At 42.7% G+C, this 72,089-nt stretch overlaps 2 protein-coding genes and 1 pseudogene across 2 annotated transcripts; all 3 read right to left on the bottom strand.

Moving 5' to 3' along the window:
- Positions 1-2,562: 2,562 nt before the first annotated feature.
- On the bottom strand, positions 2,563-3,513 carry LOC147374828 (olfactory receptor 9S13-like). The gene has a single exon (XM_086394024.1). It carries the CDS (start codon positions 3,511-3,513, stop codon positions 2,563-2,565), a length of 951 nt encoding a protein of 316 aa, XP_086250150.1.
- A 22,104-nt stretch (positions 3,514-25,617) lies between these two features.
- On the bottom strand, positions 25,618-26,756 carry LOC147374827 (olfactory receptor 9S13-like). The gene has a single exon (XM_086394023.1). The coding sequence runs from the start codon at positions 26,754-26,756 to the stop codon at positions 25,806-25,808; it is 951 nt and encodes a 316-aa protein (XP_086250149.1). The 3' UTR covers positions 25,618-25,805.
- A 24,707-nt stretch (positions 26,757-51,463) lies between these two features.
- LOC147374826 (olfactory receptor 9S13-like) lies at positions 51,464-54,984 on the bottom strand (annotated as a pseudogene).
- Between the last annotated feature and the right edge of the window lie 17,105 nt (positions 54,985-72,089).

Here is a 72,089-nt window from a genome sequence, read left to right as displayed (position 1 = left end):
CTAAATAGATAGTAAAAAAAAAGAAAAGAAAGAAAAGAGGTAGTCTGTCTAAGAGATATTTGCATGCCCATTTACATAGCAACACTCTTCCGCATGGTCTAAAAGTGGAGGCAACCCCAGCGTTCCTTGGTGGATGAAGACGGAAACAAAATATACACATGTGATGGGATACTCTTCAGCCTTAAAAAGGATGGAAATACAGTCAGATGCTTCAAAATGGCTAAATCTTGAGGACATTATGCTAAGTGAAATAAGCAACCCCCCAAAAGACGAATGCTGTAGGTTGTACTTTTCTGGAGTATCTGAAGAAGTCACATTCGTTAGGACAGAAAGTAGAATGGTGGCTGCCAGTGGTGGATAATGGGGAAACAGGGAGTTATTGTTTAGGGGCATGGAGTTTCAGGATTGCAAGATCGGAGATCTGATACACAACAAGTTCAGAGATCTGATTTACAACAGGTGAATATGCTAAACACTACTGAACTGCACGCTCAAAACTAGTTACAACAAAAATTGCTATTTTTTTGGATTATAAAAATGTAGAAACTTATAAAAGTTAGTATAGAATCAATGTCAAAACTACAGTATGGTCTTGAAGTGTAATGTGTTTATTTTCCACTTAAGGACAATAAAAAAACTAGAGCTGCATCATGCATATTTTGGGGTTCAATGACTAATTAACACTGAACTCAAATTGGAATCAGGCGGTAGGTTAGGTGTGAACTAAGAACCTACTGTGTACCAGCAGCTTGCAAAGCATTAACAGGATAAAAAGCCAAATAACCACTTCTGACACCTTACAGTGATCTTCAGTGTAAAGATCAACCAGGGTAAAGCCAACCTGTAGGGTTTTAAAAATAATTCTCTTTAACAGTGTTTGAGAATTCCTACTCAATCTAAAATCAGACAAGCTTTCCTGGTTTAGTCAAATTTATAATTAAGGATCTTCTAAGGTCCACAGATTCCTCTCTGTTTGTACCATTAAATGGACATAATGATGAGAAATCTAGAGTCGCATACAATATATTGTGCTTTTTCTTTCATTTGCAAATTGAAATGAAGTATTCCATGGAGTGACAAAAATAAAATAGATGAGAGAGAAAGAAGGAAGGAAGGAAGATGAGGAAAAGAGGAGGAGAGTGAGGAGAATAAAAGAGATGAAGAAAGAGAGAGTAGGAGATAGAATTATATAATAGCATGGGATGATAAGAAGCATGTCATTTGGGAATGGAAAATTGTAGGCACTCCTCAGAGTGAAGGCATTATGTGAGAGGAATACAGTAATCTATGGAAGACTCAGAATTAATTTTGGAGCCCAAAGATGAGACAATGGGATGAAGAATCCAGAAGAGACCTTGGATTATCTACCCCTTCAGTAATGGTGATCAACAGTCTGATGACTTGGGTGTTCTAGCCCCTCACCCACAGTTCTCCTGAGCAGGAGAGCAGGGAGATGGAGAGCTGTGATCAGAGGCAGGACACATCCCCACTGACCATATAGGGTGCAGACCATACCATGTCCAGGGGACCACCTTCTGGTAGTGATCATGGGAGTGGATGACTCTAGAGAGATATGACAAGGAGGCCATTGGGCTCTGAGTCCAGGCTGTGTGTTGAGCCCAGGAAGCAATGAAGATGGAGCTCTGAACAGGCAAGTCAGGATTGAGGGTCCAGGCTACCCTGGGGAGAGTGGGACAGAGAGCAGGGAGCTGTGCTCTCTGCCAAGAAAGTGCACCTTCCCTCTCTAACTCCTACCTCTGCAATAGATACCAGGACCTTCCTCCTTATTCAGAGATACCTGTGCTAACAAAGCACCATTTTCTGTGGTCTTAACTAGCCAGGACACTGTCACCTGTCAGGCTGGGTTGTGAAGGATCAGTAGAACTATGGATTTAGGGCATCTCTGGGACTCCTAAGGGGAGAAACCCAAGACAGGGAGCACTAGGAGCATCTAAAGCAGGAGCAGAGGTGTTCCCTGCTGTCTTGTTGGGTGGTAGCATCAGTGAACAGAAGGGGGAGGGGAGGAACAGCCCGCTGCAGGATTGAGGGTAAGCATGGTCTTCCTAACTCCCCGTAATTGACCCCCATGTTATCACTACGGAAGGGGCAAAGCTGAGCCTACCAATGCCCTCCTTCTAGGTGGCTGAGGGGAGAATGCAGAGCACATATTTACATGGATTCAGTGAAGTGAAGTGAAGGAGGAGGCATCAGAGTTTGTGTCGTTTCATGTCTTCAGTGAAGGATGTTGAATTCGGACACATATGCTGTTTCAGAGACTCTGCTCACCACTCTGCCTACTCTGTTACCCAGACTTTGAGATTGGAGTCTTACCCTTTAAGGATATTAATTTTCTGTTGGCAAGTAAATGCCTTATTCATTTTGAGTCTCACACTTGCAGTATTTTTTTGTCCAGGATATGCTTCCAAGAAGGATTAAATAAAATATAGGATGAAAGAATAAATTAAATGAATGAGGAATTAATTCCTCAAACTAAACCCAGGGCCTCCTCCAAAGCCCTATTATACTGCTCTCAGGAAAACCAGTCTCTCCAGTCACCCTCCTTCACGTTGCTGTGTGTTTCTGGCTCAGTCTCCACAGGGCATCCTTCACGTCCTTGTTTCTCAGACTGTAGATGAGGGGGTTGAGCATCGGGATGACCAGGGTGTAGAAGACAGAGACCACCTTGCCCTGCTCCATGGACTGTAGAGCTCCTGGCTGGGCATACATGATAAATGCAGTCCCATAAAGAAGGGACACAGCTGTCATGTGGGAGCCACAGGTGGAGAAGAGCTTGTGTCTCCCTCCTCCTGAGCGCATCCTCAGGATGGTCACTGTGATGTAGCCATAGGAGACGAGAACCACAAGTATGGTGCCCACAATTACGAGGCCACAGAGACCAAACATGACCAGCTCATTGATGGTAGTGTCAGCACAAGCAAGCTTGAGCAGAGGCGGCACATCACAGTGGAAGTGGTCGATGTGGTTGGAGCTGCAGAACGGGAGGCTGAATGTGAAGCTGGCCTGCAGGATGGAGTTGAAGGAGCCCCCACAGTAGCAGCCCAGCATTAGGAGGGCACAGACCAAGGGGCGCATGGAGATGGGGTAAAGCAGGGGGTTGCAGATGGCCATGAAGCGGTCATAGGCCATCACGGCCAAGAGGAATCCCTCAGTGGTGATCATGGTGGAGAAGAAGAAGAACTGGGTGACACATCCTGCAAAGGTGATGACCTTGGTCGACGACATTAAGTCAAACAGGGCCTTGGGGTAGATGACAGATGAGTAGCACAAGTCCAGGAAGGAGAGGTTCTTGAGGAAGAAGTACATTGGGGAGTGCAGACGGGCATCCAGCGTGATGACCACGATCATGGTGAGGTTCCCCAGGACGTCCACCAAGTACAGAACAAGGAACAGAGTAAACAGCAGGGCCTGGGTCTGCGGGCCACCCCCAAACCCATCCAGCACAAACTCCTGCAGAGGCATCACTGAGAGGTTTCCATTCCCATAGGGTGACATGGCTCTCAGCTAGGCAACAAGCAGCATACAGCAGAAAGCAGATGGGAGGCAATGAGAAGGAGCAGGTCAAGGTCACAAGGTTGTATTATTTTGGAGAACAGGATCCCCTCAGTGACCCACTGCCCCATGACCAAGGGACAACTAGATACCCACCCTTCTTTTAGATGAGCTCCAGCTGACCTGAAACATAAACATATCCTCTAATTCCTAAGTATGCTTGGACCATAAAAAAGGACAGGCACCAAAGAATTGACACTTTTGAATTGTGGTGCTGGAGAAGATGCTTGAGAGTCTCTTGGGCTGCAAGGAGATCAAACCAGTCAATCCTAAAGGAAATCAACCCTCAATATTCATTGGAAGGACTGAGAGTCTCCAGCATAAGGATGGCTTCCATCTCCTTGTCGTTGTTTGGCAGGACATGCTGTCCCTTCTCACGGGGATGGCCCTGAGCTGTGCCATTCCCGCACTGGCTCAGATATCTAATCCTGCACCTTCCACCCCTATTTTACTCATTCTTCATTTTAGAAATCATTAGGCACCTGATGCTATCAGGAACTGACCCAGTGATGGTTCTAACTCCAGGCCAGTCCGGGAGCAGATCAGGGACCAGCCCTCACCAGGCTAAAGTGGAGCTGCGTCTGCCTCTCCTGCAGACCCTGAGAGACAGACCCTATGTCTCTGAGCATTTTTGTCTCTGAGATAAGACTGTGGTGGCAAACATCAACAGAGCTCTCCACATTCTTGGGAGCCTAAGGGTTCTTTCTTAAAATGCCCAGAAGTTGGACAATTCGTGGAGAGGGGACAGCCCAGCTCCATGGTCTGAGAACAGCAGGACAGAGGCTGGGACACATTCAGGACGTGAGCAAATCCTCCCTGTCCTTACTCCCATGCCCCTGGCACCTCAGCACATCCCCTGAAGTAATTGCTTGGAGCCATGGTAGCCACCAATACGGTCACATCTGCCTCAATGTTTGAGTCCTCCTGCTGAGTGCTGTTTCCTGTTCCTGTCACAGCCCAGACCTCCCTTGTCTGAACTGGACAGGGCTGACCACCACACTCACATGGAACATGGGGACAAGCTGTATGATGGCCAGAGAAAGTGCTAGAGGAAATCTATCCTAAATAGAAAGGAGTGTGGAAGGCAGGGGACACAGAGCTATGGGGCCCCTAAAAAGTTGAGGGGATTAGTGAGAGGGTGAGGTCAATCAGCTTTAGAGCAGTTTCATATTTTCTAGAGGTGAGATCTTTGCCATCCTGGAACTGGCTGATTTTGGCAGGAGTGAGCTCCCTGGGAGTCAGGGTGTGCAGTTGGAGCCTGGTTGGTTAGGGGCTCCTTGAAGGAGCGATGACCCTCCCAGCCTGAAGTTCTCCTAGAAGGAGGCCTGAGAGAGTTCATTCTTTCCAACAGTAGAAGTGTGCATGACCATGTAGGTTGTCCAGCCTTCCTCTTCTGGCAGACTTGACTCCAAGCCTCACATGAGAACAGAGGGGACAGTCTGGCCTGGGGCAGGCAGGGTTCACTGTGATATGTGTTTGAAGCTGCTGCTAAGAGGGGAGTTGGTGGTCTGCCCTATGCTCCATGGCCAACCACCCTGGCCTCCCACCCATGGCCTGTGGAAGCAGTCACATTCATCATGACCAAGCTTTTCTGTCCGTCTCTGCTTACCCCCTGGTCATACGCACAATAGATTCACTGTGACCAGAGTGACTATCTTTTCCCCACACCCCAGGCTGGCTGTCTGCTCCTCTGCTCCTGGGGTTCCCAGCTTCCTGTTTCTGGTCTTTGGTTCCCAGGGCTATTTGTCCACCTCAGGAGCCTGGGTCATCAAAACAGTGACCATTAGGGTGCCTGGGGGAGCACATGAGGAACAATTTGCATTTTCATCTGGGAAGCCAGTCTCTCAGTTTGCTTTATAAAAACATACTCACACATTCCTTTGGCTGTTGAGATGACCCAGAGTGGCTGCAGTGCTGGCTTCACTGAATCTGTGAGTTGAGCCTGAGAAATGCCTTAAGGGGGTGAATCGGAATAATCCAGTGTTGTCAGAAGCCTCTATTTGTAATGACTGGGTCCTGAGTCCTTTCCTAATATATCTAGTTATCATGTGTGTCTGAGGCCCTACAGCAGCAGCAGCATCTAAGACCTGGTCAGAAATGCAAGGTCTCAGACACTGAATTTAAGGTCATATTTATTCAAGACCCCCTGCTTATTTCTATTCTCATTAGAGATAAACCCACATTTACATAACACCCCCTGATTATTTCCACTCTCATTAAAGTTCAGACCTGTGGCCCTGACTGATCTTGCCCAGTGCAGTGAGAGGTAGGGGATCGTGTTGTTCAGAGTCCAGGCTCCCAGGACTAATCTGTCAGTGATGCTGACCACACCCTGGTGAGTGATGACTGCAGTGCTCCTGTGATGTTAGGAGGGTCATGGCTCACCCAGGACATGTGCTCCTGGGGAGGACTTCTGACCCAAGTTTGTGCTGACAATAATGACGTGGTGTTGAGGATCCTGCTCCCTCCTTCACCTCTGGCTTCCTGTGCAGGGATGTGAGAGTGAGGAGGGGGCAGCAGAGAGCACCTAGGGTACCAGTCAGAGGCAGGCCATGTGCTCCAAGTGCCTGCTGCAGGAAAGTCTTGGGTCTTGGTGTAAGCAGGAGATGCTGCTGCTACTGCTGCTAAGTTGCTTCAGTCGTGTCCGACTCTGTGCGACCCTATAGACGACAGGCCACCAGGCTCCCCCGTCCCTGGGATTCTCCAGGCAAGAACACTGGAGTGGGTTGCCATTTCCTTCTCCAATGCGTGAAAGTTAAAAGTGAAAGTGAAGTCGCTCAGTCGTGTCTGACTCTTAGCGACCCCATGGACTGCAGCAGGAGATGCGACTGGCTCAATTCTACGTGTTACCCTCAGCTGGGTAGTATTCATGGCACCTGCATCTTTGGATGACTCTATTGAAGATACTCTCCACCTGGCACAGCTGGGATTCGAGGTCTCAAGTGGCCAATTAGCATTTACTTGAGCTCTGAGTACGCTGGGACTCCCAACTCCTTGAGTCCCTGAATGATGCAATCCTGTGGCTAACCTTCCTTTGATACATCTCAGCCCAAAACAGGAGGAGCAGGAAGCCTGAAATTCCTCTGGGAGCACTGGGGTCCACCGGGTGAGAAGCAACTCAGAGGGACCCAGTGGCCCTTCTTGGAAAGGTCTCCTCAGGCTGCAGGTGTGACCTCCTGGCCCACATCACACCATTCTCCTTTGCTTCATCCTGGCGTGTTGGTGTGACAAAGAGTTATGTGCAGAGCTCTGTGTCTGCAGAAGAAGCACAACCCTCTCTAAGTCATAATATGGCCCTTCCCTCATTGCAGGTCAAGTAAATGTATCTGTTAAGATATTTTAATCCTGCACTGAAAAATCAAAGCCAATTTATAAATGTGATATATGATTATTAGAAAATTATAGGAAGTATGAGAGTAAAATCCTGGAGAAAGTTGTGTTATGAATATGCTAAGGAAAATGAGGCTCTTAAGGCTCAAAAATTATTAGACAAAATAAATTTCAGGGGAAAAGTTTCCTTATAAAGGAATATTTCAAAATAAAAATGGTCAATCCACGTGGATTATCAGAAAATTTAAATTTGTATATCACTAAAGAGACTTCCCTGGTGGCTCAGATGGTAAAAGCATCTGCCTACAATGCAGAGACCTGGGTTCGATTCCTGGATTGGGAAGATCCCCTGGAGAAGGAAATGGAAACCCACTCCAGTATTATTGCCTGGAAAATTCCATGGACAGAGGAGCCTGGTAGGCTGCAGTCCACGGGGTTGCAAAGAGTTGACATGATTGAGCAACGCAACTTCGCTTCACTTCACCACTAATGAAGATTTCAAATATATGAATCAAAAACTGACAGAATTAGAAATGTAAACATCAAAATCATGATTGAAATTTATCATACTTCTCTCAGTAATTGATGAAACAAATAAAAATATTGTTGTCATGTATTAGACTGATTCAAAATATGAAACATGATATCACAACAAACTGCGGAAAATTCTTAGACAGATGGGAATTCTTAAAGAGATGCCTCCAAAGAAACCTGTATCCAGGTGAAGAAGCAACAGTTAGAACAGGACATGGAACAACAGACTGGTTCCAAATTGGGAAAAGAGTACGTCAAAGCTGTGTATTGTCACCCTGCTTATTTAACTTCTATGCAGAATATATCACGGGAAATGCCAGACTTGATGAATCACAAGCTGGAATCAAGATTGCTGGGAAAACCAGGATAACCTCAGATATGCAGCTGACACCACCACTATGGCAGAAGTTGTAGAGGAATTAAAGAGCCTCTTGATGAAGGTAAAAAGGAGAGTGAAAAAGCTGGCTTAAAGGTCAACAGTCAAAATACAAAGACTATGGCATCTGGTCCCATCACTTCATAGCAAATAGAAGGGGAAACAATGAAAACAGTGACAGATTTTATATTCTTGGGCTCCAAAATCACTGCAGGTGGTGACTGCAGCATTGAAATTGAAAGATGTTTGCTCCTTGGAAGAAAAGCTATGACAAACCTAGACAGCATATTAAAAAGCAGGGACATCACTTTGCTGACAAAGGACCATATAGTCAAAGCTAAGGCTTTTCCGGTAGTCATGTACAGATGTGAGAGTTGGACCATAAAGATAGCTAAGCACCGAAGAATTGATGCTTTTGAACAGTGATGTGGAAAAGACCCTTGAGAGTCCCTTGGACTGCTGAAATAGCTGAAAGAAATTAAAGGCAACCTTAAAAAGGAAAGATATCCCATGTGCTTGAGTTGGAAGAGAACAAAATTATCCAATGTGATCTAAGCTTCAATGTCTCACTTTCAAAATCACAGTTACGTTTTGCAGAAAATGAAAAGTACATTTTAAAATTCGTATGGAGTCTCAAGAAAGACAAATAGTCAGAACAATTTTGAAAGCAAAGTTGAAAGTCCCAGACTTTTTAAAGAAATTTGTGTATTTTTAATTGAAGGATAATTGCTTTACAATATTGTGTTGGTTTCTGCCATACATTAACATGAATGCCATAAGTATACACATGTCACCTCCCTCCTGAACCTCCCTCTCACCTCCCACCCCACCCCACCCCTCTAGCTTGTCACAGAGCCCAGTTTGAGTTCCGAGTCATATAGCCAATTCCCACTGGCTAACTGTTTTTTATGTGGTGATGTATGCGTTTCCATGACACTCTCTCTATTCGTCCCACCCCCTCTCCTCCTCCTGTGCATGTCCGTAAGTCTGTCCTCTATGTCTGCACCTCCACTGCACCTTGCCCTGCAACTAGGTTCATCAGAACCATTTTTTAGGTTCCACATATATGCATTCATATACAACACTTGTTTTTCTCTTTCTGACTTACTTCACTCTGTATCATACACTCGAGGTTCATCCACCTCATTAGAACGGACTCCAATGTGTTCCTTTTCATGGCTGAGTAATATTCCATCGTGTATATGTACTGCAGCTTCTTTATCCATTCATCTGTCCATGGACACCCAGGTTGTTTCCATGGCCTAGCTATTGTAAATAGTGGTTCAATGAACATTGAAAAAAGTGCATCTTTTTCAATTTTGGTTTCCTCAGGGTATATGCCTAGTAGTTGGATTACTGGACATACGGCAGTTTTGTTCCTAGTTCTTTTTAATTTTCTTTTTTAAAAATACACTTATTTTTAATTGATTGATGATTGATTTACAATATTGGCTTGATTTCACCCATACATTAACATGAATTAGCCATAAGTGGGAAGTTGAAGAGGGAGGGGACATGTGTACACGTATTCCTAGATTTTAAGCAATCTCCATACTGACTTCCTTAGTCACTATATCTATTTACATTCCCACCAACAGTGCAATAGTCTTCTGATTTCTCCACAGCCTTTCCAGCATTTATTGCTTGTGGATTCTTTAGATAATGGCCATTCTGACTGGTGTGAGGTGATAGCTCATTAGAAAGAAAGATTTTTAAAGATCCTGTCTTTTACATCCAACCCCAACAGTCTCACTCTAGAGAAGATAAAGCTAATGACTTTCCTTACAAGAACTCATGACTAATGTCACTTTGCTATGAAAATCTGTTATTTCTGATTCATTATGAGCACTGAGACAAGATTCAAATATTCGCAGAGAAAGAAGCATAATGCATGTTGTGATAGTGAGCACGGCATCCCAAACTATCTCATCCCAGGAATTAAATGAGGTCAGCCACGTTCATCAGTATTTACTCCACTATAGTATTGTAGGGGACTGGAATGCAAAAGTAGGAAGTCAAGAAACACCTGGAGTAACAGGCAAATTTGGCCTTGGAATATGGAATGAAGCAGGGCAAAGACTAATAGAGTTTTGCCAAGAAAATGCACTGGTCATAGCAAACACACTTTTCCAACAATACAAGAGAAGACTCTATACATGGACATCACCAGATGGTCAACACTGAAATCAGATTGATTGTATTCTTTGCAACCAAAGATGGAGAAGCTCTATACAGTCAGCAAAAACAAGACCAGGAGCTGACTGTGGCTCAGATCATGAACTCCTTATTGCCAAATTGAGACTTAAATTGAAGAAAGTAGGGAAAACCACTAGACCATTGAGGTATGACCTAAATCAAATCCCTTAGATCTGATGGATAGAGTGCCTGATGAACTATGGAATGAGGCTCGTGACATTGTACAGGAGACAGGGATCAAGACCATCCCCATGGAAAAGAAATGCAAAAAAGCAAAATGGCTGTCTGAGGAGGCCTCACAAATAGCTGTGAAAACAAGAGAAGCAAAAAGCAAAGGAGAAAAGGAAAGATATAAACATCTGAATGCAGAGTTCCAAAGAATAGCAAGAAGAGATAAGCCTTCTTCAGGGATCAATGCAAAGAAATAGAGGAAACCAAAAGAATGGGAAAGACTAGAGATCTCTTCAAGAAAATCAGAGATACCAAACGAACATTTCATGCAAAGATGGGCTCGATAAAGGACAGAAATGGTATGGACCTAACAGAAACAGAAGATATTAAGAACAGACGGCAAGAATACACAGAAGAACTGTACAAAAAAGATCTTCTGACCCAGATATTCACGATGGTGTGATCACTGACCTAGAGCCAGACATCCTGGAATGTGAAGTCAAGTGGGCCTTAGAAAGCATCACTACGAACAAAGCTAGTGGAAGTGATAGAATTCCAGTTGAGCTATTCCAAATCATGAAAGATGATGCTGTGAAAGTGCTGCACTCAATATGCCGCAAATTTGGAAAACTCAGCAGTGGCCACAGGACTGGAAAAGGTCAGTTTTCATTCCAGTCCCAAAGAAAGGCAATGCCAAAGAATGCTCAAACTACCACACAATTGCACTCATCTCACATGCTAGTAAAGTAATGCTCAAAATTCTCCAAGCCAGGCTTCAGCAATATGTGAACCGTGAACTTCCTGATGTTCAAGCTAGTTTTAGAAAAGGCAGAGGAACCAGAGATCAAATTGCCAACATCCGCTGGATCATCAAAAACCAAGAGAGCTCCAGAAAAACATCTATTTCTGCTTTATTGACTATGCCAAAGCCTTTGACTGTGTGGATCACAATAAACTGTGGAAAATTCTGAAAGAGATGGGAATACCAGACCACCTGACCTGCCTCCTGAGAAATCTGTATGCAGGTCAGGAAGCAACAGTTAGAACTGGACATGGAACAACAGACTGGTTCCAAATAGGAAAAGGAGTACGTCAAGGCTGTGTATTGTCACCCTGTTTATTTAACTTCTATGCAGAGTACATCATGAGAAACGCTGGACTGGAAGAAACACAAGCTGGAATCAAGGTTGCCAGGAGAAATATCAATAACCTCAGATATGCAGATGACACCACCCTTATGGCAGAAAGTGAGGAGGAACTCAAAAGCGTCTTGATGAAAGTGAAAGTGGAGAGTGAAAAAGTTGGCTTAAAGCTCAACATTCAGAAAACGAAGATCATGGCATCTGGTCCCATCACTTCATGGGAAATAGATGGGGAAACAGTGGAAACAGTGTCAGACTTTATTTTTCTGGGCTCCAAAATCACTGCAGATGGTGAGTGGAGCCATGAAATTAAAAGAAGGAAATTAAATAAGTTTCCTTGAAAGGAAAGTTATGACCAACCTAGATAGCATATTCAAAAGCAGAGACATTACTTTGCCAACAAAGACCCGCCTAGTCAAGGCTATGGTTTTTCCTGTGGTCATGTATGGATGTGAGAGTTGGACTGTGAAGAAAGCTGAGCACCAAAGAATTGATGCTTTTGAACAGTGGTGTTGGAGAAGACTCTTAAGAGTCCCTTGGGCTGCAAGGAGATCCAACCAGTCCATTAAAAGAGATCAGCCCTGGGTGTTCTTGGGAAGGACAGATGCTAAAGCTGAAACTCCAGTACTTTGGCCACCTCATGCGAAGAGTTAACTCATTGGAAAAGACCCTGATGCTGGGAAATATTGAAGGCAGGAGGAGAAGGGGACGACAGAGGATGAGATGGCTGGATGACATCACTGACTCGATGGACGTGAGTCTGAGTGAACCCCGGGAGTTGGTGATGGACAGGGAGGCCTGACGTGCTGCGATTCATGGGGTCACAAAGAGTCAGACACTACTGAGCAACTGAACTGAACTGAATACTCCACTGTGTATATGTACCACAGCTTTCTTATCCATTTGTCTGCTGATGGACATCTAGGTTGCTTCCATGTCCTGGCTATTATAAACAGTGCTGCGATGAACATTGGGCTACACTTGTCTCTTTCAATTCTGGTGTCCTCGGTGTGTATCCCCACAATGGGATTGCTGGGTCGTATGGCAGTTCTATTTCCAGTTTTTTAAGGAATCTCCACACTGTTCTCCATAGTGGCTGTACTAGTTTGCATTCCCACCAACAGTGTAAGAGGGTTCCCGTTTCTCCACACCCTCTCCAGCATTTATTGCTTGTAGACTTTTGGATGGCAGCCATTCTGACTGGCGTGAAATGGTACCTCATTGTGGTTTTGATTTGCATTTCTCTGAAAATGAGTGATGTTGAGCATCTTTTCATGTGTTTGTTAGCCATCTGTATGTCTTCTTTGGAGAAATGTCTATTTAGTCCTTTGGCCCATTTTTTGATTGGGTCGTTTATTTTTCTGGAATTGAGCTGCAGGAGTTCCCTGTATATTTTTGAGATTAGTTGTTTGTCATTTGCTTCATTTGCTATTATTTTCTCCCATTCTGAAGGCTGTCTTTTCACCTTGCTTATAGTTTCTTTTGTTGTGCAGAAGCTTTGAATTTTAATTAGATCCCATTTGTTTATTTTTGCTTTTATTTCCAATATTCTGGGAGGTGGGTCATAGAGGATCCTGCTGTGATGTATGTCATAGAGTGTTTTGCCTATGTTCTCCTCTAAGAGTTTATGTTTAGATCTTTAATCCATTTTGAGTTTATTTTTGTGTATGGTGTTAGAAAGTGTTCTAGTTTCATTCTTTTACAAGTGCTGACCAGTTTTCCCAGCACCGCCTGTTAAAGAGATTGTCTTTTCTCCACTGTATATTCTTGCCTCCTTTGTCAAAGATACGGTGTCCATATGTGCGTGGATTTATCTCTGGGCTTTCTATTTTGTTCCATTGATCTATATTTCTGTCTTTGTGCCAGTACCATACTGTCTTGATGACTGTGGCTTTGTAGTAGAGCCTGAAGTCAGGCAGGTTGATTCCTCCAGTTACATTCTTCTTTCTCAAGATTGCTTTGGCTAGTCGAGGTTTTTTGTATTTCCATACAAATTGTGAAGTTATTTGTTCCAGCTCTGTGAAAAATACCGTTGGTAGCTTGATAAGGATTGCATTGAATTTATAGATTACTTTGGGTACTATACTCATTTTCACTATATTGATTCTTCTGATCCATGAACATGGTATATTTCTCCATCTATTACTGTCTTCTTTGATTTCTTTCATCAGTGTTTTATAGTCTTCTGTATATAGGTCTTTAGTTTCTTTAGGTAGATATATTCCTAAGTATTTTATTCTTTTCGTTGCAATGGTGAATGGAATTGTTTCCTTAATTTCTCTTTCTATTTTCTCATTATTAGTGTATAGAAATGCAAGGGATTTCTGTGTGCTGATTTTATATCCTGTAACTTTACTATATTCATTGATTAGCTCTAGTAATTTTCTGGTGGAGTCTTTAGGGTTTTCTATGTAGAGGATCACGTTATCTGCAAACAGTGAGAGTTTTACTCTGTCTTTTCCAATTTGGATTCCTTTTATTTCTTTTTCTGCTCTGATTGCTGTGGCCAAAACTTCCAAAACTATGTTGAATAGTAGTGGTGAGAGTGGAGAGAGAACCCTTGTCTTATTCCTGACTTTAGGGGGCATGCTTTCAATTTTTCACCATTGAGGATAATGTTTGCTGTGGGTTTGTCATATATAGCTTTTATTATGTTGAGGTATGTTCCTCCTATTCCTGCTTTCTGGAGATTTTTATCATCAGTGGATGTTGAATTTTATCAAAGACTTTCTCTGCATCTATTGAGATAATCATATGGCTTTTATTTTTCAATGTGTTAGTGTGGTGTATTACATTTATTGATTTGTGGATATTGAAGAATCCTTGCATCCCTGGGATAAAGCCCACTTGGTCATGGTGTATGATCTTTTTTTTTTTTTTTTTCAAATTTGATCTTTTTAATGTGTTGTTGAATTCTGATTGCTAGAATTTTATTAAGATTTTTGCATCTATGTTCATCAGTGATATCGGCCTGTAGTTTTCTTGTTTTGTGGCATCTTTATCACGTTTTGGTATTAGGGTGATGGTGGCTTCATAGAATGAGTTTGGAAGCTTACCTTCCTCTGCAATTTTCTGGAACAGTTTGAGTAGGATAGGTGTCAGCTCTTCTCTAAACTTTTGGTAGAATTCAGCTGTGAAGCCGTCTGGACCTGGGTTTATATTTGCTGGAAGATTTCTGATTACAGTTTCAATTCCCGTGCTTGTGATGGATCTGTTAAGATTTTCTATTTCTTCCTGGTTCAGTTTTGGAAAGTTGTATTTTTCTAAGAATTTGTCCATTTCTTCCACGTTGTCCATTTTATTGGCATATAATTGTTGATAGTAGTCTCTTATGATCCTTTGTATTTCTGAGTTGTCTGTTGTGATCCCTCCATTTTCATTTCTAATTTTATTGATCTGATTTTTCTCCCTTTGTTTCTTGATGAGTCTGGCTAATGGTTTGTCCATTTTATTTATCCTTTCAAAGAACCAGCTTTTGGCTTTGTTGATTTTTGCTATGTTCTCCTTTGTTTCTTTGCATTTATTTCTGCCCTAATTTTTAGATTTCTTTCCTTCTACTAACCCTGGGGTTCTTCATTTCTTCCTTTTCTAGTTGCTTTAGGTGTGCTGCTGCTGCTAAGTTGCTTCCGTGTCTGACGCCATGTGACCCAATAGATGGCAGCCCATGAGGCTTCCCTGTCCCTGGGATTCTCCAGGCAAGAACACTGGAGCGGGTTGCCATTTCCTTCTCCGATGCATGAAAGTGAAAAGTGAAAGTGAAGTCGCTCAGTCATCTCCGACTCTAGCGACCCCATGGACTGCAGCCCTCCAGGCTCCTCTGTCCATGGGATTCTCCAGGCAAAAGTACTGGAGTGGTGTATCCTTTAGGTATAGAGTTAGGTTATTTATTTTACTTTTTTCTTGTTTCTTGAGGTATGCCTATATTGCTATGAACTTTACCCTTAGCACTGCTTTTACAGTGTTTCACAGGTTTTGGGTTGTTGTGTTTTCATTTTCATTTTCATTCATTTCTATGCATATTTTGATTTCTTTTTTGATTTCTTCTGTGATTAGTTGGTTATTCAGCAGCCTGTTGTTCAGCCTACATATGTTGCAATTTTTAATATTATTTCTCCTGTAATTGAGATCTAATCTTACTACATTTTGGTCAGAAAAGATGCTTGGAATGATTTCAATTTTTTGAATTTACCAAGGCTAGATTTATGGCCCAGGATGTCCTCTATCCTGGAGAATGTTCCATGTGCACTTGAGAAAAAGGTGAAATTCATTGTTTTGGGGTGAAATGTCCTATAGATATCAATTAGATCTAATTGGTCTATTGTATCATTTAAAGTTTGTGTTTCTTTGTTAATTTTCTGTTTAGTTGATCTATCCATAGGTGTGAGTGGGGTATTGAAGTCTCCCACTATTATTGTGTTATTGTTAATTTCCCCTTTCATACTTGTTAGCATTTGTCTTACATATTGCAGTGCTCCTATGTTGGGTGCATATATATTTATAATTGTTACATCTTCTTCTTGGATTGATCCTTTGATCATTATGTAGTGTCCTTTTCTGTCTCTTTTACAGCCTTTGTTTTAAAGTCTATTTTATCTGATATGAGTATTGCTACTCCTGCTTTCTTTTGATCTCTATTTGCATGGAAAATCTTTTTCCAGCCCTTCACTTTCAGTCTGTATGTGTCCCCTGTTTTGAGGTGGGTCTCTTGTAGACAACATATGTAGGCGTCTTGTTTTTGTGTCCATTCAGTCAGTCTTTGTCTTTTGGTTGGGGCATTCAACCCATTTACGTTTAAGGTAATTATTGATAAGTATGATCCCATTGCCATTTATTTTATTGTCTTGGGTTTGAGTTTATACACCGTTTTTTTGTCTCTTGTCTAGAGAATACCCTTTAGCATTTGTTGGAGAGCTGGTTTGGTGGTGCTGAATTCTCTCAGCTTTTGCTTGTCTGTAAAGCTTTTGATTTCTCCTTCATATTTGAATGAGATCCTTGCTTCGTACAGTAACCTGGGCTGTAGGTTATTTTCTTTCATCACTTTAAGTATGTCTTGCCATTCCCTCCTGGCATGAAGAGTTTCTATTGAAAGATCAGCTGTTATCCTTATGGGAATCCCCTTGTGTGTTGTTTGTTGTTTTTCCCTTGCTGCTTTTAATATTTGTTCTTTGTATTTGATCTTTGTTGATTTGATTAATATGTGTCTTGGGGTATTTCGCCTTGGGTTTATCCTGTTTGGGACTCTCTGGGTTTCTTGGACTTGGGTGATTATTTCCTTCCCCATTTTAGGGAATTTTTCAACTATTATCTCCTCTAGTATTTTCTCATGGTCTTTCTTTTTGTCTTCTTCTTCTGGGACTCCTATGATTTGAATGTTGTGGTGTTTAACACTGTCCTGGAGGTGTCTGAGATTGCCCTCATTTCTTTTAATTCGTTTTTCTTTTTTCCTCTCTGATTCATTTATTTCTACCATTCTATCTTTTATTTCACTAATCCTATCTTCTGCCTCTGTTATTCTACTACTTGTTGCCTCCAGAGTGTTTTTGATCTCATTTATTGTATTATTCATTATATATTGACTCTTTTTTATTTCTTCTAGGTCCTTGTTAAACCTTTCTTGCATTTTCTCAATCCTTGCCTCCAGGCTATTTATCTGTGATTCCATTTTGATTTTAAGATTTTGGATCATTTTCACTATCATTATTCAGAATTCTTTATCAGGTAGATTCCCTATCTCTTCCTCTTTTGTTTGGTTTGGTGGGCATTTATCCTGTTCCTTTACCTGATGGGTATTCCTCTGTCTCTTCATCTTGTTTATATTGCTGAGTTTGGGGTGGCCTTTCTGTATTCTGGCAGTTCGTGGAGTTCTCTTTATTATGGAGTTTCCTCACTGTGGGTGGGGTTTTATCGGTGGCTTGTCAAGGTTTCTTGGTTAGGGAAGCTTGTGTTGGTGTTCTGGTGGGTGGAGCTGGACTTCTCTCCGGAGTGCAATGAAGTGTCTAGTAACGAGTTATGAGATGTCAATGGATTTGCAGTAACTTTGGGCAGCCTGTATATTGAAGCTCAGGGCTGTGTTCCTGTGTTGCTGGAGATTTTGTGTGGTATGTCTTGCTCTGGAACTTGTTGGCCCTTGGGTGGTGCTTGGTTTCAGTGTAGGTATGGAGGTGTTTGATGAGCTCCTATCGCTTAATGTTCCCTGGAGTCAGGTGTTCTATGATGTTCTCAGGATTTGGACTTAAACCTCCTGCTTCTGGTTTTCAGTCTTATTTTTACAGTAGTCTCAAGACTTCTCCTTCTATACAGCACCGTTGATAAAACATCTAGGTTAAAGATTAAAAGTTTCTCCACAGTGGGGGACACCCAGAGAAGTTCACAGAGTTACATGGAGAAGAGAAGAGGGAGGAGGGAGTTAGAGGTGACCCGAATGAGATGAGGTGGAATCAAAAGAGGAGAGAGCAAGCTAGCCAGTAATCACTTCCTTATGTGCGCTCCACAGTCTGAACTGCTCAGAGATGTTCATGGATTTATACAGAGAAGAGAAGAGGGAGGAAGGAGACAGAAGTGGCCAGGAGGATAAAAGGGGGGAATGAAAAGGAGAGCGACAGATCCAGCCAGTAATCAGTTCCCAAAGTGTCCTCCACCATCTGGAATACACAGAGATTCAGAGAGTTGGGTAGAGAAGTGAAGGGGGAGGGAGGAGACAGAGGTGACCTAGTGGAGAGAAAGGAGAGTCCTAAGGGGGAGAGAGCAGTCAAGCCAGTAATCTCGCTCCCAAGTAAAAATAGGTACTGAAGATTGGGTTCTTAAAGGTACAAAATTGATAACAAAAAAAAAAAAAAACAAAGATTAAAATTCTAGAGTAGAGGTTAGATTCTCAAAAATACACTATTAAAGAAAAGAAGAAGAAGAAGAAGAAAAAGTCACAAAAGTTATTAAAAATATATATATATGAAGTTTGCTTTAAAAAATAGTCTTTTTTTTGAAAAGTAATAGTAGGTTATAAAAATGAAAACTAAAGGAGTAATAGAGGACTTAAAACTTAAAAAAAGTTTTAAAAAAAGACACACAAAAAAAAGAACAGGAAAGAAAAAAGAATGATCATAAAAAAGTAAAAATATATCTAGGAATTTCTGTGGTGTTGTTGTGGGCAGTGTGGGGTCAGTTCATTTTCGGATAGTTTCTTGGTCCGGCTTATATTTCTCAAGATCTATAGGCCCCTTCCTATGTAGTCGGTACTAACTACAGGGTTTTAATCTATTGCACCTGTCACTTCCAAGGCGGTTCCCTGGGTTTTAGCTTCTGTTTGCTGGTCTCTTCAAGGTCTGGTTTCCGCCCTGACACAAGGGGGCGGTAGTGGACACTTTTTTAGGCTCACCTGTTCAGTCGCACTGTGGGGAGGGAGGAACGCTGCAGACAAATAACACTGACGTGTGCTTGCAGTGTCTCTGCCACACTGGGCCTGCCCCCTCATGGCGCGTGCACCCTCCCTGCCCACACAGCTCAGTCTCTAGATTACTCCACCTGGACCATCCAAGGCTGGCCCTGGGCTGCATGTACCTCCCAGGTCTAAGCCGCTCAGGTTCAGGCACTCGGGTAGTCCTCAGAGGTGCAGACTCCATTGGGCCTGCGTTTTGTGCCCTTCCCAGCTCCGAGCAGCTCGGGTGATGAGATGTTTGGCAAGCGCGGTCACTGCGAATTATCACCTCTCCCATGCGTGTCACTCGGCTTTCTGGGTATACAACCAGCGCACCTTCTCAGGCGGATGACTGTCCAGAATCCCAAGAAGTCTTAGTAAGCAAAGAAGCCTGCTTGCAGTTTGGTAGACAGTCTCTCTGGGGTTGAGATTGCCCCCTTCCGGCTCTGGCTGCCTGTCACTGGAGGGGGAAGGTCTGCAGCCAGCTAGTTTTGTTCCGCCCTTTGTTCTGTGCACCGGCCTGGCAGTGTCTTAGGGCTTTTCGCGTGGTAGCTATCCCATAGTCTGGTTTGCTAACCCAAATTAGTTCTCTCTGATTATCCTTGGGGGCATTCAGGCCTGATCCTTAGTCTAAGCAATGCAGCCTGCGCCTCCCTGCCCAGCCCCCGCTTGCTAGTGGTGCGCAGGCGTCTGCGTTGCTTCTCCGCTGGGGGAGTTACCGTTGGGCTCGTAATCTGTGGGTTTTAATTATTTACTTATTTTTCCTCCCTATTATGTTGCCCTCTGTGCTTCCAAGGCTCGGCATAGATTTGGCAGTGAGAGTGTTTCCTGGTGTTTGGAAACTTCTCTCTTTTTAAGACTCCCTTCCCAGGATGGAGCTCCATCCCTCCCTCTTTTGTCTCTTTTTTTGTCTTTTATATTTTCCTACCTCCTTTCAAAGACAATAGGCTGCTTATCTGGGTGCCTGATGTTTTCTGCAGGCATTCAGAAGTTGTTTTGTGGATTTTACTCAGCGTTTAAATGTTCATTTGATGAATTTGTGGGTGAGAAAATGATCTCCCTATCCTATTCCTCTGCCATCTTAGGACCGCCTCCAGTAACCAGTCTTTGGATAAAGGTCAGATGCTCCATGATGTACAACGAGGAGATTAATACCTGGGTATAATCATTTAACTAAGTCAGATGACCTGGGGTATACTGACCTTTATCTAATGAAAGCTCTTGACTTAAATTCTTGCTTGTGACCTTACTAATACCTGCTAGCTGTATTATTTTCTATGTCACTTGTTTCAGAAGATTGTTTCTGACATTACTAGATGTGTGACTGAGCCTGTGATAAAATGCTGATATGAAGTTCCTTATGAGATCAATGATTTTAATAACGTAACTCTAGATACGGGAAGGAGCAACAAGAGGGAATATTTTCCTGGACCAAGAGGCTAGTAAGAAAGGTATGGCCCAGAAACGTTTGCTACTTGCAAGGCCTGGTCCAATAACAGCACAGTGTGGCCCGTCAGTGGAATCTTCCCTAGACCTGGGAATGAGCCTTCCCAGCACCCTGGGACACAAGGGCCATGAAATGCCCCCAAAGCATGGTCGAATATGTGGCTCTGAAGGGACCCTGCTGACTGGAAGCTGTCACTTGCCAGCTGCTTCTACAAAGATTTCATCATGACCACTGCAAGCTGCTGACCTTCAACACCCCTGAAAGGAGTTCAGGGTGGAGATCAGAAATAAGGCACTCTGTGCTATAGGAAAAACCCAGAAGAACTGGCCTTCAGAAACTCAGATGTTTTCAGGTAAAGATTTTATAAGCACAAATTCTTGCCTATTCTCGTACCTAGAGAAACAGTAATGTCATGAACCAATATCTCTTCCTGGTTCTCCTGGCTAGCCCCTGAGCAGCTTTTCTACTTCTATTAATCTTTGGACCATGTACCTTTAACTTTCTTGTTAAGTTTATTTCTTCTAGAATATAGCAAATCTCCATGTTGTAGTATGACAAGAATATTCCCTCACCAACACCCAGACAACACTGAAACAAGTCACCTTATCACTCTATGAACTCTCAGATCCCTCCACAAATGCACCCTGACAAAGAGCAAACAAAGGGAACCCAGAGCCCCAGTACGTTCCTGTTCAGCCTGAAGAAGTCAAAGCAGTCATTGCCCCTTTTCCTTTGAGACTGGGTTCCCAAAGGCCTGAGAAGTGAAATAGGTAGATAGGTAGGTATGAGCAGGGTATCAACAGGGGCCAAAGAATTGGCCCTAAAAATAAAGAGAGGGAGGAACGTGGTGACCCAGGGACTAAAGAGCAAATAAGACCAAGGAGGGTCTTGGAATAAGGAATGGAAAACCAGACCCTTATCATCCTTACTTCCCTCATGTTGTAACTATTAATGGATTTCAGGTCCTCCTGAACAGTGTAACCTGTCTCCCCTTCTACCCGACACAGGGAGAAGGTGTTTGCCTTACTCTTCCCCCAGCCCTGTATACATGCCTCATCCAATCAGCAAATGACCCTCAAACCCCCTATCCTACTTCTTGTATCCTGAATATAAAAGTGGACTAAGGACCCCTGTTCAATGTTGGATCTCCCTTGAGATGGCCTGCTGTTCTAACAACATCTCCCACTCTAATAAACTTTATTTCCCTCTCATTCTGTCTCATGTCTGGAAATTCTTTTCCAACCCATGCCTGGACCACACCATTTTTTTACTTTTCTGTGTTGTCATGACAGCACCTGGTTCTGACTGAACTGAACTTTATCTCAAACCTTGAGCTAACCAGTGCTCACGGAGATGTCTTTCTTAAGTTATGTTAGTGAACTATGCATTTGCTTGGGAATCTGCCTTTCTTCAAGATTCATGTCAGTTGTGTTGTGGCCCAGGATGACTCAGCTTCTGCCAATGCTGTCTCAAAATGCATGTTGTGAGTGAGGCGTCTGGTGCAACTCTAAGTTTTGACACATTTCCTTTCTCTTGCCCCACTCCAGTACTCTTGCCTGGAGAATCCCATGGACAAAGAAGCCTGGTAGGCTGCAGTCCATGGGGTCCTTAAGTCGGACAGGACTGAGTGACTTGACTGTCTCTTTTCACTTTCATGCATTGGAGAAGGAAATGGCAACCCACTCCAGTGTTCTTGCCTGGAGAATCCCAGGGATGGGGGAGCCTGGTGGGCTGCCATCTATGGGGTCGAACAGAGTCGGACATGACTGAAGTGACTTAGCAGCAATAGGTATATAGCTCCTTGCTAAAAACTAGCAAGGGGGGACTCTTTCTGTCTCCTTCTGATGTCAGTCAGAAGCTTTCTCTATCTCTCTTAAACTTTAATAAAACTTTGTTACACAAAAGCTCTGATCAATGAAGCCTTGTCACTGGCCCCGCAATGAATTCCTTTCTTCCAGAGGCCAATAATCCCAGTGTCATTCGCTCATAACAACAACCTTTCACTAGGTTGTTACCTAGTCCTGGTTTGAGTTCCTTGAGTCATACAGCAGATTCCCACTGGCTATCTATTTTATATATGGTAATGTATGTTTCCATCTTACTTTCTCCATACGCTCCCACAAGTCACAATCTGATCAAGAAATGGTTTTTTGTTGTTGCATAGACTAAGAGAAGATGACATTTCAAGACAGTGATTTTTTTCATTTGCAATCAGCTCATGAGGCACCCACTGACTGAGCTTTTTTATCTTTCCAATTTGCTTCAAATGCCAAATGACCACAGAATGGTCGACAATGAGCTCTTCAGCAACTTCTTGTGTAGTTGTAAGAGGATAAGCTTTGATGGTCCTCTCAATTGGTTGGTGTCATCTTCGGATGGCCGGCCACTATCTCCCTCAACTTCAAGGCTCCCATCTCCTTTGCAAAACTTCTTGACCCACCACTGTACTCTATGCTCAATAGCAATTCCTGGGCCAAATGCGTTATTGATGTTGTGAGCTGTCTCTGCTGCTTTACTATCCATTTTGAACTCGAATAAGAAAATCAGTCAGATTTACTTTTTGTCTAACAGCATTTCTCTAGTCTAAAATAAATATAAAATACACGGCAAGTAATGACATTAGCAAAAAATATAAAGTGAGAAGCATGCATTGAAATGATGTATAATATAACCACATTTATTTAAGAATGTATTCCAATATAAACTGGCAAGTTCAACAATGGAAAACCACAATTACTTTTGCACCAACCTTAATACTTGAAGCTATTTCTCTAAAAGATGATCTATAGATTGCCATCAAACATGAGAAAATGCTCAAAATCACGAATTGTTAGGGAAATAAAAGCAACAGAGATAGTGCTTCCCCATCATTTATGATGGCTCAAATGAAAGAGAAAAGAACATATATTAACTATTATGTGGAGAAAATGGAACAGTTTTGCACTGTTGGAAGGAAGCAAAGTGATACAGCCACTTAGAAAAGTCATATAAGATTTCCCTCAAAATGAGAAAAGATAACCATATGATACAATCAAACATCTGAATATATACTAAAAGAAAGAAAAGAAAGAAAAAAGACAGTCTCTCTGAGATATTTGCATGCCCATTTACATAGCATGTTCTTCAACATAGCCCACGTGTTCCTAGGTGGATGAAGGGATAAACAAAAAGTTGTATATACATGTGATGGATTATTAGTCAGCCCTGAAAATGATAGAAATCCTGTCACATGCTGCAACATGATAAACCTTGAGGATTCTATGTTAAATGAAACGACCAGACACAAAAAGACAAATACTGTATGCTTTACCTATCTGGGCCATCTAAAGAAGTCACATGTGTAGAATAGTGACCACCAGTGGTGAAGGTAAAGGGGAAACAGGGAGTTATTATTTAGGGGCATGGAGTTCCAGGTTTGCAAGATGATAGAGTTCTGGAGATCTGATACACAGTGAGGTGAGTATGCTAACACTACTGAACTACACTCAAAATTAGTTACAACAATTGATTTTTACATTAATAGGTAGAAACTTCTAAACTTTACTATAGGGTCAGCATCAAAACTGCAAAATGTTTTGTGTTGAAATGTGATGTGTTTATTTTCCACTGAAACACAATAAGCAAACGAGAGCTGTATCAGGTATATTTTGGAGTTCAATGTCTACTTAACACTGAACTCCATTTATACACCAGAATTAGATGTGAACAAAGAACCAAGTATGTGTCAGCAGCTTACAAAGCATTATACAGGATGAACCAAAAAACAAACTACTTCTAACATTGTATAATTCCCTTCACTACAGTCTGAAACATAGGTTTACATAGAGTAAAGCCAACTTACAGGGTTTTAAAAATGATTTTCTTCCACAGTATAGGGAAATTTCTCTTTCATCTAATATTTATCTTGCTTTCCTGGTTTATTTGAAAGTGAAAATTAATGTTGCTCTATTAAGAACCACTGGCATTATACTGTTGGCACCATTAACTTGCACGTCTGATGAGAAATATACACTTGTATAAAAAGATTGCAGTTTTCTATTTCCTTTAGAAATTTAAATTAAGATGGTAGAAGACCCAAGATAATTCTGAAATTTCATGGAATGGAAAACAATAAAATGAAAGAGAGAGATAGGTGAGGGAAAGAGAGAGATTAGAAAGAAAGGAAAGGAAAAGAAAGAAGGAAGAAAGAAAGAAAGGGAGAAAAGGAGGAGGAGAGAAGAGACAAAAGAGAGGAAGAAAGGAAAATAGGAGATAGAATAATACAGCATGAAACAATCATGAGACATGTCATCTTGCTCCTGAAAACTAGGGGAACTTTTCAAAGACTTGCATCATTATATCAAGAGAATACAGTAATCTATGGAAGACTTAGAATTAAGTTTGGAGCCCAAATATGAGACAATGAGAACAAGAATAGGGTAGAGGCCTCTGAGTAGGTCCCAACTGAGCAACGGTGAGTGGCAGCCTGATGACAGGGTGTGAGCCCCTTCCCACAGTCCTCCTGAGCAAAGAGAGAAGATGGAGAGCTGTGACCAGAGAGGCAGGGCCAGTCCCGACCGACCCTACTAGGGACAGACCACCCTTGTGTCCAGAGGAGAACCTCCTGGTAGTGACCATGGGAGTGGATGACTCTTCCAAAAGAAGATGCCATAAGGAGGCCACTGGGTTCTGAGTCCAGACTGTGTGTTGAGTTCCATGGAGCATGACGATGAAGCTCTGAACATGTGGCTCAAGCTTAAGGGACCAGGCTCCCACGGAGTGTGAGAGAGAGCAAGGAACTATGCTCTCTACAAGAAAGTGCACCTTCCCTTTCCTCACCTGCTCTCAGCTGCAGCTACCAGGACCTTCGTCCTTATTCAGAGATGTCTGTGCTGACGAAGGATCACAAATGGGAAAGTGTCACCTGCCAGGCTGGGTGGTATAAAGTGTCAGTTGAACTTTGGGTATCCACGCTGTCTCTCTAGGGCTCCCAGCCTCTGTCTGAGGGGAGAACCCAGGACAGGGAGCACTAGGAGCCTCTGAAGCAGGGGCACAGGTGCTCCCTGCTGCCTTGTTGGGTGGCAGCACCAGTGAACAGAAGGCGGAGGTGGAAGAAGAGAAGGCACATGCAGGATCGTGGGCAAGCATGGTCTTCCTAACTCTTAATTGGCTCTGGTGACCCAGCCCATCACCAGGAAAGGGGCAAGGCCAAGTGTCCTAGGCCCTCTTCTAGGTGGTCCAGGGAGATTGCTGAGCACATAATTACATAGATTTAGGAATGAAGGAAAAAGAGGCATCAGAGTTTGCGTCGTTTAATACCTGCACCAGAGGAAGTTGAACTTGGGACACACATGCTGTTTCAAAGACTCTCTGCTAATCACTCTGCCCACTGTGCTTTTCAGATTTCAAGACTAAGGTCTTGGGTAACATGGGTCATTAGTTCTCTAGTGGGAATGAAGAAGCCTTATCTATCTTTATTTCTCACACTTGCAGTTTGTGGAGCATCATTGCTTCATAAACAGTAGAATGTAACACTGGACGAAAGAGTGGGTTAGATAAATGGGGATGAATTTTTCAAACCAAATCCAGTCCCTTCCATGAAGCCATCTTCTCTTGTTCTCAGGACACTGTCTCTTGGGCCATCATCCTTCACGTGGCTGTGTGTCTCTGCCCCAGTCTCCACAAGGCATCCTTCACGTCCTTGTTTCTCAGACTGTAGATGAGGGGGTTGAGCATCGGGGTGACCAGGGTGTAGATGGCAGAGACCACCTTGCCCTGCTCCATGGACTCCACAGCTCCTGGCTGAGCATACATGACAAAAAGGGTCTCATAAAAAAGGGATACGGCTGTCATGTGGGAGCCACAGGTGGAGAAGAGCTTGTGTCTCCCTCCTCTTGAGTGCATCCTCAGGATGGTCACTGTGATGTAGCCATAGGAGACGAGGACCACAAGTGTGGTGCCCACGATGATGAGGCCACAGAGGCCAAACATGACCAGCTCATTGATGGTAGTGTCAGCACAGGCAAGCTTGAGCAGAGGCGGCACATCACAGAAGAAGTGGTCGATGTGGTTGGAGCTGCAGAACGGGAGAGTGAATGTGAAGCTGGCCTGCAGGATGGAGTTGAGGCAGCCTCCACAGTAGGAGACCAGCACCAGGCGGGCACACACTGAGGGGCACATGGTGATGGGGCAGTGTAGGGGGCTGCAGACGGCCACAAAGCGGTCATAGGCCATCATGGCCAGGAGTAATGCCTCTGTGGTGCCCAGTAGGGCAAAAAAGAAAAATTGAATGATACATCCCTCAAAGGTGATGACCTTGGAGGAGGACAGGAAGTTGACCAGGGCCTTGGGGGCGATGACAGATGAGTAACACAGGTCCACAAAGGAGAGGTTCTTGAGGAAGAAGTACATTGGAGAGTGCAGACGGGCATCCAGGGTGATGACCACCATCATGGTGATGTTCCCCAGGACGGCCACCACATACAGGGCCAGGAACAGAGCAAAGAGCAGGGCCTGGGTCTGTGGACCACCCTCAAATCCATCCAGCACAAACTCCTGCAAAGACATCACCAAGAGGTTTCCATTGCCTTGAGGTGACATGGCTCTCACCTGAGCAACAAGCGGCAGACAGCAGAGAGCAGCTGAGATGCAGTGAGAGGGAGCAGGTCAAAGTCACAAGGGGACACTTTCTTGGAAAAGATAAACACTTCAAGGCCTTACAGTCCACTGACCAACAGACCACCAGCTGCCCTGTTCGTCTCCTGATGAACTCAGACTGACCTGAAATGGCAAACATTTCCTCTCATTTACTAATATCTAAGTGTGCTTGGAGGGCTTCCTTGGTGGCTGAGAGGTAAAGACTCTGCCTGCAAGGCAGGAGACTCAGGTTCGATCCCTGGGTTGGGAAGATCCCCTGGAGAAGAAATGGCAACCCACTCAGGTATTCTTACCTGGGAGAACTCATGGACAGAGGAGCTTGGAGATTTACAGTCATGGGGTCACAAAGAGTCACACACAACCAAGCCACTAAACAGCAACAAAGTATGCTTGAAACACTCACTCTGTGGGAGACTCTGAGTGTTTGCTATGAGATGGTTCCAGGGGTCATGTCAAGCTGAGAGTCTACTGTGTAAGAATGGCTTCCATCTCCTTGTCCTTGCTTTAAAGGACATGTTCTCCCTTCCCATGGGTTTGATCCTGAGCTGTGCCATTTCTGAACCTTCTCTGATATCTTATCCTGCATTTTTGCCCCTGAAGGAAATGGCGCCCGACTCCAGTATTCTTGCCTGGAAAATGCTATGGATGGAGGAGCCTGGTAGGCTATAGTCCATGGGGTCGCAGAGTCAGACGTGACTGAGTGACTTCACTTTCCCTTTTTTTTTTTTTAACTCATTCTTTAATTTCAGAAAGTGTTAAACACGTCTTGCCATCAGGATGTTACTCAATGATAGTTCTATCCCCAGGCTAGTCTACAAGCATATCAGGGCCCTGCCATCACCAGGCTAGTGTGGTGCTTTGCCTGTCTCTCCTGCAGGCCCTGAGATTTAACTTGGCATCTTTGTCACTGAGCTGGGACGTTGATGGCAACCATTGTTAGAGATCTCTGCATCTTTGATATTTTAAAGGTTCTTTCTTGCAATTTCCAGATACTGGACAATCTGTGGACAGGGCGCAGCCCAGCTCTATGGCCACAGATGGAGCAAGACAGACACTTTCACACATTCAGCACATGGGTATGTCATCTCTTTGTCCTTACTCCATGCATCTGGCTCCTTGGCACACCAGGAGGGCTTGATTACTTTGAACAATGGGAACCATTAACATTGGTGGCTCAGACAGTAAGGAATCTGCCTGCAATGTAGGATACCTGAGTACAATCCCTGGTTCAGGAAGATCCCCTGGAGGAGGGAATGGCTACCCACTCCAGCATTCTTGCCTGAAGAATTCCATGGACAGAGGAGCCTGGCAGGCTACAGTCTATGGGGTCACAAAGAGTCGGACACGACTCAGCGACTGATACTTTCACTTTCAACACTGTCACATCTGCACCCTTTGGATCTTCCATAAGGTGCTTCTTCCTGTCCCTGTCACAGCCTAGCACTTTCCTGAGCAGAGCTGACCACTACACTCACGTGGGACATGGGAACCAGCTCCGTAATGGCCAGACGAATTCTTGGGGGAAGATCTATCCTAAATGAGAAGGACTGGTGAAGGAAGATGAATACAGAGCCATAGTGCCTCCTAGGAAGACAAAGAGGATTAATAAGAGGGTGGAAGACAATTTTAGAGCTCTTTCATGTTTTCTAGAGGTCATACCTGCAGCATCACAGTGCTAGCCTGGGAGTGGGGGTGTGTGGGCAGAGGATGGGTGGTCAGTGGTGCCTATAGAGGACTGATGACCCTGAAGTTCCCTCAACCTTAAGTTTTCTTAGAAGGTGGTCTGAGAGAGTTCATTCTTTCCAACAAAACAGAACGTAGATGACCATGTAGATTGTCCAGTTTTCCTCTTCTGGCAGACTTGACTCCAACTCTCACATGATGGCAGAGGGGACAGTCTGGCCTGGATGCTCAGGCAGGGTTTAATATAATATGTGTTTGAAGCTGGTGCTAAAAGCAGAGTTGGTGGTCTGCCTTACACTCCATGGCCACCCACCCTTGCCTCCCACCTCTGTCCTGTGCAAACAGTCGCAGTCATCATGGCCAAACTTTTGCTGTCCATTCTGTTCACTCCCTGGCCATACACACAATAGATTCACTGTGACCACAGTGACCATCTTCTCCCCACCACCCCAGGCCAGCTGTCTTGCTTCTATTTCCCCTGGGGTTTCTGTTCTGTTTCCAGGACAGTTTGTCCACCTCAGGGGCCTTTGATCATCACAACAGTGACTCCTAGGATGTCTGAGGAAGCCCATGAGTAGAGATTGACATGTTTACCTCAGAAACCGAGCTTGGTTTCTGAGAAAACAAACTCACACATTGCCTTGAGTTATTGAAATGACTCAATGGGCTTATGGTTGCAACTTCAGTAAACCTACTTGTGAGCTGAGCCTGAGATGTACCTTCCCAGATAAAGCAAAAAGTCTACTGATGTCTGTAAGCCTCCATTTGTATTAACTACACTTGAGTCCTTCAGGTAAACTTGTTGCTCCTACAGCACCAGCATCACCTGGAGATTGTCAGAAATATAGAATCTCAGGAATTAGATTAAAGCCTGCATTTATATGAGACCCCTTATTATTTCTACTCGCTTTAAATTTCCGACCTCTGCCATAACTGACCCCGGCTCATAGTAGTAGGTGGGTGGGGGGAGAGTGTTGATCAGGCTTCAGGCTCTCAGGACTCATCTATCAGTGATGCTGACCCACACCCTGTTAAGTGATGACTGAACTGCTCCTGTGATGTCAGAAGGGGCATGACTCACCAAGGACCTTTTGCTCCCAGGGTTGACAGGGCTCCTGACCCAGGGGTGTGCTGATGATAATGAGTTGGTACAGAGGACTCTCCAGCCTGTTCAGGTATAGCTTTCTGTGCAATGAAGTGTGATTGGAAAGGTTTCAGAGGAAGGCACCTGGGGTCACAGTGAGAGGCAGGCCAGGTACTCCAAGTTGATGCAGGAAACACTCGGGTCTTTAGTCTTGGTACAAGTAGGAAGTGGGGTGGACTCAACTCACCTGTTCCTCCTTGTCCTGTCCCCTGAGCTGGCTAGTATTCATGGCATCTGCATCTTTAAGTCACTCTACTGGGAAGATGCTCTCCGTGTGGTGCAGCTGGGCCTCTTGGCCTCAAATGGCCAATTAGCTGTTACTTGGCCTCTAAGTGCACTGGGACTCCCAACTCCCCGGATCCCAGGAAGATGCAGTCCTGTGGCCAAACTTCCTCTGATACCTCTCAGCCCAAACAGAGGAGACAGGAAGCCCGATCTCCCTCCAGGAGTACTGGGGTTCATCCAACAGGAAGCAAGTTAACTTAGAGCGACCCAGTGGCCCTCTTTGGAAAGGCTTCCCCAGGACTGCAGGTGTGTCCTCCTGGCCCACAGCCTGCCTTCTTCCTCTGCTTCATCCTGGTATGTTGGTGTGATGAAGGGTGATGTGCAGGACCCTGTGCCTGTGGAAATGACACAGCCCTCTCTAAGTCACATGTGGCCCTTCCTTCAGTGCAGGTTGAGTAAATGTGTCTGTAAAAACAAAACATTTAAATCCTGGACAGAATCCCAAACCAAAGTATAAAGGTGATATGTGTGTAACATTAAAATATAGAAAGTATGAAAATAAAAAGCAGAAAAAGTAGTATCATAAATATTCTAAAAATAAGAACAAGGCAGCTATATCTCAATAATCATTAGACAAAAAGGATTTCAGGAGAAAAAATTCTTATAAAAGGATGTTTATTAAGGAAAATGTTCAATCCAAGTGCATATCTGGAAAGTTTAAATTTTATGTGACTAATATGTTAAAAATATACATAGTAGAAACTGACAGAGTTAAGAAGAAATGAAAAACATCCATCATGGTTGATATTCATCTCATTCAGTAACTAACAAAAGAAACAGAAAAATTGTAGTCACATGTTAGAATTGGTTCAAAATATTAGCTAAACGGACCTACTGGGCATAGATAGAACATTGTAATCACAACTGCAGAATATAAATTCTCTTGAAACTCATAAAATATCACTGAACTAAGGTTTTTTTTTTTTTTTTTTTAATGAATTATTAAAAGGAGGTCATGCTCACTGTTGTTAAGTTGCTCAGTCATGTCCGAATCTTTTGTGACCCCAGGAACTGTAGGCCCCTCTGCTCCTCTGTCCACTGGATTTCCCAGGCAAGAATACTGGAGTGGGTTGCCATTTCTTTGTCCAGGGGATCTTCCTGATCCAGAGATCAAATCCACATCTCCTACATTGCAGGCAGGTTCTTTACCATTGAGCCACCTGGGAAGCCCCATGCTGCATTAGGTGGGCCCCACATCCAAAGAGGAGAAGGCAACGGTGCCCCACTCCAGTACTCTTGCCTGGAAAATCCCATGGATGGAGGAGCCTGGTGGGCTGCAGTCCATGGGTTCGCTAAGAGTCGGACACGACTGACCGATTTCACTTTCACTTTTCACTTGCATGCATTGGAGAAGGAAATGGCAATCCACTCCAGTGTTCTTGCCTGGAGAATCCCAGGGACCGGGGAGCCTGGTGGGCTGCCGTCTATGGGGTGGTGTAGAGTCGGACATGACTGAAGTGACTTAGCAGCAGCAGCAGCAGCACATCCAAAGACTGGTGTCCTTCTAAGAAGAGGAAATGATACAGAGACAAGACCCAGGGCGGTGGGCATGTAAAGATGGGACAGAGTTTGGAGTGATGCAGCAGCAGGGGAAGGAGTGCCAAGGAGTCTCCAGAAGCCAGGCAGAGGCAAGGAAGAATGTTTTCCTAGAGATTTGTTAGTTAGTGTGGTGGTCCTGGTGACTGACACAGGAGGGTAGTAAGGGAGCTTGCTTTCACCTGGCAAGGTCAGCAATATATACCTTCATTTCCCTATCTTAGGAGTATGCCCTCTGTCCAACTTTATGTCAAAATGTACTCTGTATAGATCTTGACCACCTTTCCCAAACCTTCCATTTTCTAGTTTAGTTATTTAAATTGCTTTAAACATGAAAATATAGCCTAACTGCTTGCGAACACATCTTTAGAAAGACACTAATTTACTCACTTTTTCTTTGTTTTTTCAATAAAGTATGTTATGTAATGGATCTTCCCGCCCCCCGCCCCCACCCTACCTCTAATGTGTATATCTAGATGTGGATTCATGAATCAAAAGACGGATAAGACGCTTTTTTCCCCCTCAGCTGAGGACTCCCAGGTGTTCAAGGTGGGTTTAAAAATGGACATGAGTTTGAGCAAGCTTCAGGAGTTGGTGATGGACAGCGAACCCTGGGGTGTTGCAGTCCATGGGGTTGCAAAGAGTCGGACATGACTGAGAGACTGAACTGAACTGAACTGAATGAATCACAACCAGTAGTAGGAGTCTGTTTTCCTCATCCTTTCTTATTCTGATAGTGTGTTAAATCTATGCCTTTTATTTTCATTTGGGTTTCCTACTGCCAATGAGTTCTTATAAGTTTTCAAAGTATTTTTAGGTAGTCGAATTTAGTTATTTTTCTATTAGATATTTGACAACACTGCAGTTTCGATTGGGATGTCAGTAAAAGAAATCTTCATTTTTTCAGGTTCTTTTCCTCCTCCTCCTGCCTCTCACCCTCCCCATCCTCCTTCTTTTTTTCCAAGTCCTTTGGACATGCTTTGACATGGTGCGTTCTATTTTCAATCAATTTGTTCATTATGTAAAAGCTGAATCAAGAATTGATAGCTGTAAAGCAATTATCCTCCAATTAAAAATAAGTAAATTAAGAAAAAGAATGAATAGCATTGACTTATAGAGCCATGATAATGATTACCTTTGGAGAACAAGATTTGGGAGTGGGCAAAATGACAGTGACATTTAGGTAAAAATATTTATCTATCTTGGATTGTGGTGAATTCCATGAGTAGGTATGATGCGGTGATTTTTTTTCTATAAATATATAAACATAAAATACACACATGAATACTTCATTTTTCCTATCCTAGATGAGAAATGTGAATGCTATGACTGGAGTTCAAGGCAATGTTATCCATGCCCTTCGGGTAGTTGAACAGGAGCCCAAGAGAGCTTCTGCCCTAACAGGAACGAAGATTTTTCATTAGACCCCACCTCTCTCTTCTGTGAGAGATACTGTTTGTCAAATCTGAGTCATTCAAGCCCAAACTATTTCTACTGACATCAAACTCACAAGGGGTGGCACTTTGGGCATGTATTTAAATTAATATTTTAATTGTTATTGCTATTTAAAACTAGGTCATTCATATTTGGTTGAGGTGAAATACCAAGGAACAAAGTTTAAAGATTTAATTTCTCTTTGGAATGATCAGTTATCAGGCCACAATGAATATTTATCCATCAATTGTCTCTTCTATACCAGCCATTATCTAAGTTGTTTTATTTATGTCCGTTATCTCAGGTGAGTCTTGCCATAAATAATTTTTAAGGTTCAGTATAGTTGATGTTGCTACATGAAGAGTTTTTAAGTTGTAGTATAGTTGGTGGCTGTTTCAAGATGATGGAGTAGAAGGATGTGCTAAAATTACAGCTCACTGCTGAACAACCATCAACAGGAGAATGTTGGATCTCACCAAAAACAGATACCCCACACCCAAGGGCAAAGGAGAAGCTCCAGCAAGATGGTAGGAGGGGCAAAATACGTTTAGAATCAAACCCCATAACCCCCAGAGACGCTCGGATGGCTCAAACCTTGTGCACACCAGGACCCAGAGACCCCATAGAGACTGAGACAGAACTGTGTTTGAATGTCTTGAGTGGAGGTATGGATCAGCAGTGGCCTGCTTCAGGGGCAGGGGTTCTGGGTGCAACAGACCTGGGTAGGGCATAAGTCTTCTTGGAGGAGGTCGCCATTAACCCACATTAGAGCCACCAGAACTTACACAGGACTGGGAAAGCAGACTCCTGTAGGGCACAAACAAAACCCTGTGCACACCAGGACCCAGGAGAAAGGAGCAGTGACGCCGCAAGAGAGTGACCCAGACCTGCCTGTAAGTGTTCAAGAGTCTCCAGTGAAGGCGTGGGTTGGCAGTGGCCTGCTGCAGGGTCAGAGGCATTGAGTGTGGCAATGCGTGCACAAGACCTTTTGAAGGAGGTCGCCATTATCTTCATTAACTCCACCATTTGGCCTCAGGTCAAACACCTGAGGTGTTTGGCCTCAGGTCAAACACCAGGAAGGGAACACATCCACTTCCATCAATATAAAATTGGATTAAAGATCTACTGAGCATGGCCCCGCCCATCAGGACAAAACCCAGTTCTCCCTCAGGCAGTCTCTCCCATCAGGAAGCTTCCATAAGCCTCTTTTCCTTCTCCTTCAGAGGGCAGACAGATGAAAGCCACAATCACAGGGTTCTGACAAAACATGGTCCACTGGGGAAGGGACTGGGAAAGCACTTCGGTACTCATGCCTTGAGAACTCTATGAACGGTATGAAAAGGCAAAAGGATGGGACACTGAAAGATGAACTCTCCAGGTCGGAAGGTGCCCAATATGCTACTGGAGATCAGTGGAGAAATAATTCCAGAAAGAATGAAAAGATGAAGCCAAAGCAAAACACAACACCCAGTTGTGGATGTAATGGTGACGGAAATGAAGTCTGATGCTGTAAAGGGCAATATTGCATAGGAACCTGGGAAGTTAGGTCCATTAATCAAGGTAAATTAAAAGTGGTCAAACAGAAGATGGCAAGAGTGAACATCAACATTTTAGGAATCAGTGAACTAAAATGGACTGGAATGGGTGAATTTAACTCAGATGACCATTATATCTATTACTGTGGGCAAGAATCCCTTAGAAGAAATGGAGTAGCCATCATAGTCAAATAAAGAGTCTGAAATTCAGTACTTGGATGCAATCTCAGAAACGACAGAAAGATCTCCGTTAGTTTCCAAGGCAAACCATTCATTAACACAGTAATCCAAGTCTATGCCCCAACCAGTAATGCTGACGAGGCTGAAGTAGAGAGCTTCTATGAAGACCTACAAGACCTTCTAGAACTAACAGCCAAAATAGATGTCCTTTTCATTAAAGGGGACTGGAATGCAAAATTAGGATGTCAAGAGATACCTAGAGTAACAGGCAAATTTGGCCTTGGAGTACAGAATGAAGCAGGGCAAAGGCTAGTAGAGTTTTGCCAAAGAACGCACTGGTCATGGCAAACACCCTCTTCCAACAACACAAGAGAAGACTCTACACATGGACATCACCAGATGGTCAGTACTGAAATCAGATTGATTATATTCTTTGCAGCCAAATATGGAGAATCTCTATACAGCCAGCAAAAGGAACACCAAGAGCTGACTGTGTCTCAGGACATGAACTCATTGCCAAATTCAGACTTAAATCGAAGAAAGTAGGGAAAACCTCCAGACTATTTGGGTATCACCTAAATCAAATCCCTTATAATTATACAGTGGAAGTGACAAATAGATTGAAGGGATGAGATCTGATAGAGTGCCTGAAGGACGGAGGTTTGTGACACTGTAGAAGAGGCAGTCACCAAAATAATCCCCAAGAAAAAGAAATGCAAAAAGACAAAATGGTTGTCTGAGGAGGCCTTACAAATATCTGTGAAAAGAAGAAAGGCTAAAGGCAAAGGAGAAAAGGAAAGATATACCCACTTGAATGTAGAGTTCCTAAGAATAGCAAGGAGAGATCAGAAAGCCTTCCTCAGTGATCAATGCAAAGAAATAGAGGGTAACAATAGAATGGAAAAGACTAGAGATCTCTTCAAGGAAATTAGAGATACCAAGGTACCATTTCATGCAAAGATGGGCTCAGTGAAGGACGGAAATGGTATGAACCTAACAGAAGCAGAAGATATTAAGAAGAGGTGGCAAGCATATACAGAAGAACTACACAAAAAAGATCTTCATGACCCAGATAATCACGATGGTGTGATCACTCATGTAGAGCCAGACATCATGGAATGCAAAGTCAAGTGGGCCTTAGGATACATCATTAGGAACAAAGCTAGTGGAGGTGATGGAAATCCAGTTGAGTTATTTCAAATCCTTAAAGATGATGCTGTGAAAATGCTGTACTCAATGTGTCAGCAAATTTGGAAAACTCAGCAGTGGCCACAGGACTGGAAAAGGTCAGTTTTAATTCCAACCCCAAAGAAAGGTAATGCTGAAAAATGTTCTAACTACTACACAATTGCCCTCATCTCACACGCTAGCAAAGTAACGCTCAAAATTCTCCAAGCCAGGCTTCAACTGTACGTGAACTGTGAACCTGTAGATGTTCAAGCTGGATTTAGAAAAGGCAGAGGAACCAGAGATCAAATTGCCAACTTGTGTTGGATCATCAAAAAAACAATAGAGTTCCGGAAAAGCATCTACTTCTGCTTTATTGACTACGCCAAATCCTTTGACTGTGTGGATCACACAAACTGTGGAAAATTCTTAGAGACATGGGAATACCAGGCCACCTGATCTGTCGCTTGAGACATGTGTATCTAAGTCAAGAAGCAACGTTTAGAACCAGACATGGAATAATGGACTGGTTCCATACAGGTCAGGAAGCAACAGTTAGAACTGGACATGGAACAACAGACTGGTTACAAATAGGAAAAGGAGTTCGTCAAGGCTGTATATTGTCACCCTGTTTATTTAACTTACATGCAGAGTACATCATGAGAAACGCTGGACTGGAAGAAACACAAGCTGGAATCAAGATTGACGGGAGAAATATCAATAACCTCAGATATGCAGATAACACCACCCTTGAAAGGTTGTTGTTGAATCATGCGAATACACTGGGATTCTTGGCCCCCGGAGGGGAAGAATTCAATCCGGGGCCAGAGACAAGGCCTGATCGCTCAGAGCTTTTGTGTAATAAAGTTTTATTAAGGTATAAAGGAGATAGAGAAAGCTTCTGACATAGGCATCAGAAGTGGGTAGAAAGAGTACCCCCTTGCTAGTGTTAACAATGAAGTTATATAATCCAAAGAATATCTGGAGGTTGTAAAGACCTCATCAGACCTACTCCAGTAATTTACATTTTAAGATAACACTGTCCTCAGGCAAAATACATCCTTGTAAAGACCAGGTCTACTCCCATAATTAACATTTTAAGATAACAGAAGGTTGAATCCAAAGACTGTCCTTAGGCAGGATACATCATTGTTATATAATCCTAAGGAATGTGGAGAAAGAAAAAAAAGTTTGTCCTTTCTGCCTCCTTGAGAATTCCAGACCCCTCTCTCCTTGGAGACCCCTAGACTCCCTATCAACCTGCCTAGGAACTGATTCTCTCACCCTTATGGCAGAAAGTGAAGAGGAACTCAAAAGCCTCTTGATGAAAGTGAAAGTGGAGAGTGAAAAAGTTGGCTTAAAGCTCAACGTTCAGAAAACGAAGATCATGGCATCCGATCCCACCACTTCATGGGAAATAGTGGGGAAACAGTGGAAACAGTGTCAGACTTTATTTTTCTGGGCTCCAAAATCACTACAGATGGTGACTGCAGCCAGGAAATTAAAAGACGCTTACTCCTTGGAAGGAAAGTTATGACCAACCTAGATAGCATATTCAAAAGCAGAGACATTACTTTGCCAACAAAGGTTCGTCTAGTCAAGGCTATGGTTTTTCCTGTGGTCATCTATGGATGTGAGAGTTGGACTGTGAAGAAAGCTGAGGGCCAAAGAATTGATGCTTTTGAACTGTGGTGTTGGAGAAGACTCTTGAGAGTCCCTTGGACTGCAAGGAGATCCAACCAGTCCATTCTGAAGGAGATCAGCCCTGGGATTTCTTTGGAAGGAATGATGCTAAAGCTGAAACTCCAGTACTTTGGCTACCTCATGGGAAGAGTTGATTCATTGGAAAAGACCCTGATGCTGGGAGGGATTGGGGCAGGAGGAGAAGGGGACGGCAGAGGATGAGATGGCTGGATGGCATCACTGACTTGATGGACGTGAGTCTGAGTGAACTCCAGGAGTTGGTGATGGACAGGGAGGCCTGGCGTGCTGTGTTTCATGGGGTCGCAAAGAGTCGGACACGACTGAGCGACTGATCTGATCTGATCTGATCCATACTGGGAAAAAAGTACATCAAGGCTGTATATAGTGACCCTGCTTATTTAACTTATATGCAGAGTACACCAAGAGAAATGTTTGGTTGGATGAAGCAGAAGTGGAATCAAGATTGCCAGGAGAAATATCAATAAACTCAGATATGCAGATGACACCACCTTTATGTAAGAAAGCGAAGAAGAACTAAAGAGCTTCTTAATGAAATTAAAAGAGGAGAGTGAAAAAGCTGGCTTAAAGCTCAGCATTCAGAAACTGAAGATCATGGCATCTGGTCCCATCAGTTCAGTTCAATTTAGTCCCTCAGTCATGTCCAACTCTGCGACCCCATGAATCGCAGCATTCCAGGCCTCCCTGTACACCACCAACTCCTGGAGTTTACCCAAACTCTTTTCCATCGAGTCGGTGATGCCATCCAGCCATCTCATCTTCTGTCGTCCCCTTCTCCTCCTGCCCCCAATCCCTCCCAGCATCAGAGTCTTTTCCAATGAGTCAACTCTTAGCATGAGGTGACCAAGACATTGGAGTTTCAGCTTCATCATCAGTCCTTCCAATGAACACCCAGGACTGATCTCCTTTAGGATGGACTGATTGGATCTCCTTGAAGTCCAAGTGACTCTCAAGAGTCTTCTCCAGCATCACAGTTCAAAAGCATCACTTCTTTGGCCCTCAGCTTTCTTCACAGTCCAACTCTCACATCCATACATGACCACTGGAGAAAACATAGCCTTGACTAGACGGACCTTTGTGGGCAAAGTAACGTCTCTGCTTTTGAATATGCTATCTAGGTTGGTCATAACTTTCCTTCCAAGGAGTGAGTGTCTTTTAATTTCATGGCAGCAATCACCATCTGCAGTGATTTTGGAGGCCCAAAAAATAAAGTCTGGCACTGTTTCCCCATCTATTTTCCGTGAAGTGATGGGACCAGATGCCATGATCTTCGTTTTCTGAATGTTGAGCTTTAAGCCCACTTTTTCACTCTCCTCTCTCACTTTCATCAAGAGGCTTTTTAGTTCCTCTTCACTTTCTGCCGTAAGGGTCATGTCATCTGCATATCTGAGGTTATTGATGTTTCTCCAGGCAATCTTGATTCCTGTTTGGGCTTCCTCCAGCCCAGCGTTTCTCATGGTGTACCCTGCATATACGTTAAATAATCAGGGTGACAATATACAGCCTTGAGGTACTCCTTTCCCAATTTGAAACCAGTCTGTTTTTCCATGTCCATTTCTAACTGTTTATTCCTGACCTGCATATAGGTTTCTCAAGAGGCGGTCAGGTAGTCCGATATGCCCATCTCTTTCAGAATTTTCTATAGTTTATTATGATCCACACAGTCAAAGGCTTTGGCATAGTCAATCAAGCAGAAATAGATGTTTTTCTGGAACTCTCTTGCTTTTTCGCTGGTCCCATCACTCCATGGCAAATAGTGGGGAAACAATGAAAACAGTGAGAGACTTTATTTTCTTTGGCTCCAGAATCACTGCAGCCATGAAATTAAAAGACACTTGCTCCTTGGAAGAAAGCTAGGACCAATCTAGACAGCATATGAAAAAGCAGAGACCAACAAAAGTCTGTCTAGTTAAAGCTATGGTTTTTCCAGTAGTGAGGTATGGATGGGAAAGTTAGACCTAAAGAAGCTGAACACCAAAGAATTGATACTGTTGAACTGTGGTGTTGGAGAAGATTTCTGAGTGTGCCTTGGACAGCAAGGAGATCCAACCAGTCCATCCTAAAGGAAATCAGTCCTGAATATTCATTGGAAGGACTGATGCTGAAGCTGAAACTCCAATACTTTGGCCACCTGATGCGAAAAATGGACTGCTTGGAAAAGACCCTGATGCTGGGAAAGATTGAAGTCAGGAGGAGAAAGGGACAACAGAGGATGAGATGGTTGTGCGGCATCACCGACTCAATGGATATGAGTTTGGGTGAACTCAGGGAGTTGGTGATGGACCTGGAAGGCTGGCATGCTGCAGTCCATGGAGTCGCAAACAGTTGGACACGACTGAGCGTCTTAACTGAACTGATAGTTTATGATTAATACGATGTTATTTTCTGGTGTACTGCATAGTGATTTGACATTCACATACATTATGAAATGATCACCTCAGTAAGTCTAATAGCCATCTGACCCCTTACAAAGTTTTAAAATACTACTAACCACTTTCGTTATGCTGTGTATGACACACCAGTGGTTTATTTATTATATACGTAAGGTTTATACCTCTACATTCCTTCACATGTTTATCCCCTTCAACATCCTCTCTTCTGGCAACTAGCAATTTGTTCTCTGTGTCTGTGAGTCTTATTCAGCTTTGTTATTTTTTTTTCATTGCTTTTTAAATTGCACATGTAAGTGAATTCGTATGACATTTACTTTCCCTGTCTGTTCAGTTAGGGTAATACCCTCTGATTCCATCAATGTGGTACCAAATAGCGGGCTTTCTTTACTGTATGGTTGCGTTTCACTCCATTTTGTTTGTGCCTCTGTGTATATACATGTGTATATTACATTTTTTTTATCCATCCATCTCTCAGTGGACACTTAGGTTATTTTCTTATCCTGACTATTGTAAAGAATGGTGCAAAAAACATTGAAATGTGTATATTTTTTCAAATTGGCTTTATTCTTTTCTTCAGGTAGATACCCAGAAGTGAAATTCCTGGATCACATAGCAGTTCTCTTTCTATTTTTTGAGGAAACTCCATACCGTTCTGTACAGTGGCCACAACAAATTTAAATCCCACCAACAGTTCCTGAGGGTTCCTTTTCCTCCACATCAGATCAGATCAGTCACTCAGTCGTGTCCGACTCTTTGCGACCCCATGAATCGCAGCATGCCAGGCCTTCCTGTCCATCACCAACTCCTGGAGACATACTTGCCAATAATTGTGATTTGTTGTCTTTCAGAAGATAATTGTTTGAACAGGTATGAAGTAATATTGAAATTTGGTTTAGATATCTGATGACAAGTGATATTGAACATCTTTTTAAATGCCTGTTGGCCTGAGCAACTGATCTGATCTGATCTGGCCATCTGCATCTTTGGAAAATGTCTAATCCATGCCTCTGTCCATTTTAATTGGGTGGTTTTGTTTTTCATTTATAATTGTAGATTTCTTCATGTGTTTTGGATATTAAACCCTTATCAAACATATCATTTGCAAATATCTTTCTCATTCATTAGTTTGCTATTTCATTTTGTTGATGATTTTCTTCATTGTACAAAAGTTTTTTTGCTTTCTGTAACACCATTTGTTTATTTTTGCTTTCATTTCCATTGCTTGAGGAAGTATATCCAAAAAATGTTGCTGAGATGTGAAAGAGCATACTGCCTATGTTTCTTGTTGGAGATTAATGGTTTCGTTTCAGTTCAGTTCATTTCAGTCGCTCAGTTGTGTCGGACCCTTTGAGACCCCATGAGCCGCAGCACACCAGGCCTCCCTGTCCATCACCAACTCCCGGAGTTCACCCAAACTCATGTCCATTGAGTCGGTGATGCCATCCAACCATCTTATCCTCTGTCATCCCCTTATCCTCCTGCCTTCAATCTTTCCCAGCATCAGGGTCTTTTCCAATGAGTCAACTCTTCGCATCAGGTGGCCAAAGTATTGGAATTTCAGCTTCAGCATCAGTCCTTCCAATGAACACCAAGGACTGATCTCCTTTAGGATGGACTGGTTGGATCTCCTTGCAGTCCAAGGGACTCTCAAGAGTCTTCTCCAACACCACAGTTCAAAAGCATCAATTCTTCTGTGCTCAGCTTTCTTCACAATTCAACTCTCACATCCATACATGACTACTGGAAAAACATAGCCTTTACTAGATGGACCTTTGTTGACAAAGTAATGTCTCTGCTTTTTAATATGCTATCTAGGTTGGTCATAACTTTCCTTCCAAGGGGTAAGTGTCTTTTAATTTCATTGAATGGTTTCAGGACTTACCTTTAAGTCTTTAACCTATTTTGTGAATTTTTTCTTTTTTACATAAAGTAAGAATGTGGTCCGGATTCACTGTTTTACCTATACCTGTTTAGTTTTCTCAGTATCACTTATTGAAGCCTCTGTCTTTTTCCAAATTGTGTATTCTTGGGTCCTTTGCCATAGAGCATTAGACTGTTTAAGGATGAGTTTATTTCTGGGCTCTCCAGTTTGTTCAATTAATATATGTCTGTTTTTGTACCAGTATTATACTTTTTTCACTACTGTCGCTTTGTAGTATAGTTTAAAATCAGGGAATGTGATGCTTTCATTTTTGCTTTTCTTTCTTAAGATTGTGTTGGCTATAAATAGTCTTTTGAGCCCACCCCGCCTTTTTTGGCTGTACCACACAGCATGTGGAATCTTAGTTTCCTGCGAGAGATCGAACCCTTGCAGCCTGCAGTGGAAGATGAAGTCTTAGCCACTGGACCACCAAGGAAATCTTATCATTATTCACTCTAGCTCTGTGGAAAATGCCATTGGCATTTTCATATGAATTGTATGATATATATCTCCCCATTTGTGTTTTCCATTTCTTTCATCACTGTTTTTCATTTTTCAGAGTACAAGTCTTTTACCTCTTTGTTCAGATATATTCCTAGGTATTTTATATTTTCTGATGTAATTATAAACAGGATAGCCTTGCTAATTTCTTTTTTTAGCAGATATTTATTAATGTGTAGGTAATTATTTCTGTCCTGGAGAAGGAAATGGCAACCCATTCCAGTATTCTTGCCTGGAAAATCCCATGGGTGGAGGAGCCTGGTGAGCTACAGTACATGGGATCACAAAGAGTCGGACACGACTGAATGACTAAGTGAAGCATAAGGATTTCTGTATATTCATTCCTTTACAGAAATTTAAGGAATTCATTTCTTAAGCTGTAAAAGCTTTTTGGTAGTGTTTAAGCAACAGTTAGAACTGGACATGGAACAACAGGCTGGTTCTAAATAGGAAAAGGAGTACATCAAGGCTGTATATTTTCACCCTGCTTATTTAACTTCTATGCACAGTACATCATGAGAAACGCTGGGCTGGAAGAAGCACAAGCTGGAATCAAGATTGCCGGCAGAAATATCAATAACCTCAGATATGCAGATGACACCACCCTTATGGCAGAAAGTGAAGAGGAACTAAAAAGCCTCTTGATGAAAGTGAAAGAGGAGAGTGAAAAAGTTGGCTTAAAGTTCAACATTCAGAAAACGAAGATCATGGCATCTGGTCCCATCACTTCATGGGAAATAGATGAGGAAACACTGGAAACAGTGTCAGACTTTATCTTTGGGGGCTATGATTCATGGGATGACAAAGAGTTGGACACGACTGAGCGAGAACTGAACTGAACGGAAGATTTACTTTATATAGTATCATGTCATCTGCAAACATTGACAGTTTTACTTCTTCCTTTCCAGTTAGGATTCTTTTATGTTTTTCCTTGTTTGATTGCTGTGGCTAGGACTTGCAGTACTATGTTGAATGCAAATGGCAAGAGTTGGCACTCCCATCTGTTGAAAAGTTTGGAACTTTTCACCACTGGGTGTGATGCTGACTGTGGGTTTCTCACATACATATGGTCTGTATTGGCTTCCCTTGTGGCTCAGCTGGTAAAGAAGCTGCCTGCAATGTAGGAGACCTGGGTTTGATTCCTGGGTTGGGACGATCCCCTGCAGAAGGGAAAGGCTACCCACTCCAGTATCCTAGCCTGGAGAATTCCACGGACTGTATAGTCCCTGGGCTCACAAAGAGTCGGACATGACTGAGTGACTTTCACTTCACTTTTGTGTTCCCTCTATATCTACTTTGTTGAGAGTTTTTTATCACAAATTCATACTGAGTTTTGGTAGCAGTGTTTTCTGCATCCATTGAGATGATCATATGATTTTTACTCTTCAATTTGTTAATGTGTTTTATCACTTTGATTGATTGTGTATGTTGAAACATTCTTGCATCCCTTGGATGAATCCTATTTGACAATGGTATATGATCGATCATTTTAAATGCTATTGAATTCAGTTTCCTAATGCTGTATTGAGAACTTTTCAATCTATATTTATCAGATATAGAGCTCTAGTTTTATTTTCCTGTAGTGGCCTTATCTTGTTTTCGTATTAAACTAGTGCTGGCCTTGTACAATGAGTATGGGAGTGTTCCCTCCTGTTCAATATTTTGGAATAATTCGAGAACTTTGGGCATTAATTATTTTTAATATTTTCTAGAATTCATCCTGAACCCATCTGATCCTTGGCTTTTCTTTATTGGGTGATTTTTCATTACTGATTAAATCTCCTTATTCATTATTGGGCTTATAATATTTTCTATTTTTTCCTAATTAAGTCTTGAGGGGTTGTACAGTTTTTATTCACTTCTAGATTTTCTGTTTTATTGACATAAAATAGTTACTAATAATCTCTTATAATCTTTTGTATTTCTGTGGTGTTCCTTGTATCTTCTTTTCACATCTGATTTTACTTACTTGGGCCCTCTGTCTTTTTTCATAGTGAGTCTAGCTACACGTTTATTACTTTTCTTTATCTATTAAAAGAACCAGTTCTTAGTCTCATTGATCTCTTCTATTGTTTTTTAGTCTCTTTTGTTTTGGGGCTGATCTTTATTATTTCATTCCTTTCAGTAAATTTGGATTTTGTTTTTTCTCTTTTCCTAGCTCCTTTATTTGTGAAATTTGATTTTTTATTTGATATTTTTATTTTGTGAAGTAGGCTTTTATCACTGTAAACTTCTCTCATAGAACTCCATTAGTTTCATCCCACAGATTTTGAATAGTTTCATCTTCCTTTTTATTTAATTCCACATTTTTTAAAATTTCCTCTTTGATTAATTTAGTCACCCATTTGTTTTTTAGGAGCATATTGTTTATGTGTTTTTGGTTTTTGTTGTTTTTTCTTGTAGTCTATTTCTCTTCATGCTTCCATGATGAGAAAAAATTCTTGATATAATTTCAATTACCTTAAAGTTAATGGGAGTTGTTTAGCAGCCTTGTATGTGATCTATCCTGGAAAAACATTCCACATGCACCTGACAAGATGTATTCTTCTGTTTTTGAATAAAATATTCTGTATATTTCCACTAAATCCATATGTCCAAAGTGTCATTTCAGACAGTATTTCCATATTGATTTTCTGTCTGTGTGATCTTTCCATTGATTGAATTCAGTGGTTAAACCCCCTACTGTTATTGTATTAGTTTAAATTATTCCCTTCATGTTTCTTAGTGTATGTTTTGTTTTTGGTGCTCCTATATTTGGTGTGCATATACAACTGTTGACTCTTCTTGTTGGTTTAATGTAGTGAAAATGATAACAAAAGCACCAAAACAAAAAATAAAAGTAGACAAAATAGGCAAAATGAAGATGAGAAACCAGTGTACTAAAAAAACTTAAGAAACACTGTGGGAAAAAAAAAAAAAAAACCCTATGAGATGGGAGATAACGTTTCCAAATCTTATATCTGATAAGGGGTAATATCAGAATATAAAATGTTTTTCTACAATTAAAAAGACCAATAACCCAATAGAAAAATTTCAAAGATGAACTACATGTTTCCAACAAAGTATGAAAAGATGCTTAACACCAATAATCATTAGTGAAATGCACAACAAGATGATATTTCACAAGTATTAGAATGAGTATTCAAAAAGAAAGAAAGAAAGAGGTTAGGTTAGCTAGGAAGTCAAGAAACTGGAACATTTTGCACTATTGATGGGAATGTAAAATGGTATAGCCGCCATGTAAAGTTCTTTGGAGGTTCCCTCCAACTTAAAACATATTTACTCTATGATTCAGTAGTCACATGGTTGTGTATATATTTCCCCAAAATAAAAAAAATGTGACTATCAGAGATATTTGTGCATCCATTTCATAGCAGCATTTTTCACAATAGGCAAAAGATGGACACAACCAAGGTGTTCACTGGTGGATGAATAAATAAAGAAAATGTGGCATAAATATATGATGGAATAGTATTCAGCTTTTAAAAAGATGTAAATCCATTAATTTACTGCAACGTGTACGAACCCTGAAGATATTATGCTAAGTCTCATAACCAGACACAAAAAGACAAATATTCTAAGTTTTAGTTACATGAGGTATCTAAAGTAGTCACATTCAAAAAACAGAAAGTAAAATGCTGGCTTCTAGTACTGGAGGTAAGGGGGAAATAGGGAGGCTTTGCTGAAGGGGTGTGCAAGTTCAGTTTTGCAAGATGAAAAAGTTCTGGAGATCTGTTACACAACAAGGTTTTCTTTTCAATCCCAAAGAAAGGGAATGCCAAAGCATGTTCAAACTACCACACAATTGCATTCATTCCACATGCTAGCCAAGTAATGCTCAAAATTCTCCAAGCTAGGCTTCAACAGTATGTGAACCAAGAACTTCCAGATGTTCAAGTTGGATTTAGAAAAGGCAAAGAAAAGTCACTCAGTCGTGTCTGACTCTACTTGACCCCATGGACTATAGCCTACCAGGCTCTTCTATCCATGGGATTCTCCAGGCAAGAATACTGGACTGGGTAGCCATTGCCTTCTCTGGGGGACTTTTCTGACTCAGAGATCAAACCTGGGTCACCTGCATTGCAGGCAGGTTCTTTATTGTTTAAGCTACCAAAATTCTCCAAGCTAAGCTTCAAAAGTACATGAACTGAGAACTTCCAGATATTTAAGCTGGATTTGGAAAAGGCAGAGGAACAAGAGGTCAAATTGCCAAGTCTATGATCCACTGGATCATAGAAAAAATAAGAGAATTCCAGAACATCTACTTCTGCTTCATTGACTATGCTAAAGCCTTTGACTCTGTGTATCACAACAAACTGTGGAAAATGGGATGGGAATACCAGAACACCTTACCTGCCTCATGAGAAACTTGTGTGCGGAACAAGAAGCCACAGTTAGAATGGGACATGGAACAATGGGCTGGTTCCAAATCGGGAAAGTAGTACATCCAGACTGTATATTGACACCCTGCTTATTTAACTTATATACAGAGTATGTCATGTGAAATGCTGGGCTGGATGAAGCATGAGATTACCAGGAGAAATACCACTCACCTCAGATATGCAAATGACACCACCCTTATGGCAGAAAGTGAAGAGGAACTAAAGAGCCTCTTGATGAAGGTGAAAGAGAAGACTGAAAAAGTCAGACTTAAAGCTCAGCATTCAGAAAATGAAGATTCTGAAGATTATGGCATCTTGTCCCATCACTTCATGGCAAATAGATGGAGAAACAGTGGAAACACTGAAAGACTTTATTTTTGGGGCTCCAAAATCACTGCAGATGGTGACTGCAGCCATGAAATTGAAAGACGCATGCTCCTTGGAAGGAAAGCTATGACAAACTTAGATGGCATATTAAAAAACTGAGACATTACTTTGCCAACCAAGGTTCATCTAGTCAAAGCTATGTTTTTTCTGGTAGTCGTGTATGTGTGTCAGATTTGGACCATAAAGAAAGCTGAGCACCAAAGAATAGATGCTTTTGAACTGTGGTGTTGGAGAAGACTCTTGAGAGTCCCTTGGAATGCAAGGAGATCAAAGCAGTCAATCCTGAAAGAAATCAATTCTCAATATTCATTGGAAGACTGATGCTGAAACTGAAGCTCCAGTACTTTGACCACCTGATGCGAAGAACTGACTCATTGGAAAAGACCCTGATGCTGGTAAAGATTGAAGGCAGGAGGAGAAGGGGACAGCAGAGGATGAGATTGTTGGATGGCATCACAGACTTGATGGACATGAGTTTGAGCAATCTCCAGGAGTTGATGACGGACAGGGAATTCTGGTGTGCTGCAGTCCATGGTGTCATGAAGAGTCGGACAGGACTGAGTGACTGAATTGACTGACTGATACCGTGGCTAAACTCTACACTTAAAACTAGTTACAACAAAAGATTACTTTTAGACACAAACACATTAAAAGTTGTTAAGCTTTGTTAAAAGTTAATGCAGAATCAGAATTAAAAATGTAATATGATCTTGAACGTAAGGTGTTTATCCTACACCTATCGCATTAATACAACTAGAGTTATGCCAATTATATTTTGGAGTTCAATGATGAGTTAACAGTAAACTCAAGTTGTAATCAGCCAGTAGATATGAAATGAGAATGAACTATGTTGCAGCAACCTGCAAAGTATAGAATGGGTTTCAGTTCAGTTCGGTTCAGTTCAGTTGCTCATTCGTGTCCGACTCTTTGTGACCCCATGAATCACAGCATGCCAGACCTCCCTGTCCATCACCAACTCCCAGAATTTACTCAAACTCATGTTCATCAAGTCAGTGATGCCATCCAGCCATCTCATCCTCTGTCGTCCCCTTCTCCTCCTGACTTCAATCTTTCCCAGCATCAGGGTCTTTTCCAATGAGTCAACTCTTCTCATGAGGTGGCCAAAGCATTGGAGTTTCAGCTTTAGCATCAGTCCTTCCAATGAACACCAAGGACTGATCTCCTTTAGAATGGACTGGTTGGATCTCCTTTCTGTCCAAGGGACTCTTAAGAGTCTTCTCCAACACCACAGTTCAAAAGCATCAATTCTATGGTGCTCAGCTTTCATCACAGTCCAAATCTCACATCCATACATGACTACTAGAAAAACCATAGCCTTGACTACACAGACCTTTGTTAGCAAAGTAATGTCTCTGCTTTTCAATATGCTATCTAGGTTGGTCATAACTTTCCTTCCAAGGAGTAAGCATCTTCTAATTTCATGGCTGCAATCACCATCTGCAGTGATTTTGGAGCCCCCCAAAATAAAGTTTGACACTGTTTCCACTGTTTCCCCGTCTATTTCCCATGAAGTGATGGGACCAGATGCCATGATCTTTGTTTTCTGAATGTTGAGCTTTAAGCCAACTATTTCACTCTCCACTTTCACTTTCATCAAGAGGCTTTTAGTTCCTCTTCACTTTCTGCCATAAGGGTGGTGTCATCTACATATCTGAGTTTGTTGGTATTTCTCCTGGCAATCTTGATTCCTGTTTGGGCTTCTTCCAGCCCAGCATTTCTCATAATGTAGTTTGCCGTTAAGTTAAATAAGCAGGGTGACAATATACAGCCTTGATGTACTCCTTTTCCTATTTGGAACCAATCTGTTGTTTCAAGTCCAGTTCTAACTGTTGCTTCCTGACCTGAATATAGGTTTCTCAAGAGGCAGGTCAGGTGGTCTGGTTTGCCCATCTCTTTCAGAATTTTCCACAGTTTATTGTGATCCACACAGTCAAAGGCTGTGGCATAGTCAATCAAGCAGAAATAGATGTTTTTCTGGAACTCTCTTGCTTTCTTGATGATCCAGCGGATGTTGGCAATTTGATCTCTGTTTCCTCTGCCTTTTCTAAAACCAGCTTGAACGTCTGGAAGTTCATGGTTCACATATTGCTGGAGCCTGGCTTGGAGAATTTTGAGCATTACTTTACTAGCACATGAGATGAGTGCAATTGTGCAGTAGTTTGAGCATTCTTTGGCATTGCCTTTCTTTGGGATGGAGTGAAAACTGAACTTTTCCCGTCTTATGGCCACTGAGGACTTTTCCAAACTTGCTGGCAAACGACTTTTAGCATTATGCAGCTATCTTCGCTATAGTCTGATATGTAGGTTAACACAGACATAAAGATAATCTTTAGGGTCTTAAAATAATTTTCTTCCAGACTTTTGGAGAATTTCTACTCCATGCAGTATTGGATTAGCTTTCACAACTTATTCCAAAGTCATAATTAATGTTTTTCTACTAAGAACACCTGATTTCTTTAATACCATTAGGTATGAAACAATGATGATAAATCTCCACTTGTATAGGAAAACAAAGACTGTGTTTTTCCATTTCCTTTAGAAATGTAAATTGAAATAGTAGACAACCGAAGTTTTGTCTTGTGAAAAGACATGTGAAAGTGAAAGTCTCTCAGTCGTTTCTGACTCTCTGTGACTCCATGGACTATACAGGCCATGGAGTTCTCCAGGCCAGAATACTGGAATCGGTAATCTTTCCTTTCTCCAGGGAATCTTTCCAACCCAGGGATCAAACCCAGGTCTCCTGCAGGTGGATCAATGACTAAAAATACAATGAGAAAATACAAGGGATAGAGGAAGAGTGAGCCGGGAGTGGGGAAAGTGGGAGAAAGGAAGGAGGGGTAAGTAGAGGGAAAGATAGGTGGTTGTGGAGGGAAGGGGAAAGGAATGAAAGAAAGAAGGAAAAGCAGAGAAAGGAGGAAGAGGTCAGGAGGAAACAGAGTAGAGAAAAAGAGAGGAAGAAGGGAGCGTGGGAAACAACATTCTTACAGCTTGAGAAGAAAAGGAGTGTCCCTAATAGCTGAAAACTGGAGAACTCCTCAAAGAAACAGGTGTTACATCAAGTCAATACAGTAAACTGGCAGAGATAGAAATAATTTTACAGAAAGTCCAGAAATGAGAAGGAACAGGGACAAGTGATCAAAGACCTTGGAGTGCGTTTCAGTTGACAATTGTGAGCAGCAATCATCTTACTGGGCTATTAGCCCCTCCTCATGTCTCCTGAGCAAAGAAGCAAGAAGATTGAGTCTGTGATCAGAGACACAGGGCATGTCCCCCTGCCCCTACAGGGTACAGACCACCCTTCTTTCAGAGGACAACTTCCTGGGAGTGACCATGGGAGTCGATGATTCTACCAAAGGGAGACCAGTTAAGGAGGCTGCTGGGCTCTGCATCCAGGCTGTGTGTTGGGTCCACAGAGAATGAGGATGGAGGTCTGAATGGGCAGGTTAAGCCTGAGGAGCCAGGCTCCCAGGGAGTGTGGGACAGAGAGCAGGGAACTGTGCTTGCCACCAAGAAAGGGCACCTTCTTTCTTTACCATCTGCTCTCTGCTTCCGCCACCAGGACCTCCATCCTTACTCAGAGATGTCTGTGCTGACAAGGTCCCAATTTCTTAGGGTCACAAGTAGTCAGGACAGTGTTACCTGTCAGGTTGAATGGTGAACTTTGGGTGTCAGGCATTCACGTTGGCTCCCTGGGGCTCCCAGCTGCTGTCTGAGGGGAGAAACCCAGGACAGGGAGCACTAGGAGTGTCTGAAGCAGGAGCGCAGGTGCTCCCTGCTGCCTTGTTGGGTGGTGGCTTCAGTGAACAGAAGGGTGAAGAGGAGGAACAGCCCCGTTGCAGGACTGAGGGGAAGCACGGTCTTCCTAACTGCCCTAATTGGCTGTGGGAATGCCCAGGCTATCACCAAGGCTGAGTGTCCTAAGGCCCCCCTGCTAGGTGGTCCAGGGGAGACAGCTGAACACTTACTTACATTAGGTTCAGCAACAACTTGAAGGGAGAAGCCTCAAAATCTGTCTAGTCTATGTATTTTCACTGGAGGATATTGAACTTGGGACATACAGGCTGCTTAGAGATTCTCTGTTCATGATGCTGCCCACTGTGTTATCCAGAGTTCAAGATTATGACCTTGCTCCATCCTTGCACTGTTACTTTCCTGCTGGCAAAACAGCTTGGTTCTTTATTGCATATCATCCTTGCAATGTATGCTCCATGAAGTGCTCCTATGAAGGGTTCAATGAAAGTTTGGATGAAAGAAATGAGTTGGGTGAATGAGGAATGAATTCCTCAAACCAAAGCCTGTACCTCTCCCAGAGCCCTCTTGCCCTGTCTCGGAACAACCAGTCTCTCTGGTCACTCTCCTTCACGTGGCTGTGTGTTTCTGCCCCAGTCTCCTCAGGCCATCCTTGACCTCCTTGTTTCCCAGACTGTAGATGAGGGGGTTGAGCATCAGGACGACCAAGGTGTAGAAGACAGAGACCACCTTGCCCTGCTCCATGGACTCCACGGCTCCCGGCTGGGCATACAAAAAGAGTCCCATAAAAGAGGGACACAGCTGTCATGTGGGAGCCACAGGTGGAGAAGAGCTTGTATCTCCCTCCTCCTGAGCGCATCCTCAGGATGGTCACTGTGATGTAGCCATAGGAGGTGAGGACCATGAGTGTGGTGCCCACGATGATGAGGCCACAAATGCTAAACAAGACCAGCTCATTGATGGTAGTGTCAGCACAGGCAAGTTTGAGCAATGGAGGGACATCATAGAGGAAGTGGTCAATGTGGTTGGAGCTGTAGAACGTGAGGCTGAATGTGATGGAGTGCAGGATGGTCTGCAGGATGGAGTTGAGGCAGCCCCCGCAGTAGCAACCCAGCATCAGGCGGGCACAGACCAAGGGGCACATGGTGATGGGGTAGCGTAGGGTGCCGGGGTCCAGCCCTGGTGGATCCAGGGAAATTCGAAGGGGAGATGGCATCAGCGATCAGGAAACAATTGCTAGATTAAATATTTACTAGAGGCTTATAGAGTGGTTAAGTGAGGATAGCTCAGCAGGAAAATTCAGCAGAGAAAAGAAGCTGAATAATTTGGTTTACGTGGAAAGCTACTAAAATTCCAAGGCAAGGAATTTACATCACCTACGTAGGCCGCAGGCATCCTCCCGTTCTCCCGAAGGAGAGGAGACACTAAGGCCTTTCCGGTCAGATCTTAGAAGCCCAGGCATAATTAGTAGGCTTGACGAGCCTCCACGCCCCAGATGGAATTCAGCCAGAAAATGAGAGAAAGAACGGCATGAGGAGACCAGTATTTCGAGGAACTGATCCCATTTTTTATTTCTTCAGGGTCTATTTTTATACACTGAGATGTTATATAGAAGTCACGCAGGGTCAGCAGTCCTGACTTTTATTAAAGTCAGGTGCTTCAAACAGATGTATACAGAGGTCTTAGGGGTGTTACATCATCTTCTGGCCAGGGGGCCTGCTGACAATTTATGACCCTCTCCTTGTGACAGCGCAGTCAACCAGAACACTTATTTCTCCAGGGGTGATTATTCTTAAAACAGACGCCACCTTCCGAAGGTACCAGATAAAGTTACATTCCTATAGGGTGAGGGTGTAGTGGGTTTTAATTAAGGAAAGAATTTGCTTAGCCTAAGGTCTAACGTGATTAATATCAAAGGTTAATACTTATTTCTTCTGTATATTCATTAATGTGTATAAGGGTAGGGGATGTGGAGACTTTAGCAGTAAACATTGGCTCAACAAATGAAAAACCCTTCACCAATACAATTTCTAATCAGCCCACTATACTTATACTAAGTTTTCTAACTTCTCTAAAGAACCTGTTTTTAGAAGGCTTAAAACAATCACGTGTGGCCGGACAAGCCTGTCAGGCAGGCTAGAGAAACTTCAGAGGAGTTTGTAGGTTAAAACACTCCTGTCACGCCCAGGTATTATTATTAACTGGAGCTGTAAGTTAACTCTTTTTCAGAGAGAGGTGTTGGGCGACAGCATCCCATAAAGTCAGAGGTGTAGGTGAGAGCACAAAGCAGTAAAGTAGGCAGACTCTGGTTTTGGGAGTAGATGCTCGAGAATTTCCAGGGGGACTCCTGAGACTTGATCCCACCTTTGTGTATGCCCAGCCTCCTTCCTCATGACCTTTGCCATGGGTGGAGTTCCTCACACTGGCTCCCTGCAGTAGGGGGCTGCAGATGGCCATGAAGCAGTCATAGGCCATCACAGCCAAGAGGAATCCCTCAGTGGTGAGGAGCAGGGAGATGAAGATGAACTGGGTGACACATCCCCCTAAGGTGATGACCTTGGAAGAGGAAAGGAGGTCAGTGAGTGCCAAGGTCCAGCCCCAGTGGATCCAGGGAAATCGGAGCAGGGACGGCGTCGGCGAGGATCAGGAAACAATTGCTTAATTAAATGTTAATTAAGGATATAAAGAGTAGTTAAATAAGGATAGCTCAGTGAGAAAATACAGTGGAGAAAAGAGGCTGAATAACTTGGTTTACATGGAAAGCTAATAAAACTCCAAAATAAGGAATTTGCGTCACCTACGTAGGCCGCAGGCATCCTCCCGTTCTCCCAAAGGAGAGGAGACACTAAGGCCTCCCCAGTCAGAACTTAGAAGCCCAGGCAAAATTAGTAGGCTTGACGAGCCTCCCCGCCCCAGATGGGAATTCAGCCAGAAGGTGAGAGAAAGAACGACATGGGGAGACCAAGTTTCGGTGAACAAAGCCCACACTTTATCTTCCAAAGTAGTTTTTGTACCTTAAGTTGTGCATAGAGGATAATAAGGGAAGGGGTAGAGTCATGCAAGGACAGCAGTCCTTGATCCTAATTGAAGCCAGGCTTTCAAACTTATCATATGCAAAAGTTTAGGTGATTTACATCATCTTCTGGCCAGGAGGCCTGTTAACATTTTAAGATCCTTTCTTCAGAAAACTTATTTTTCTCTAAAGGTGGTGATTCTAAAGTCAGACGCCACCTTCCAAAAGCATTAAAGTTGCATTCCTATAGGGCAAAGGTGTGGTGGGCTATAACAAGAAAAGAATTAACTTACAAACATTAAAGCTACTACTTACATTCCTATACACCAATTATATCAATCAATACACTGCCAGAGACACAGTAGGTAAGGGATATGGAAACTTAGCAGCAAACATTGGCCCAAAAAGTGAAAAACCCTTCACCAATACAATTTCTAATCAATCTTTTAACTGCTCAAAGGAATCTGTATTTAGATAGTTTAGAACATCTCATGCCTCTCACAGTTAGGAGGCTCTGAACAATCACATGTGGCCAGAAAAACCTATTGAGGCAGGCTAGAGGACTTTCAAAGGAGTTTGTAGGTGGAAACACTCTTGTCAGGCCCAGGAACTTTATTAACTGGAGCTGTAAGTTAACTCTTTTTCAGAGAGAGGTGGTGGGGGACAGCCCCCCGTAAAGTCAGAGGTGTAGGTGAGAGCACAAAGCAGTAAAGTAGGCAGACTCTGGTTTGGGGGGTAGATGCTCGAGAATTTCCAGGGGGACTCCTGAAGCTTGATCCTGCCTTTGCATATGCCGAGCCTCCTTCCTCATGACCTTTGCCACAGGCGGAGTTCCTCACACTGGGACCCGGCAAGTGAGGGTCTTAGGGTAAATGACAGATGAGTAGCACAAGTCCAGAAAGGAGAGGTTCTTGAGGAAGAAGTACACTGGGGAGTGCAGACAGGTATCCAGCGTGATGACCACGATCATGGTGAGGTTCCCCAGGACGTCCACCAAGTACAGAACAAGGAACAGAGCAGACAGCAGGGCCTGGGTCTGTGGGCTACCCCCAAATCCATCCAGCACAAACTCCTGCAGAGGCATCACTGAGAGGTTTCCATTTCTGTGGGGTGACATAATCCTGACCATGACACGGCACAGAGAGCAGAGAGCAGGTGGGAGGCAGGGAGAGGGAGCAGGTCAATGTCACATGATCGCCCTGCCTTGGAGATCAAGGACATTGCACCACCTCACTGCACAGTGACCAAGAGACCACCAGCTGCCCAGTTCTGCTTCCAGATGAGTATGGACTGACCTGAAAAGGGAACATTTCCTCTGATTCATTAATGCATAAATATGGAAGTTTACTCTCTCTGGGCAACTCTGAAGTACTGTTATGGGGTTTGTAGTGGCTGCCAGGAGCTTTGGAGGCTGAAAACTTAAAGTGTGAGGAGTGTTGCAATCTCCTCTGTCTCTTCTCAATAAATGCTTTCCATCTCCATAGGGATGTTCCTGAGCTGTGTAATTTCCACTCCTCACTCAAGTATCTAATCCTGCACTTTCCTGTCTTATTAATTCATTCACTAATTTTATAAATATTTATTGAACACCTCATGCCAGCCTGGTGGTATGTTGTTGATGATTGTACCTCCAGGCCAGGCTGGGACCAGAGCAGGAACCAGCACCAACCAGGAAAATTTCTCTCAGTCTGTCCTGCAGACCATGAGCCCCATGTAGCATCAATATGTGAACCTGGACCACAGCTTCATCCTGTCTGCAGAGCACTGTGCATCCTTGAGGATCTCAGGGGGCCTCAAGCCAATGTCCTGATGTTTAAAAATATGAGCAGGGGACACCAGGCTACTAGAGTGCTATGTCTATCTTTCCTGCAGACCCTGAGATCTATCTTAGCATGAAGGAAAACATCAACAGAGCTGTTTGCATCCTTGAGAATATAAGGGTTTTTTCTTGCAATACAGAGAGTGGACAATTAATGGGGAGGGGACAGCCAAGCTTCATGGCCTGAGAAGCAGCAGGACAGAGGCTGTGACACATTTGGGATGTGGGGATGTCCTCCTGTCCTCACTTCTATGCCCCTGGCTCCTCAGCACATCTCATATAGTCATTGCTTGGAGCAGTGGGAGCCTCCAACACAGTCACATCTGCTCAGTGTCTGGGTGCTGCTTCATGTCCCCGTCACAGCCCAGACCTCCCTTGGCCACATTGGACCAGGCTGACCACCACACCCTCATGGGACATGGGGACCCGCTGTGTGGTGGCCAGAGGAATGGTTGGGAGATGCAACTTAGAGAGCGAGCAGTGGGAAGGAGGGTGGGCACAGCGCCACAGTGCCACTCAGGAAGGTGAGAAGGATTAGGGGGAGGATGTAAAGTATGTCAGAGCAAACTCCACAGTCCCTAGAGGGCAGGTCAGCAGCATGGCACAGCTGGCTGCCTTTGCAGGGAGAGAGCTCCAGTGCACTAGGGGTGTGCAGTCAGAGGCTGGGTGGTCTGTGGTGGTGTGGAGGAGTGATGACCTCCATGCTCCCTCTCAGCTTGAAGTTCTCTTGGAAGATGATCTATAAGAGCCCATACTTTGCAACCAAAAGTTGTACAAGGTACAAGGGTTAGTGGTCCCGCTTTCCTCTCCTGGGAGACTTAAGTCTAATCCTCTCATGACAGCAGAGGGGGACAGTCTGTCTGACACGTGCAGGCAGGGTCCACTCAAATGTGAATTTGGATATGGGCACTGAGGCTGGACAGGGTGCTGCCCTACACATGTTGGCCACCAAGCCCTATGCACAGAGGCCTGTCCTGCACACACACACACACACACACACACACACACACACACACCCTGTCTGCCTGTCCAGGTCCTCATCTCATAATAATCTCAAAGTTACCCGAGTGACCACCTTCACCCACTATCCCCAGATTTGGTGACCTTGCTGTTATATCCCCGAGGATTCCCAGCTTTATTTATTTGTCTGTTTCCTAGGACAATTCATCCACCTCAGGGGCCTTGAGTCATCACCACAGTGACCCCTCACATGCCTGGGGAACACATGAGGACTGCTTGGCATTTTCACCTGGGAAGCCAAGCTTCCAAGCTTATTTTGAAAAACTGAACAAACACATTCTTCTGGCTTGTTGAGATGACCAAGTGGGGCTACTGCAGTGGCTTCAGTAAACCTGCTTCTGAGTTGAGCCTGACAAATACCTCCAGGGTGAAGCAGAGAAACCCAGCGCTGCTTTCAAGGATCTATTGAATATTTGTAGTGACTGTGTCCTGAATCCTTTCCTTGCAAACTCTCATCACTCAAGTGTGATCTGAGCTCCTGCAGCACCAGCAGTGCCTGATGCTTGTTAGCTTCAGGATCTCAGGCCATTGACTTAAAATCCACCTTTGTAATAATCCCCTGATTATTTCTACTCTTGTTAAGCTCAGACCTGCTGCCCTAACTGATCCTGCCCGGGGCAGTGGGGCACGGGGGACTTTGTTGTCCAGGATCCAGACTCCCAGAACTCACCTGTCAGTGATGCTGACCATGCCCTGCTGAGTGATGACCACACTGCTCCTGTGATGTCACGAGGGGCATGGCTCACCCAGGACGCTGTGCTCCCAGGGAGGACAGGACTCCTGACCCAGGTCTGTGCTGCTGATAATGACGTGGCACTGAGGACCCCCTCCTTTGTTCACCTCTGGCCTCCTGTTCACGAAAGTGAGAGGGAGGAGGGGACATGGGGGGAAGCAGGCTCTGGCTGCAGAACTCCTGGGTCTTGATAAAAGCAGAGCAGGGCATGGACTCAGTCACCTGACTCTCCACATTATCTGCCATCTGGGCAATATGTCAGGTTCCTGTACCTGAGGGTCACTCTGCTCTGAAGATGCTATTTGCAGGTCTGGGACTTGAGGCCTCAAATGGCCAATTAGGTGAGACCTGGGCTTCCGAGCGCACTGGGGCTCACATCCTCCTGGGTCCCAGGAGCTGCAATCCTGTGGCCAATCGTCCTTTGATGCATCTCAGTCCAGTACAGGGGAGGCAGGAAGACCATCAGAGAGCCCTGAGTGTGGGTAGGGCAAATAGTAGAGAAATGCAGACAACTTATATGTGCTCTATGGATGTCTTAGAAAGATGTCCCTGGGCAGCAGGTGGGACCTCCTGGCCCACAGCCCTTTCTCCTCCTCTGTTCCATTCTCATCTGTTCTTGTGAGGAAAAGTGACAGGTGGGAAGTCTGTACCCAGGGCAACAGCACTGCCCTTTCAATGACACTTATTACCCTTATGACCATTTTTCATGCTAAAATTGTCCTGTTTTTGGCTATTTGGATTCTCTTCAAAGCAGCCCTACACTCACTGAATATAGCTTAAATATATCACATCCATTAAAAGAAAATATTTTAATTCAGTTGGAAAACCAAAACAAAATTATAAACATGATATATATTTAATGTTTAATTTAATATAGAGAATTTGAAATGGAAATGCTGGAGAAAATTGTATCATATACATTCTAAGATAAACAAAGCTCGCATGCCTTAATAATTATTAGACAAACTAGACTTCTGGGGAAAAGCTTATTTGTAAAGGGACATGTCATAATGAAAATGTATTATCCACCTGGGTCACAGGGAAATTTAAATTTGTATACAACTAATAGAGACTTAAAATATAGGAAGTAAAAACTGATGAATTAAAAAGAAATAATCCCACTTCTGAGCATACACACTGAGGAAACCAGAATTGAAAAAGACACAGGTACCCCAATGTTCATCACAGCACTGTTTACAATAGCCAGGACATGGAAGCAACCTAGATGTCTATCGGCAGACGAATGGATAAGAAAACCATGGTATATATACACAATGGAATATTACCCAGCTATTAAAAAGAATTCATTTGAATCAGTTCTAATGAGGTGGATGAAACTGGCACCTATTATACAGAATGAAGTAAGTCAGGAAGAAAAACACCAATACAGTATATTAACACATATATATGGAATTTAGAAAGATGGTAATGATGACCCTGTATGTGATACAGCAAAAGAGACACAGATGTATAGAACAGAATTTTGGACTCTGTGGGAGAAGGTGAGGGTGGGATGATTTGAGAGAATAGCATTGAATCTTGTATATTATCATATGTGAAATAGCGCCAGTCCAGGTTTGATGCATGGGACAGGGCGCTCAGAGCTGGTGCACTGGGATGACCCTGAGGGATGGGATGGGGAGAGAGGTGTGAGGGGGTTCAGGATGGGGAACACATGTACACCCATGGCTGATTCATGTCAATGTATGGCCAAAATCACTGCAATATTATAAAGTAATTAGCCTAAATTATAATAAATAAATTTAAAAAAAGAAAGAAATAGATTGGCAACACATTTCAGTATTCTTGCCTGGAGAATTGCATGGACAGAGGAGCCTGGTGGGCACATTCCAAGAAGTTGTAAAGAGTCAGACACAACTGAGTGATGAAGACACACACATATCCAAATTATAGGTGATATAGGTGGTATTTTACCATATCTCTCTAAATAATAATGCAAGAGAAAAATTGTAGTCATGTTACAATTGATTCTACATATCAACCAAATCGATTCTACTTGACATAGAACAATACATTCAGCAACTGCAGAGTAAATTACCTTCAGCACATGGAATAGGATTCTGGTAGGCTCCATAGTGACCCCCTCCCCTCAAAAAATGTCTGCCTGAAAATGCAGAGTGTGACCTTAATTGGAAATAGGATCTTTCCAAATGAATTAGTTAGGATGAAGTCATGCTGGATTAGGTGGGCCCTAAATGCACTGGCAGGTGTTCTTCTGAGAAGAAGAGAGGAAACACACACAAAACACAAGGAAGAAGGGCAAGTAAAAGCTGGGCAGAGGTTGGAGTGATGCAACAACAGGGGAAGGGGAAGGAATGCCAAGGATGCCAGAGGCTCCAGAAGCCAGGAAAAGTCACAGAAAAGTGTTTGTCACGAATTTTTAAATGCAGCAGGCCCTGGAGACAACTTGATTTTGGACATCTATCCTCTAGACCTGCAAGAGAGCAAATTCCTGTTGTGAAAAGTCACCGTGTATTAATTAGTTCTGGCAGCCCTGGTCACTGACACAGGAGAGCAGGGAGGCAGTCTGCTTTCATCTGGCAAGGTCAGCAATACACCTTCACTCTCCTATCGCAGGGCTATGTCCCCTCTCCAGCTATATGTCAGAATGTACTCTGCAGAGGTCTTGATCCCCTTTTCCAAATCTACCATATTCTAGTTCACTTATTTCAATTGTTTTAAATGTGATCACATATCACAATTTACTTGTAGAATCTTCTTTAGAGAGATGTTTAGATTACTTGCTTTTTTATTTTTTCAGTAATGCATATTATGAAATGGATATTTTTGTCCTCCCTAAAGTTTGATGTGTTCAGCTCAGTTCACTCGCTCAGTTGTGTTCGACTCTTTGCAACCCCATGAATTGCAGCACACCAGGCCTACCTGTCCATCACCAACACCTGGAGTCCACTCAAACTCATGTCCATCGAGTTGGTGATGCCATCCAGCCATCTCATCCTTTGTCGTCCCCTTCTCCTCTTGCCCCCAATTCCTCCCAGCATCAGGGTCTTTTCCAATGAGTCAACTCTTTGCATGAGGTGGCCAAAGTATTGGTTTCAGCTTTAGCATCAGTCCTTCCAAAGAACACGCAGGACTGACTCATTTATGATGGAATGGTTGGACCTCCTTGCAGTCCAAGGGACTCTAAACAGTCTTCTCCAACACCACAGTTCAAAAGCATCAATTCTTCAGTGCTCAGCTTCCTTCACAGTCCAACTCTCACATCCATACATGACCACTGGAAAAACCACAGCCTTGACTAGATGGACCTTTGTTGGCAAAGTAATGTCTCTGCTTTTTAATATGCTATTTAGGTTGGTCATAACTTTCCTTCCAAGAAGTAAGTGTCTTTTTATTTCATGGCTGCAATCACCATCTGCAGTGATTTTGGAGCCCAGAAAAAAGTCTGACACTGTTTCCTCTGTTTCCTCATCTATTTCCCATGAAGTGATGGGACCAGATGCCATGATCTTCATTTTCTGAATGTTGAGCTTTAAGCCAACTTTGTCTCTCTTCTCTTTCATTTTCATCAAGAGGCTTTTTCGTTCCTCTTCACTTTCTGCCATAAGGGTGGTGCCATCTGCATATCTGAGGTTATTGATATTTCTCCCGGCAATCTTGATTCCAGCTTGTGTTTCTTCCAGCCCAGTGTTTCTTATGATGTACTCTGAATATAAGTTATATAAGCAGGTTGACAATATACAGCCTTGAAGTACTCCTTTCACAATTTGGAACCAGTCTGTTGTTCCATGTCCAGTTCTAGCTGTTGCTTCCTGACTTGCATATAGGTTTCTCAAGAGGCAGGTCAGGTGGTCTGGTATTCCCATCTCTTTCAGAATTTTCCACAGTTTATTGTGATCCACACAGTCAAAGGCTTTGGCATAGTCAATAAAGCAGAAATAGATGTTTTCCTGGAACTCTCTTGCTTTTTCAATGATCCAGCATATGTTGGCAATTTGATCTCTGGTTCCTCTACCTTTCCTAAAACCAGCTTGAACATCTGGAAGTAAACAGTTCACGTATTGCTGAAGCCTGGCTTGTGTGGTTCACAATAAACTGTGGAAAGTTCTGAAAGAGATGGGAATACCAGACCACCTGACCTGCCTCTTGAGAAACCTATATGCAGGTCAGGAAGCAGCAGTTAGCACTGAACATGGAACAACAGACTGGTTCCAAATAGGAAATGGAATATGTCAAGGCTGTATATTGTCAGCCTGCTTATTTAACTTCTATGCAGAGTATATCATGAGAAACGCTGGGCTGGAAGAAGCACAAGCTGGAATCAAGATTGCCGAGAGAAATATCAATAATCTCAGATATGCAGATGACACCATCCTTATGGTAGAAAGTGAAGGGAAACTAAAAAGCTTCTTGATGAAAGTGAAAGAGAAGAGTGAAAAAGTTGGCTTAAAGCTCAACATTCAGAAAACTAAGATCATGGCACCTGGTCCCATCACTTCATGGCAAATAGATGGGGGAACAGTGGAAACAATGTCAGACTTTATTTTTTGGAGCTCCAAAATCACTGCACATGGTGATTGCAGCCATGAAATTAAAAGACACTTACCCCTTGGAAAGAAAGTTATGACCAAACTAGATAGCATATTAAAAATCAGAGATATTGCTTTGCCACTAAAGGTCTGTCTAGTCAAGGCTGTGGTTTTTCCTGTGGTCATGTATGGATGTGAGGGTTGGACTGTGAAGAAAGCTGACTGCTGAAGAATTGATGTTTTTGAACTGTGGTGCAGGAGAAGACTATTGCAAGTCCCTTGGACTGAAAAGAGGTCCAACCAGTCCATCCTAAATGAGTCAGTCCTGGGTGTTCATTGGAACAACTGATGCTAAAGCTGAAACTCCAATACTTTGGCGACCTCGTGCAAAGAGTCATTGGAAAAGACCCTGATGTTGGGAGGCATTGGGGGCAGGAGGAGAAGGGGACGACAGAGGATGAGATGGCTGGATGGCATCACCGATTCAATGGGCATGAGTTTGAGTGGACTCCGGGAGTTGGTGATGGACAGGGAGGCCTGGCGTGCTGGGATTTATGGGGTCACAAAGAGTTTGACACGACAGAGCAACTGAACTGAACTGAACTGAAAGTTTATATCTTAAAGTGTGTTCCTGAGCAGAAAGGCACACTTTTTTCCCTCAATCTCATTAAATTTTACATTCATTTTATAAAATAGAGGCTCCTTTCCTTCCATCTTTCTTTATTGTGCCCCCAATTTCTGTAATCTACTCTAAAGTTAAAAGTCTTCCCTTTAAGATGTTCTGCTCCCATGGGACTAAAGGAGTTTATAAGGTAATCCAGTGACTACAGTGTTGGCTAAAGATCAGCAAAGAGGTGTTATCCATGCCAATCCTTCTTTTTGTTCTAACTTCATCACCAAGCCTATGTTGATCTGGATTGTCTACATTCACAGCTTCAAAGAGAACAGGAGTGTGAATTGTTCTTGCTGTAAATCATTCTGTCCTTTCATTTTTCTTGGTGAGCAATTGTATCATGTAAAGTTCATTTTTATTTAGGCACTTATCTAGGGCATTCTCAAAATGACTGTACCAATCAAGCTCTACTTAGAATGAATAGCAGTGACTTATAGAGTTATGATAATGGTTAGCTTTGGGGGACAAAACTTGGGAGTGAGCAAAAATGACAGTGGCACTTATATTTTTAACCTGAATGGTAGGGGATTCCATGAGTGGATATGCTGTGATGGTTTTTTTTTTTCTGTAAATATATACAGATATAATAAGAATACAAATACTCTTTCTCTAATTCATACCAGAAAGGTGAATACTGTGGTGGGGGTCTGTGGCATCAATTTTAGTGGCAAAGTCACCATGCGCTTGGGGTAATGAAGCAGGAGTCCAGGAGAGCTTCTGCCCAACATGGAACCAAGAGTGTATCTCCGACCCCTGACCTCTCTCCCCTGTGATAGGCACTATTTGTCAGATCTGAATCACTTAAGCCAAAATTGTTCCTACTGATATCAAACTCACAGGGGGAACACTTGTCCATGTATTATTATTGTTGTTGTTATTTAAAACTGGGTAACGGGGTCTTCCCTCATGATCCACTGATTAAGACTTTGGCTTGCAGTGCAGGGGTGTGTGGGTTTGATCTCTGGTCCAGTAACTATGATTCCACGTGTGTTGTGGCCAAACAAATGAACAGAAATAAATAATGTAGAAGCAATATTGTAATAAATTCAGTAAAGAGTTTACAAAAAGCTGGATCATGAATACTGACCATATTGGTTGGGGTGAAGCATGAAGGAAAAAATTTAATGATTTAACTTTTCTTTGAAGTAATCACCCATAAGGGCACAATGAATAGCCATCAATAATCTTTTATACACTAGCCATTGCCTAAGGTGTGTTATTGTGCACAGTATCTCTGGTGAGCCTGGCCATGTGAATATGCTTTAATTGCAGTATAGCCGACTGTAATGCTGGGTTACTTTCTGGTGCACTGCCTAGTGATGTGACAGTTATATTCCCTGGTGGCTCAGATGGTGAAGAATCTGCCGGCATTGCGGGAGACCTGGGTTTGATTCCTGGGTTGGGAAGATCTCCTGGAGGAGGGCACAGCAACCCACTCCAGTATTCTTGCCTGGAGAATCCCTATGGACAGAGGAGGCTAGCTGGCTACAGTCCATGGGGTCACACAGAGTCAGACATGATTGAGTGACTAACCACATACAGCACATACATTATGAAATGACCATCTCAATAAACCTAATAACCGTCTATTCTCATGTAAGGTTTTATATTAATAATACAATGACTAAGACATCTGGTCCCATCACTTCATGGGAAATAGATGGGGAAACAGTGTCACACTTTATTTTCAGGGGCTCGAAAATCACTGCAGATGGTGATTGCAGCCATGAAATTAAAAGACACTGACTACTTGGAAAGAAAGTTATGACCAAACTAGATAGCATATTAAAAAGCAGAGATATTACTTTGCCAACAAAGGTTCGTCTAGTCAAGGCTATGGTTTTTCCAGTGGTCATGTATGATTGTGAGAGTTGGACTGTGAACAAAGCTGAGTCCCAAAGAATTGATGCTTTTGAACTGTGGTGTTGGAGAAGACTGTTCAGAGTCCCTTGGACTGCAAGGAGGTCCAACCAGTCCATCCTAAGGGATATCAGTCCTGGGTGTTCATTGGAAGGACTGATGCTAAAGCTGAAACTCCAATACTTGGGCCACCTCATGTGAAGAACTGACTCATTGGAAAAGACCCTGATGCTGGGAGTGACTGGGGGCAAGAGGAGAAGGGACGACAGAGGATGAGATGGCTGGATGGCATCACTGACTTGATGGACATGAGTTTGAGTGAACTATGGGAGTTGGTGCTGGACAGGGAGGCCTGGTGTGCTGCAATTCATGGGGTCACAAAGAGTTGGACAAGACTCAGCGACTGAACTGAAGTGAACTGAACAATACATATTGTTTATGCTGTAAATTATATCCCCAGATTTATTTATTTATTACAGAGTTTATGCCTGTATACTCCCTTTATCTATTTAATTACCCAGTGCCTTCCCTTCTGGCAACCACCATTTGTTCTATGTATGTATGAATCTGATTCCGATTTATTACTTTTTTTGGATTTTCTTTAAAAAACCACGAGGCAGTCCTAAGATGGCAGAGGAATAGGACGGGGAGATCACTTTCTCGCCCACAAATTCATCAAAAGAACATTTAAACGCTGAGTAAAATCCACAAAACAACTTCTGAATGCCGGCAGAAGACATCAGGCACCCAGAAAAGCAGCCCATTGTCTGCAAAAGGAGGTAGGAAAAATATAAAAGACAAAAAAAGAGACAAAAGATGTAGGGACGAAGCTCTGTCCTGGGAAGGGAGTCTTAAAAAGAGAGAAGTTTCCAAACACCGGGAAACACTCTCACTGCTGAGTCTGTGCTGAGCCTTGGAAGCACAGAGGGCAACATAATAGGGAGGAAAAATAAGTAAACAATTAAAACCCACAGATTACGAGCCCAACGGTAACTCCCCCAGCGGAGAAGCAGTGCAGATGCCTGTGCCTGCCACTAGCAAGCTGCATTGCTTAGAGTAAGGATCACGCTGGAATGCCCCCGAGGATAATCAGAGCAAACTAATTTGAGCTAGCAAGCCAGACTGTGGGATAGCTACCACGCAAAAAGCCCTAAGACACTGCCAGGCCCATGCACAGAACAAAGGGTGGAACAGAACTAGCTGGCTGCAGACCTTCCCCCTCTGGTGACAGGCAGCCAGAGCCGGAAGGGGGCAATCGCGCCCCAGAGAGACATTATCTGCCAAACTGCAAGCAGGCTTCTTTGCTTACTATGACTTATTGGGATTCTGGGCAGTCGTCTGCCTGAGAAGGTGTGCCGGTTGTACACCCAGAAAACTCAGCGGCAGGGACAGGAGAGGCGATAAGTCGCAGTGACCACTGTCACCAAACACCTCACTACCTGAGCTGCTCGGAGCTGGGAAGGGCACAAAACGCAGGGCCAACGGAGTCTACGCCTCTGAGGACTACCCGAGTGCCTGAACCCGAGCGGCTTACCTGGAGGTGCCTGCAGCCCAGGGCCAGCCTCGGACGGTTCCTGGTGGAGCAACCTAGAGCCTGAGCAGTGTGGGCAGGATGGGTGCACGCACCGTGAGCGGTGGCAGGCCCAGTGTGGCAGAGACACTGCGAGCACACGTCAGTGTTATTTGTATCCAGCGTCCCTCCCTCCCCACAGCGCGACTGAGCAAGTGAGCCTAAAAAAGTGTCCACTACCACCGCCTTGTGTCAGGGCGGAAATCAGACCCTGAAGAGACCAGCAAACAGAAGCTAAAACCCAGGGAACCGCCTTGGAAGTGACAGGTGCAATAGATTAAAACCCTGTAGTTAGTACCGACTACATAGGAAGGGGCCTATAGATCTTGAGAAATATAAGCCGGACCAAGAAACTATCCGAAAATGAACTGACCCCACACTGCCCACAACAACACCAGAGAAAGTCCTAGATATATTTTTACTCTTTTTACGATCATTCTCTTCTTTTTTCCTTCTTCTTCTTTTTTTTTTCTTTTCTTTCTTTTCGTTTTTTTAAATTAAAAAAAAAATTTAAGTCCTGTATTACTCCTTTAATTTTCATTTTTATAACCTACTATTTCTTTTCAAAAAAAGACTATTTTTTAAAGCAGACTTCATATATATATATTTTAATAACTTTTGTGACTTTGTTTTTCTTTTCTTCTTCTTCTTCTTTTCTTTAATATTGTATTTTTTAAAAACTAACCTCTACTCTAGAATCTCAGAGGCCTCCAGGACAGTGTTAAATGCCACAACATTCAAATCATAGGAGTCCCAGAAGAAGAAGACAAAAAGAAAGACCATGAGAAAATACTTGAGGAGATAATAGTTGAAAACTTCCCTAAAATGGGGAAGGAAATAATCAACCAAGTCCAAGAAACCCAGAGAGTCCCAAACAGGATAAACCCAAGGCAAAATACCCCAAGACACATATTAATCAAATCAACAAAGATCAAATACAAAGAACAAATGTTAAAAGCAGCAAGGGAAAAACAACAAATAACACACAAGGGGATTCCCATAAGGATAATAGCTGATCTTTCAATAGAAACTCTTCAGGCCAGGAGGGAATGGCAAGACATACTTAAAGTGATGAAAGAAAATAATCTACAGCCCAGGTTACTGTACGAAGCAAGGATCTCATTCAAATATGAAGGAGAAATCAAAAGCTTTACAGACAAGCAAAAGCTGAGAGAGTTCAGCACAACCAAACCAGCTCTCCAACAAATGCTAAAGGATATTCTCTAGACAGGAGACACAAAAACAGTGTATAAACACGAACCCAGAAACAATAAAGTAAATGGCAATGGGATCATACTTATCAATAATTGCCTTAAACGTAAACGGGTTGAATGCCCCAACCAAAAGACAAAGAATGACTGAATGGACACAAAAACAAGACCCCTACATATGTTGTCTACAAGAGACCCACCTCAAAACAGGGGACACATACAGACTGAAAGTGAAGGGCTGGAAAAAGATATTCCATGCAAATAAAGATCAAAAGAAAGCAGGAGTAGCAATACTCATATCAGATAAAATAGACTTTAAAACAAAGGCTGTAAAAAGAGACAAAGAAGGACGCTACATAATGATCAAAGGATCAATCCAAGAAGAAGATGTAACAATTATAAATTTATATGCACCCAACATAGGAACACCGCAATATGTAAGACAAATGCTAACCGGTATGAAAGGGGAAATTAACAATAACACAATAATAGTGGGAGACTTTAATACCCCACTCACACCTATGGATAGATCAACTAAACAGAAAATTAACAAAGAAACACAAACTTTAAATGATACAATAGGCCAATTAGACCTAATTGATATCTATAGGACATTTCACCCCAAAACAATGAATTTCACGTTTTTCTCAAGTGCACATGAAACCTTCTCCAGGATAGAGGACATCCTGGGCCATAAATCTAGCCTTGGTAAATTCAAAAAAATTGAAATCATTCCAAGCATCTTTTCTGACCACAATGCAATAATATTAGATCTCAATTACAGGAGAAAAAAATATTAAAAATTGCAACATATGTAGGCTGAACAACACGCTGCTGAATAACCAACAAATCACAGAAGAAATCAAAAAAGAAATCAAAATATGCATAGAAATGAATGAAAATGAAAACACAACAACCCAAAACCTGTGGGACACTGTAAAAGCAGTGCTAAGGGGAAAGTTCATAGCAATACAGGCATATCTCAAGAAATAAGAAAAAAGTCAAATAAATAACCTAACTCCACACCTAAAGCAACAAGAAAAGGAAGAAATTAAGAACCCAAAGGTGAGTAGGAGGAAAGAAATCTTAAAAATTAGGGCAGAAATAAATGCAAAAGAAAAAAAAAAAAGAAAAGAAAGGAGACCATAGCAAAAATCAACAAAGCCAAAAGCTGGTTCTTTGAAAGGATAAATAAAATTGACAAACCATTAGCCAGACTCATCAGGAAACAAAGGGAGAAAAATCAGATCAATAAAATTAGAAATGAAAATGGAGAGATCACAACAGACAAATACAAAGGATCATAAGAGACTACTATGAGCAATTATATGCCAATAAAATGGACAACGTGGAAAAAATGGACAAATTCTTAGAAGAGTACAACTTTCCAAAACTGAACCAGGAAGAAATAGAAAATCTTAACAGATCCATCACAAGTACAAAAATTGAAACTGTAATCGGAAATCTTCCAGCAAATAAAAGCCCAGATCAAGACGGCTTCACAGCTGAATTCTACCAAAAGTTTAGAGAAGAGCTGACACCTATCCTACTCAAACTCTTCCAGAAAATTGCAGAGGAAGGTAAACTTCCAAACTCATTCTATGAGGCCACCATCACCCTAATACCAAAACCTGACAAAGATGCCACAAAAAAAGAAAACTACAGGCCAATATCACTGATGAACACAGATGCAAAAGTCCTTAATAAAATTCTAGCAATCAAAAAAATAAAATAAAATAAAATTCTAGCAATCAGAATCCAACAACACATTAAAAAGATCATACACCATGACCAAGTGGGCTTTATCCCAGGGATGCAAGGATTCTTCAATATCTGCAAATCAATCACACCACATTAACAAATTGAAAAATAAAAGCCATATGATTATCTCAATAGATGCAGAAAAAGTCTTTGATAAATTTCAACATCCATTGATGATAAAAACTCTCCAGAAAGCAGGAATAGAAGGAACATACCTCAACATAATAAAAGCTATATATGACAAACCCACAGCAAACATTATCTTCAATGGTGAAAAATTAAAAGCATTTCCTCTAAAGTCAGGAACAAGACAAGGGTGCCCACTCTCACCACTACTATTCAACATAGTTTTGGAAGTTTTGGCCACAGCAATCAGAGCAGAAAAAGAAATAAAAGGAATCCAAATTGGAAAAGAAGAAGTAAAACTCTCACTGTTTGCAGATGACATGATCCTCTACATAGAAAACCCTAAAGACTCCACCAGAAAATTACTAGAGCTAATCAATGAATATAGTAAAGTTGCACGATATAAAATCAACACACAGAAACCCCTTGCATTCCTATACACTAATAATGAGAAAATAGAAAAAGATATTAAGGAAACAATTCCATTCACCATTGCAACGAAAAGAATAAAATACTTAGGAATATATCTACCTAAAGAAAAAAAAAGACCTATATAGAGAAAACTATAAAACACTGATGAAAGAAATCAAAGAGGATACTAATAGATGGAGAAATATACCATGTTCATGGATCAGAAGAATCAATATAGTGAAAATGAGTATACTACCCAAAGCAATCTATAGATTCAATGCAATCCCTATCAAGCTACCAACGGTATTTTTCACAGAGCTAGAACAAATAATTTCACAATTTGTATGGAAATACAAAAAAGCTCGAATAGCCAAAGCAACCTTGAGAAAGAAGAATGGAACTGGAGGAATCAACCTGCCTGACTTCAGGCTCTACTACAAAGCCACAGTCATCAAGACAGTATGGTACTGGCACAAAGACAGAAACATAGATCAATGGAACGAAATAGAAAGCCCAGAGATAAATCCACGCACCTATGGACACCTTATCTTTGACAAAGGAGGCAAGAATATACAATGGAGAAAAGACAATCTCTTTAGCAAGTGGTGCTGGGAAAACTGGTCAACGACTTGTAAAAGAATGAAACTAGAACACTTTCTAACACCATACACAAAAATAAACTCAAAATGGATTAAAGATCTAAACATAAGACCAGAAACTATAAAACTCTTAGAGGAGAACATAGGCAAAACACTCTCCGACATACATCGTAGCAGGATCCTCTATGACCCACCTCCCAGAATATTGGAAATAAAAGCAAAAATAAACAAATGTGACGTAATTAAACTTAAAAGCTTCTGCACAACAAAAGAAACTATAAGCCAAGTGAAAGACAGCCTTCAGAACGGGAGAAAATAAAGCAAATGAAGCAACTGGCAAACAAGTCATCTCAAAAATATGCAGGCAACTCCTGCAGCTCAATTCCAGAAAAATAAACGACCCAATCAAAAAATGGGCCAAAGAACTAAATAGACATTTCTCCAAAGATGGCTAGCAAACACATGAAAAGATGCTCAACATCACTCATTATCAGAGAAATGCAAATCAAAACCACAATGAGGCACCATTTCACGCCAGTCAGAATGGCTGCCATCCAAAAGTCTACAAGTAGTAAATGCTGAAGAGGATGTGGAGAAAAGGGAACCCTCTTACACTGTTGGTGGGAATGCAAACTAGTACAGCCACTATGGAGAACAGTGTGGAGATTCCTTTAAAAACTGGAAATGAAACTGCCATATGACCCAGCAATCCCACTGCTGGGCATACACACTGAGGAAACCAGAATTGAAAGAGACACATGTACCTCAATGTTCACCGCAGCACTGTTTATAATAGCCAGGACATAGAAGCAACCTAAATGCTCATCAGCAGATGAATGGATAAGAAAACTGGTACATATACACAATGGAGTATTACTCAGCCATTAAAAAGAATACAGTTGAATCAGTTCTAATGAGGTGGATGGAACTGGAGCCTATTATATAGAGTGAAGCAAGCCAGAAAGAAAAACACCAATATAGTATACTAACACATATATATGGAATTTAGAAAGATGGTAATGACAACCCTGTATGGGAGACAGCAAAAGAGACACAGATGTATAGCACAGTCCTTTGGACTCTGTGGGAAGGGAGGGGGGGGATGATTTGGGAGAATGGCATTAAAACATGTATAATATCGTATAAGAAACAAATCGCCAGTCCAGGTTCGATGCAGGATACAGGAAGCTTGGAGCTGGTGCACTGGGATGACCCAGAGGGACGGTATGGAGAGGGAGGTGGCAGGGGGGTTCAGGATGGGGAACACGTGTACACTCATGGTGGATTCTTGTTGATGTATGGCAAAACCATTACAATATTGTAAAGTAAAATAATAATAATAATTTCAAAATAAAAAAGCCACATATATGTGAGGTGATACGGTATTTCTTTTCCCTAAATGATTTTTTTCACAAAGGATAAAACCGTCTAAATCCATCCATTTGTCACAAAAAGCAGGAAAGGATTTCATTATTTTATCGTTGATATAAGTGTCTTTTAATTTCATGGCTGCAGTCACAACCTGCAGTGATTTTGGAGCCCAAAAAGATAAAGTCTGACACTGTTTCCACTGTTTCCCCATCTATTTCCCATGAAGTGATGGGACCAGATGCCATGATCTTCATTTTCTGAATGTTGAGCTTTAAGCCAACTTTTTCACTCTCCTCTTTCACTTTCATCAAGAGGCTTTTTAGTTCCTCTTCACTTTCTGCCATAAGGGTAGTGTCATCTGCATATCTGAGGTTATTGATATTTCTCCCGGCAATCTTGATTCCAGCTTGTGCTTCTTCCAGCCCAGCGTTTCTCATGATGTACTTCTGCATAGAAGTTAAACAAGCAGTGTGACAATATACAGCTTTGTACTCCTTCCCCAACTTTGAACCAGTCAGTTGTCTCATGTTCAGTTCTAACTGTTCCTTCTTAATTCA

The sequence above is a fragment of the Bos grunniens genome, chromosome 3 (genome assembly GCF_055505025.1).
Source record: "Bos grunniens cultivar Pamir isolate PY7600 chromosome 3, Bosgru_T2T1.0, whole genome shotgun sequence".
In the NCBI taxonomy this organism is placed as follows: domain Eukaryota; kingdom Metazoa; phylum Chordata; class Mammalia; order Artiodactyla; family Bovidae; genus Bos; species Bos grunniens.
This window is presented reverse-complemented; position numbering and strand designations above follow the sequence as displayed.

Bases quoted from the DNA above. Each gene is read 5' to 3' on its own strand.
- LOC147374828 (XM_086394024.1), bottom strand. From the start codon at position 3,513: ATGTCACCCTATGGGAATGGAAACCTCTCAGTGATGCCTCTGCAGGAG.
- LOC147374827 (XM_086394023.1), bottom strand. From the start codon at position 26,756: ATGTCACCTCAAGGCAATGGAAACCTCTTGGTGATGTCTTTGCAGGAG.